Source organism: Hevea brasiliensis, chromosome 7 (genome assembly GCF_030052815.1).
Source record: "Hevea brasiliensis isolate MT/VB/25A 57/8 chromosome 7, ASM3005281v1, whole genome shotgun sequence".
NCBI classification, from domain to species: domain Eukaryota; kingdom Viridiplantae; phylum Streptophyta; class Magnoliopsida; order Malpighiales; family Euphorbiaceae; genus Hevea; species Hevea brasiliensis.
In genome coordinates, this window is record NC_079499.1 from 53,288,542 (window position 1) to 53,360,630 (window position 72,089).

At 35.1% G+C, this 72,089-nt stretch overlaps 2 protein-coding genes and 1 non-coding gene across 3 annotated transcripts; 2 read left to right on the plus strand and 1 right to left on the minus strand.

Moving 5' to 3' along the window:
- Positions 1-12,484: 12,484 nt before the first annotated feature.
- LOC131181831 (small nucleolar RNA R71) lies at positions 12,485-12,591 on the plus strand. Its single transcript, XR_009150307.1, has one exon. It is a non-coding gene; the product is annotated as a small nucleolar RNA R71 (small nucleolar RNA).
- Positions 12,592-28,017: 15,426 nt separating this feature from the next.
- Positions 28,018-30,671, plus strand: LOC110661569 (expansin-B3). Its single transcript, XM_021820230.2, has 4 exons — positions 28,018-28,376; positions 28,734-29,040; positions 29,282-29,411; positions 30,039-30,671. Exons 1-4 carry the CDS (start codon positions 28,211-28,213, stop codon positions 30,234-30,236), a joined length of 801 nt encoding a protein of 266 aa, XP_021675922.2. The 5' UTR covers positions 28,018-28,210; the 3' UTR covers positions 30,237-30,671.
- Positions 30,672-32,757: 2,086 nt separating this feature from the next.
- LOC110661568 (clathrin light chain 1-like) lies at positions 32,758-36,057 on the minus strand. Its single transcript, XM_058150099.1, has 3 exons — positions 35,136-36,057; positions 33,628-33,781; positions 32,758-33,355 (listed from the first exon to the last, which is right to left on the minus strand). Exons 1-3 carry the CDS (start codon positions 35,594-35,596, stop codon positions 32,942-32,944), a joined length of 1,029 nt encoding a protein of 342 aa, XP_058006082.1. The 5' UTR covers positions 35,597-36,057; the 3' UTR covers positions 32,758-32,941.
- Between the last annotated feature and the right edge of the window lie 36,032 nt (positions 36,058-72,089).

Genomic DNA, 72,089 nt, shown 5'->3' on the forward strand with positions numbered 1-72,089 from the left:
TAAATTTCGTCCTCGAAATTTACCTGATGCAAACAGTTGAGGGAACTGTTGCCTCATCGTCTCTTCACTTTCCCAAGTTGCCTCCTCGGTGTTGTGGTGCCTCCATAGCACTTTCACCAATGGAATTGGCTTGTTTCTCAACTCTTTCACTTCCCGAGCCAAGATCCGTAGAGGTTCTTCTTCGTATGTCAAATCCGGCTGTATTTCAATTTCTTCTCTGGAGATGACATGCGAAGGATCTGAGCGGTATCTTCTGAGCATGGACACGTGGAACACATTGTGGATCTTGTCCACTCGTGGTAAAGCTAGCCTATAGGCCACTGGACCCACACGTTCAATGACTTCATATGGGCCAATGAACCTAGGGCTTAACTTACCTTTCCTTCCAAACCTCAATACTTTCCTCCATGGTGACACCTTGAGGAACACTTTGTCGCCAACCACATATTCTATTTCTTTTCTCTTCAGGTCGGCATAAGATTTCTGTCTGTCTGAGGCAACCTTTAAGTTGGCTTTGATTGATTTCACCTTCTCCTCAGCCTGTTTCACCAGGTCTGGCCCTACCAGTTTGTCTTCGCCCAATTCAGTCCAAAGACACCGAGTTCTACATTTTCTCCCAAACAGTGCTTCATACGGGGCCAGTTGTATACTAGCTTGGTAGCTATTGTTGTATGCAAATTACGCGATGGGAGGTATCTATCCCAGCTTCCCTCAAACTCAATGACACAACTCCTCAGCATATCCTCAAGGACCTGACAAGTATTTCACGTTATTGTTATCATTTCAATTCAATATTTGTATCAATTTCATTGGTTTCAATTATTTACCTGGATTACTCTTTCAGATTGCCCATCCGTCTGAGGATGGAAAGCTGTGCTGAAATGGAGTTTTGTACCCAAGGATTCATGCAACTTCTTCCAAAATCTCGATGTAAACCTTGGGTCTCGATCATATATGATGGAAAGTGGAATTCCATGTAGTCTAACTATCTCACTGATATACAATTCTGCTAACCTCTCTAGTGAGTAGTCAGTCCTAACTGGCAGAAAGTGTGCTGACTTTGTCAATCTATCAACTATCACCCATGCTGCATCATGCTTCTTCCGGGTGAGAGGTAGGCCACTTACAAAATCCATGGTGACCCGATCCCATTTCCATTCAGGTATGCGTATAGGCTGTAGCAAACCTGATGGAACTTGATGTTCTGCCTTGACTTGCTGACATGTCAAGCATTTAGTCACATAATCAGCTATGTCCTTATTCATACCAGGCCACCAATACTGAAGCTTCAGATCATGATACATCTTTGTACTTCCTGGGTGCATAGCATACACATTGGTGTGTGCCTCTTTTAGAATACTGGTCTTCAATTCCCCATCATCCGTACACACGTCTTCCTTTGTAGTCTGAGACACCCATCCGCTTTCACCTCATAGTCGATTGCTTTTCCCTCCGAGATCTTGCTCATAATAGCCATTAACTTCTCATCGCCTTTTGCCCATCCAAAGATCTGTCAGAGCGTGTTTGGCCTCACTTGCAACTCACCAAAATAGCTCCATCTCGAACCAAGGATAGACGGGCATTCAATGATCTCAAAGTCTGTCATGGATTTTTACGCTCAAAGCATCAGCAACTACATTTGCCTTCCTAGGATGGTAGTCAATTACACAGTCATAATCCTTTAGGAACTCAATCCATCGCCTCTGTCTAAGGTTGAGCTCCTTCTGGGTTGGCAAATATTTCAGGCTTTTGTGGTCAGTGTAAATATAGCACTTTTCACCATACAAGTAGTGCCTCCATATCTTCAAGCATAAGATAATTGCCGCAAGCTCTAGATCATGGGTAGGGTAATTACGCTCATGTGGCCTTAGTCACTGGAAGCATAGGCGATCACTTTCCTTCTTGCATCAATACACACCCTAGCCCATTATGTGAAGCATCACCAGAGACCACAAAGTCCTTTCTGGACAATCGTGTGTTAACACTGGTGCCTCTGTTAACATAGCCTTCAACTTCTCAAAACTGGTCTGACACTTGTCATTCCAGTCAAATTTGACATTCTTGTGTAACAACTTGGTCATTGGAGCAGCTATTAGGGAAAATCCCTTCACAAATCTCTTGTAATACCCAGCTAGCCCCAAGAAGCTTCTGACCTCAGTTGTGTTTCTGGGAGGCTTCCATTCCATCACTGCTTCTATTTTCTTGGGATCCACCCTAATCCCATCAGCTGACACTATGTGTCCAAGGAATGCAATCTCATTTAGCCAAAGTCACACTTGGACAACTTAGCATACAGCTTCTTTTCTCTCAGGGTTTGCAAAACAATCCTCAAATGCTCATCATGTTCTTCCCTGGTCTTGGAATACACCAAAATATCATCAATAAAGACCACTACGAACCGATCTAGGTATGGATGGAAGATACGGTTCATAAGGTCCATGAACGCCGCTGGTGCATTTGTTAGGCCAAAGGGCATCACTAGGAACTCATAATGCCCATACCGGGTCCTGAATGCAGTCTTGGGCACATCTACATCCTTCACCCTCAGCTGATGATACCCTGATCTGAGATCAATCTTAGAAAATACTCGCTTCCCTTCAACCGATCAAACAGATCATCAATTCTAGGCAAAGGATATTTATTCTTCACGTCACTTTATTCAATCGCCAGGTAATCAATACATAGCCTCAAAGTCCCATCCTTCTTTTTCACAAACAAAGACCGAGCTCCCCATGGTGACACATCAGGCGTATGAACCCCTTATCTAGCAACTCTTGCAACGAAGTTTTCAACTCCTCAATTCAAGAGGTGCCATCCTATAAGGAGCAATGGAAATGGATGTCAGATCTACAGTTGTCTCAATAGCAAATTCGACTTCCTTTCTCGTGGCAAACCAGCAACTCTTCAGAAATACTGGGAAGTCTCTCACTGTGGGTATGTCACTCAAGTTTGGCTTAGTCTGCCTAGTATCCACCACATGTGCTAGGTAGGCTTCACAGCCTTTTCTCATCATTCTTCTTGCAACTGTGGCTGAGATGACATTGGACAAGAAATCTGTCCTTTCCCCCACAACTGTGATCTCATTACCCTCTGAAGTTTTTAGAGAAATTCTCTTCAATTTGCAATCAACTATTGCCTGATGACGTGACAACCAGTCCATTCCCAATATCACGTCAAACTCATGGAAGGGCAACTCAATTAGGTCTGCCAAGAATTCATACCCCTGAATCCTTAACGGGCAACCCTTGTATACTTTGTTCACCACTACACTGTGGCCTAATGGATTAGTGACCAGAATGTCTTGGTCACTCTCCCCTACTAGTATCCCCCTTTCTACGGCTAGGTTGATGCAAATGTAGGAATGAGTGGATCCTGGATCCACCAATGCATGCACAGGAGTATTGTAGAGGGAAAACGTACCCCTGATGACGTCCGGGGCATCTTGCTCCTCCTGAGCTCTCAAGGCATAATTTTTGGCAGGTGGTCTATTATCTGGCCTCTCTGCTGGCTCAGATGCAGGCCTCTGAGATGGTCCCACAGCTTCGGATTTACCAAATCTTCTACCCCTTGGTGGTAGTGCAGAGCGTGTCTGCGCTTGTGTTGGAGCAAAGTAGTAGTTCTGCGTGGGACGCTTCTTCAATCGATGCTCATCGACCCACACCTCAAGCGAGCACCGCCACTCTCCAACATTCCCTTGTGCCATTTCTCGGCGGTGTGGACACGCGAGAAGATGCCGGGCTGATCCTCGAACCCCATCCTCGGAGAGCTGCCACCGATGGTGTGGACCGACCTCTCCTAGGGGTGAATCGTGGCTGGGCCCCGAGATCGACTCCGCCCCGTGGTCGAGCTGAACTTTATGCAGGAGGACCCTTGAACTTCTTCCCTGATGCAGGAGCAGAACTAGACTGACCTGGTCCCCTCTTCTGCTGTCTATCCCTTCTGGTCTGCTCACTGATTCTTACTTTTTCCACCTTTATTGCAGCTTCCACTAACTTGGTAAATTCTGTGATTCCCAAGGCAGTGAGCTGGATCTTGATGTTATCATTTAGTCCCTCTTCAAATCTCTTGCATCTTTCAGCTTCATTAGGGACTATCTCCCTTCCATAAAGGCTCAATCGGACAAATTCCTTCTCATACTCGGCCACTAACAACTGCCTCTGCCTCAGATTAATGAACTCTCTTCTTCTCTCTTCCAGGTATATAGTACCCACATATTTCTTCTTGAATTCGGAGAGGAAGAAGTCCCAAGTTACAGCTTCTGGCTGCACTTCACTGGACACAGTGTCCCACCACTCATATGCATCGTCTTGCAGCAAAGATATGGCAGCTTCCAGGTTTTGCTCTGGAGTGCAGTGAAGTTGTTTTAGTACTCTGCCTGTTCTGTTCAACCAATTCTCGGCTGCAACAAAGTCATCTTCTCTCTTGCCATAGAAGTCCACAGCTCCAAACTTCCTTAGCCTTTCCAGGTGTGATTTCTGCTGTGGAGCTGGTGGTGGTGGTGGTGGTGCTGGCATTACCCCGGCCATTTGTCTAAAGAAGTCGGCCATTTGCTGAAACATGGCCTGTGGAGGCCGAAAGGTGCTCTGCTTGAGCTGGCGGAGCAGATTCTCTCATGCCCCCAGTCTCAGCTGCTGCAGGTGGAGCATGACTCTCCACTTCCTCCTCAACGGCTCTGTGAGATGAAGGGTCCATATCCTATTCAAAATAAGAAGGATAAAAAGATCTGCGTTAGTGTCACCTCGACTCTTACAAATGCAATGCATGGTATGGACTCAATCTAGGACCAGAAACGCCTAAACCGTGCTCTGATACCACTAAATGTGACACCCCTTACCCGTGTACAGTATACCCGAGTAAGTAATACCACACGGTGTACTGACACACTCTAATATACCTTACTTAATTTGTGTCATGCTTTTGAAGTTAATTTATGAAATATGATTTATTTTAACCATTTATCAAATGTATTATTCATTTGAGGTTCCGAAGATTTTAAGGAAAATCCGGCGGAGTACCGGCTAAAAATGGAGAAAACAGTTCTTCGGAACCTGTTAAAAACACTTCCAATATACAATTTCATTCATTCTCAACTCCAATATCATCAACAAAACTCAATATCAATATCTCAATAATTTGTCAATTTCAGGTCTCAACAACCTTTTCATTTCTCAAAACATCCCTTTCTCAGGGTTCTCATATATAAACAACCATTAAATACTCAAATTAATACCATACATGACCATAAATCTTTATTATTTACATGAACCTCAAAATACATTACATAAATCCCAAATACATATGAGAAAATAAAAAGTTAATTACAAAATGACAAAATGACATCTAGTGTCCTACCAATGCAATCGCAGTGACGAGGTGACACGGACAGATGGACTCACCCAGTCTGCGGTCTACTGGGCTCGTGATCGGGATCTCCAGTACCTACGCGTGGCAAAAGCAACGCGCTAAGCAATAATGCTTAGTGGTGCAATAATATAATAAAAGAAAATAGCAAGAAAATAAATGTGTATAGAATGTGTATGCTTTCTTTGTTTGGTATTGATATATTCATTGTTTCATTAATGTTGTTCACTTTTATTCATTTGGTTGCCCCAAGTAACCTACACTAGATGACTGGACTGGATAACGGGTAACCGCACCGGGTACCTAGTACCTCGGGCGTCACACCATCGGTCACATACGTATCTCCTGTGCAAATGTAACGGCTAACAAGTCAGAATAATATCAGGCACAAGGCCAAGTCTTAATACAAAGTCAGAATGGCTAAAAGCCATGAAATCACAGAATGGCATTTTTGCCATGTGCAGTACTACTAACTGAACCCTATTGGTATGCCAAACTATCCAAACCAATCTTGTTAGGTATACTAGGGCATTTGAAACTTTTAAATTCTTCAATTTGTGAATTTCAACTTTTTTTGGTGTCACTATTCATCATTGGTCAACAAAAATGTTGACTTTTAGAATAAAAATGTGTACATTGACTTTGGCACTCCCAACATACCACATTTGGTGTTTAAAACTTGTTGGCATTAAGTGTTAATACCATTTCAAAGTGTAAACCCACACAAGCAGAATTTTCAGTTTTGGTGAGTCAACTTCACTGTTCCATTGGACACTGTTACTGTTGGAATTCGAAGAAATGTAAAACATGAAAGTTGTTCCTTATTTTGTCTAGTTGAATTTCCTTTTTTGAATCACTCCATTTGGAGTTTTGTAGCTCCAGATATGGCCCAAAAACCCAAGCTGGCCGGGTTGCCAAATCTGCAGATTTACCATATCTACAGTGCATGAACAGTAACTATAGTCACTTGGTTGGATGGGTTCTGGCCATAATTTGGGGTAGGTTCCTTCATGAAAGTTGTTTGTCTATGTCTTAACTTGTTGCTGTAAAAATTTCAGGTCAATTGACCAAATCTAAAGTGAGTTATGGCCAACTGTTCATTTGGTCAATTCTGCAGAATTCAGTGCAGGGTATCCGTATTGGGGCCAAATTTTGGTCCTCTTCCTTTGGTCTTTTGGGCATGGTTTCTTCAGCAAAAATGTGCCATTATAAGCCTAGTTTCATGTCCAATTGGCCAAACACCAATTGGACTAACACAGCCCAAGTTATGGTAGTGCAAAGGGACTGAATTTTCAGTCCCTATGCTGCTGTCCTAGGGCAGTTTATACCTTGACTTTGCCATACCATTTTTCAGTTCTAATTATGGTCAACATACCTAAAATGGTCACTAATTGACCATTAAAATGTGCTCTAATAATTTCCTAAGCCAAATCAATTTTTCACTCCCCAAAACCCTAATTCAAATTCATAATTTATGCCATTTACCTTAGCTAGCTACTAAGGCATTACTCATATGTTTATAACTTCAAATATGGTTTCTAATTCACTTCAAGCTCATCAAAAACATTCCTACATATTCTTTTACTAGGGCAGCCGAAATTCAAGTGTTCATACTCATAGGTTTTTTTTTTCATTTAAACTACAAATCTTACTAAGTTCAAGTCCAAAATCATGGAAATAAAGAGTTTAATGGGTATAAGTGCACTAACCTTGAATGGGAAGAATTTTCCAAGCCCCTAAACCTCACTTTACTTCTTCTTCTTGGCTGCCAAGAGCTTCTCCAAGTGATATGGTCAAGGTTTAATGAAAGGGGTTAGGGTTTAGTGGTGTAAGAAAGGGAGAGATTGAGCTTGATTGAAGAAAAAATCCATGGAGGTGTCTAGGGCAGTTTCGGCTGGCCTTTGGGGAGGGAGGTAGCTGCTGCAATTTGTGTTATTTTGTTCTTCTTTAATCTCTTTTAATAGTTAGTCAAACAATGGCTTAAGTGTGATTGGTCAAAATTTTCTTAATGACATCACCATGATGTCATAAATGCCCCTTTTCCTCATTTTCTTTTCTTTCCTCCACTACTCAAGTTCAATTTAATTTCTAGTAATGTTTCTTCATATTTTATGTCATATTAATTATTTACTCAACTGGACAAGTCGGCCAAAAATCACCTCGGAAGGCGAAATGACCAAAATGCCCTCCGTTTGGCTTAACGGGTCAAAATCGTCTGTACCGATTGAAAAATTTTTCTAGGTATTTTCTTGGCATTCTAATGCCATGGGAACCTCAATTACCCTTCTCTGGAGTTCCAAAAATTATTTTATAATTTTTCCCCCGGGTCTAGGGCTCCTCGTTGCGAGAACCGCAACTTCCCTCCGGTTACCCATCGCTTGGGCACCGGCTCGTTTTGCTTGGTTGTATTTTATTTCTAAAATTTTTACTAAGTGTTTCTTATTAATATTTGAGTTAATTATGGTTCCTGACTTTAGTTTAAATATTTTTCCGGACGTTCTAGCTGTCCGGACCGACACCGGTCACCGGAACAGTAGGATGTACGGAGTGGTTACCGGGAGGGTGTTACAATTATTAACCTTATTCAGTTTAAGTTCAGTATTTACCTCAACTTCAGGAACTTCAGACTCTTTTGCTCCTTGCTTCTTCTTTTTCATTGGCTCATGTGGAGCCTGATTATCAACTTCTTTCCCACTCCGCAACACTATAGCTGTGACACCCCAAACCCGACTACAGTGTAGCCAAGCAAGGTGTGCTACATTCGGTGCCGGAATACCCTATTTTATCTTACTTTATTCTTAACATAATTTGTTCTCGTTATATTTTAATATCAATTATTTGTCTAAGGAGAAACCAGCAGAGTTTCCCCTGTTTCTAATATCGTTTGATGTGGTTCACTATTCACCTACTTGAAATTTCAGTAATATTTTACAATAAAAATCTCATCAATAATTCTCATAATCATCTCATCATTTCATGCATCATATATATATATATTTCAATTCTGTTTTCAAACCCATGCAATCTCATTCATGCTTAAATTACATAATTTATAAAATAATTATATAATTTCGTAATTTATATGATATATAAATTAACTATATATGAAAAAGCTAATTTATTACTTTACATCACATTCCTATTAATTACCTTTTCATTATTTGCATTACAATACAATAACTAAGCATTTTATACAAAATACAAAAGATGATCTATATGGGCCCTATCTACATGCATTGTTGAGGAGGTGACAACCTTATACATTTCAGACACTTCTGTAGATCTGGACTCCAAAAATCTTAGTCAATTGTCCACTGGGTTTTAGCTTTAATACCTGCGTGAGGAAACAATTCATCGCGCTAAGCATTTCTACTTAGTGGTGCAATAATATAATAAGAAAATAATATACAATAAAAAAAATGGATCAAAATTTGGATACTCTAGAATTTAATCTAATTTCATATAATACTTCTAGTATTAACTATCCTTTGTTCTAATTTATTCCTCTTCAGAAGCGCTTAATTCTTTCATAATAATTAAATTTTAATATCGTTTCAATTTATTTCAATTCTTTCTGCTAAATACTAATCTAATTTATTTTAAATATTCTTACTCATTTATTTAATTGCTAATATTCTCAGTTGCTAATATTCTTAACTTATTTCAATAAATTTCACTGCCCAAGTAACCTATGACAAGCTAAATAAACTGGATAACGGGTCATTGGCACTGGACACCACGATGTCTCGGGGCGTCATACCATGGGATGTGGAACGTCAACCACTTATGCAGTCAGAATGGCTAAAAAGCCATGATAACACATAATCGGGCATAAAAGCCATGAGTACGGGCGTAAAGCCATGAGTGCGGGCATAAAGCCATGAATACAGGCATAAAGCTTTTCGCAGAACTGCTAAAACAATACCCTATTGGCATGCCAATCTATCCAATCTGACACACATGTATAGGCAATACAAGGGCACATAATACCATTAAATGTTCATAAGTTTCATTATTTCATTATAGGTTCTAATTATAATTTCTAGCATTTTAATCTTTTTCTTAATAGAAACATAAATCTCTAAGTCTAATATTTACATAATTTATGCATTCATCGTAATTTATATATTCATTATGTTATCCATAATGATCACAATTCAAAATAATGGTTCTCATGCACCATTGTACTCAAAATACTTTTTCTTGTTCTTTCTCCAATAATGGGAACTAAAGTCTTATTTATACATTCATTTGACCATTTCCCTTCAAAGGTTGACTTTTTAATTCATAATAGATTTGTTAAGCCTAAGTTCACCAATATACCACATTTTACATTTTATTTTTGTTGGCGTTGATTTCTAATACCATTTCAAAGCTTATTTCTTGAATATTTGAACTTAACATGTAAGGTTACTATTTATTTGGTCACTTTTTTCAAAATATTGACTTTCTCATATATAATAGTTACATGAGTTTTAATTACATAGATTTACCACATTTTGGTTCCCAAAAGTGTTGGCATTAGTTGCCAATCATTGCTTCTAACCAATGGAGAATAAATCAGATTTTTAGTTTTTTTAGTGCTAGAGTTCACTATTCCATTAGGCTATTCTACAATGAGAATTTGGCCAAGTGTTCTCAATCAAAGTTATTCTTTCTTGTGTCTAGTTACATTTCACTATTTGAATCACCCCATTTGGAGTTTTCTAGCTCAAGTTATGGCTATTGCACCATAACTGGTCGGATTTCCTTTACCCAAAATTTCTGGGCAATTTTTGGTTCTGCCAGATTTTATAGTCTAAATTTGTCTAGCAATTTCATTTAGTTAAGTCTAGAATTTGAGTTTGTGTTCTACATGAAAGTTGTTCTAAATTGTCTCAGCTTTCTATTGATATAAATTTCAGGTCAATTGGACCTTTCTACACTAAGTTATGACCAAATGAATGAACATTGTTCATTTTGTTATTTTGCCTAAGCAGAATTGGTGCTACCCGAACTTGGTCAATTTTTAAGGTATCCTAAGTTTAGTTTCTAGACAGGATTCCTTCATCAAAGTTATGCCATTATGTGTCTAATTTTATGTCCAATTGGCCTTACACCAATTGAACCTACACAACCCAAGTTATAGCTGCCCAAACATGCTGGACTCACATCCAAACCTGCAGGGCACACAAGGCAGCACACCCAACCTCAAATCCCAAGCTACCATTCACTTCAATTCCTCATTATACTCAGCCAAATGGTCACTAATTGACCATTAGAACTTTCATTTACCATTAATATGGCCAAACCCTAATATAGCTCAAAACCATAATTTTCAAATATCCATTCATGCACATACATCAATTTAACATACTTAATGATGTTTAAGTCTCATACTCAAGTTCAAGACCACCCATATACAACTCAAATTCATTTTAAACTCATCAACACTTCCATCACTAAGGCTGCCAAAAATTTTAATTGGTCCATACATGGACATGTTCTTTTAATTTTATGAATTTCTAACTAAATCCATATACCTAACTTCAAATTTAAAGAGGAAAATGGAGAGATATAGCACTAACTTCACTTGTGTCCAACTTGCCCTTGCCTAAACTTCAATTTCCTTTCACTTCTTGGCTGCTACTATCTTCCTCAAGTTGTGGGATCAATTTTTATTGAAGTGATCTAGGGTTTTTAGGGTAAGAAAGGGTGGGAATTCAAGCTTGGAAGCTTGAAAAATGGAAGAAGAACTCTTCCAAGGTGGTGCAGCTGGTTGAGGAAGACAATCAGAATTGGTTTTCTCATTTTACTCATTTTTATCTCTTTTAATAAGATTTTTAAGTATGTGTCACAATGTGATTGGGTGGAGAGTTTTTAATGACATCATAGTAATGTCATAAGTCCATTATAACTCATTTTCTTTTCTTTTCTTTTCTACTCATTTTCAATTTAATTTGTAGCAATATTTATTCATATTTTATATTATAATAATTATTTACTTCACTGGATAAGTTGGCCAAAAATTATCTCTGAAGACGAAATGATCAAAATGCCCTCCGTTTGGCATAACAGACTAAAATTATCTGTACCAATCTAAAAAATTTTCTAAGTCCTTTCTTGGCATTCTAATGCCATAGAAACCTCAATGACTCTTCTCTGGAGTCCCAAAAATTATTTCATGAATTTTCTCTCGGGTTTAGGGCTCCTAGCTGCGAGAACCGCAACTTCCCACTAGGTTACCCATCGCTAGGGCGCTGGCTCATTTAACTTGGTTGTATTTTATTTCTAAAATTTTTTTTAAATTTTTCTTACCATTATTTGAGTTATTTATGACTCCTCACTCTAGTCTAAATATTTTTCCAGATGTTCTAGCTGTCCGGACCGACACCGGTCACCGAAACAGTAGAATGTACAGAATTGCTACAATGAGGGTGTTACAATAGCACTTACATTTTCTCTGGAATTCATGACTTCCAAAACCTTGAGCTTCAAGCTTACTCACAGAAGAAGCTAACTGACCAATCTGCCTCTCTATGTTTTGAATGATATTTCTAGTCTCCTGTTAAAACTGTTGTGCATTGCATTTCATTAAGTGACATACCTTGATTTGAGGGAGGTAGAGGTGGTTGATGCACTTATGGTCTTTGCTGCTGGTATTGGTTTTATACTAGTTGATTCCCATAACTCAAATTGGGGATGATCTCGCCATCCCAAATTATAAGTATTGGAAAAGGGATCATACCTGCGTTGTGGCTATCCATAATTTCCTACTACATTAGCATGTTGCATTGATTCATCCTCTTATAATGCAGGACACATGTCAGTAGCATGACCCGAACACAAATAAATTCTACATACCATAACAGTTTGTATGTTCCCTATAGCCAATTGCCTCACCAAAGAAGTTAAATCAGAAATCTGTTTCTCGAGGTTAGATGTACTTACCTCATTAACCTTCTTAGGTGTGTGATCCATTCTCATTCCAAACTGCTGAGAATTTGCTACCATGTTAGTAATCAGCCTCCTTGCATCTTCTGGTGTCTTGTCAACCAAAGCTCCTCCACTAGTAGCATCTATCATACTGTGGTCCATTGGTAGAAGTCCCTCATAGAAATACTGAATCAGAAGCTGCTCACTTATTTAATGATGGGGACAACTTGCACACAGCTTCTTAAATCGCTCCCAATACTCATACAAACTCTCTCAATTGTACTGCCGGATGCCACAAATGTCTTTTCTAATATTGGCAGCACGGGAAGCAAGAAAATACTTCTCCAAAAACATCCACTTCATTTCTTTCCATGAGTTGATAGATCCAGAAGGAAGGTAACACAACCAATCCTTAACTGTGCCTTCCAGTGAGAAAGGAAAAGCTCGAAGCTTGATCTAGTCCTCTGAAACTCCTTGAGGTTTCATGCTGGAACACACGACATAAAATTCATTTAAATACTTATGTGGATCCTCACCTGAAAGACCATGAAACTTAGGCAACAAATGGATTAGTCTAGATTTTAACTCAAAAGCAACATTTAAAGTAAGGTATTGAATACACAAAGGCTATTGGTTTAGATCAAGAGCAGCCAACTCTTTCAAAGTTCTAGTAGCCATGGTTTCATTTTCAGAATTTGAATCCGAATCCGAATCCGAACTTAATTCCCTTGGAGATTGGACTCCTTCAAATGTACTTAGAATCTGCTTAGCTTGCTTAGCCAAATTTCTCAACTGTTTAGCTATTTTTTCTACTTCTAAATCAAAGATCAACTCTCTAGATTTTGAAGTTCTTATCATAAACAAAAAGAAATCAAAGTAAAAACAGAAAAATGCCTCAAAACCCTAGAAAACGATGAAATTTGGCCTCAAGAGGGTGGGGCCAATAAATCTTATGGATTAATTGGTCTTGATCAGAATGTCATTTCCTTCAAAAAAAATATAGAGTGCCCTCCTAATTCAACCAAAAATCTGTCGATAAATAGTAACACCAAAATTTTCACCGAAAACCTGAAAACAGCAATACTTCACAAACAGAGTTAATAATAGAATATCCTAACACTAAAAATATGAAATCTAATAAACTTCCACTTCTCGGCAACGGTGCCAAAATTCTTGATAGTTGTCAATTCCACCAAAAATTAAATTAACTAAAATTACCATTAATGAAATATTTTCTGCAATAAGTGGCAATCCAGGTCGAACTCTAAAGACTGAATTACTAAATTTCATGCACTTGTGTACCAAAAAAAAACAAAGGTTTGGGGAGGGGTTGTAACACTAAATCAGAAGAAATTAAAGAACTAAATTTAGGTATAAAACTCTCAATTTAAACAAACTTTAGTCCAAGGTAATTCACATTCCAATGCATGACTCGATCATAGACAAAAGAAATATAATTATCTCTTATTGAATACTTAACGTAGATTCACCAAACAATGAGATAAAACCCCTAACTTCCCTGTACTCATCAATTCGAGCCCAGCACTCTTGTTGACTCTAATTATTAATTGAATTGGTATTAAGCAATCCTCATCAAATTAATAACTGCTTTAAGAATAGGAAGTAGTTAAGCTGAACAACGATTTATAAAGCATAAATCATTTAATTTGTCACACCTTACCCCTTTGTAAGGCATAATATAATCCCGTAGAATACCTAATGAACTATCGAGCTTCACCTACCAATAACTCATTAAATACCCTACAAGGGATTTTAAAACAATTTTCTTATTTTTTATAAGTGGTAAGCATTTTCTAATAGGTATCAAAACATTTAATTAGAGTTTGAAAACTAGTTAAGATTTTTATCCCATTTTATTTTTTCGCAAATTTTATAAAAATTTCGGCAGAGTGCCGTCTGTATTTTGAGAAAACAGTTCTTCAAATACCTGTAAAAAGCACTTCCAATGATTTATCTCATCAACTTCATCAATTCAATATCCATCCCAATCAATTTCAACATCATTTCTCAATTTCCAAAATTCAACATCATTAAAATACTACTAAGTAATTTTATTGAAATTAAAACAAAACACTTTCATTCATATTTCATTAAGGATAAAACAATTTATATACATCATTCCAAAAATTTACATTAGGAAATATCCAACTAAAATTTATTACAAGCTTTATACAACTGCTCATGACCAGTTTTACATGTCCATCCATTTACATACGTCAAAATAATTTTTACAATCAGGGTATAAAATATACCCGATAAACTTCAGAGTATGTAGCTCCTCAATCCTCAGCAACTCACTCTGCTGCTCTTCTAGTTTCTATATCTGTGATAGCAATAACAGCCATCGCTGAGTACTGAGATTTAGTGGTGGACAACATACTAAAATAATCTTTATACGAAATTTAAAACATATTTATTCAAAAATTAACTGAACATGAGATATAAATTCAAAACATGATTTATAAGATTTTAATCCAAACAATTTCATTTCGAAAGCCTCAAAACAAATTTCATAAAAACACACAGTTATATCATGCCATTCGAAACATATTAATCTCAATAGCCAGAGGCTTATGAGAAGTCACATCACAAGGCTAGTTAGCTCAAATATATGGAAACCCATTCTTTTTCTTCTTCTACTGGCAACACACCTCAACACTTCAGCCAGAGAAGGAATCAAAATTCGAAACTGATTTCCCCCACTAGTCATCCTAGCGAGGTATTGAAATATATGGTCATGACACTGTGGTTTCAAAACTATCTTAACAATTTACTAAACATTTAATGCCATTTCAAATATATACAATTAAACTTTCAACAATTTAAATTAAAAGCATAATAAACATTTCAAGACAATGATATCACCATTCAATATTTCAATTCATTCAAAATGATGTGCAGAAGAAAATTTACAGAAATTCTATGTTGTTCACAAACCTTATACGAGTCACCTCTTGGCCTTGACTCGATCCCTCAAGTTCTTTCCCGGTATTCTTTTCCCTTTGAAACACAGTTTCCACGGTGTTTGATATCATAACTTATCATAAATCCAAAAATAAATTCAAATTTACTTTTACCTAGCTTTAATATGCTAAAATTGACGTTCTTTAAAATTTGTGTTTTAGAGTTACTATTCACTATACTATTCAAGTCAATTTATTGACTTTCTTATGCTTAAAAGGTATGGGAACTCCAACTATACTCACATACCACATTTTGGTCATCAATTTTGTTGGTTTTGATTGTTTTCTCAAAACTTAAGTCTTTTAGGCAAAATTACAAATTTTCAGTTTTGGTGTCCTGTTTTATACTATTCCATTGGTCATGTTGCTGTCAAAATTTGGCTAAGTTTTCTTCATAGAAATTGTTCCTTATTGTCTTAACTTTATTTCCCTTTTTGAATCACTCCAATTGAAGTTTTGTAACTCAAGTTATAGCTATTTGAACATGGCTGGCTGGATTGGTCTAACCCAGATTTTCTGGGCACTAATTTGGTTCTAGCAGTTTTAGGTCACTAATTTTGGGTGGCTAAATGACTTGGTTAAGGGCATAATTTGGGTATGTATTCTTCATGAAAGTTGTAGGGCTATGTCTCAAATTTCTACTGGTAAAATTTCAGGTCATTTGGATCTTCCTAGCACAAGTTATGGCACTGTTCATTTGGTCATTTTTGTATAGGGCAGCATACCTAATTCCAAATTTAGTCAATTTGTTCACTAGGTTTTAGTCACTTTCTGGGCATGATTCCTGAATAAAAAATGTGCCATTTTGTGTCCAGTTTCATTCCCAATTGGCCTCAGACCAATTGAGTTGGTAAATTTTCAGTTTTAGTCCCTAAAAGGGACCTTAGTCCTGTTGCCTGCAGAATGTCCCTAAGCAATATGAATTTAAACCTAATTCTAATACTTCCAACATACTACAATTGGTCATATATGACCATTTTTCAGCTCAAACAAGGTCAAATACACCATTTTACCAATTCTCTAATTTTTGTCTTCCAAAACCCTAGGTTCAAACCCTAATTCACTTGATTTGTTATATTTAATTTATTCCAAGCACACCAACACCATTTCTCAACTCATTCAAGCTTACATACACTTTTAATTCATTCAAAACACATCATATTCTCATACATCCATGGCTGGATGAAATTCACATATAGTCCTCCAAAGTTGTTTTCATTTCATTTTAAGTATATTTCTAGGTTTATTCAACTATAAACACAATTAATTCAACTAGAACTTCAAGTTTAGATTACTAACCTTTATGCAGAATTTTTTTTCCTCTTTAAACTGCTTCCTTTCTTCTTTCTTTCTCCTTGAACCTTCTTTTCTAGTTGCCCAAACAAAGTTTAGTTATGGTAATTGAATTTTCTAAGATGGGATTTGGTTGTCTTCAAGCTCAAAAGTGAGCTTCCATGGAGGTTTTGGTGAGGGAGGGTTGAGAGAGATGGGTCACGGCAATTTAAAGAAGATGAAGGACTTTTTGTTTTTTTTTTTTATGCATTTTTAACCTTTTAGGAAGACCAAAAATTATCCTAAATTTAAAATTTTAATTATAATATTTATTGCATCATGCATGATGTCATGCATGATGTAATCACCTTTTCACTTTTTCTATTTTGCTCTTTTTTTTTCTTTTTTTTCCATTAGTTCTTTAATTTAATTCCTGATTTCAAAATTTTTTTTTCTCAGATTTTATTTGATAGTCAAGTCAGGAGTCAATTTTAGGGGTTAATTGACCAAATTGCCCCTCGCTAGTTCAATTCGGTTTGCAAATAATTCAATATTTCTTCTGGATCCCTGACCTAATTATTTGACCGGCTTAACAATTCTTTTTCGTGATTTTCTCTTTTCCACTGTGTTTGCAATAGTCCTAAGGACCGTAGCGTCACATTTTACGGTTCGAAATTTGAGTTTAGATCGACCTCGCAGTTCTTCCTGAGAAGGTCACCCATCGCTGTGACTCCCAGCTCATTTAACTTCTTGTGTTCTTTTTTTCTTATTTATACTTAACTATTTATCAATTACTAATTATTTGTGTTCAAGACTTATCTAGGTGTCTTAGATGTGGTTTTAATTCTCTTAATTGTCCGGACCGACACCAGTCACCGGAACAGTGAAATATACCAGGCTATACAAATAGAGGTGTTATATAATTCACCCTATTATTTCCTTTGTTTATTATCGAAAACTTGGATCATAATTAATAAAACCAAATTGCTACTCACATTTAATCTTACACAACAATTACGGATTATGAAGATAAACTAGCAATTAATCACATCAAATAATTAACTAATAGGCCTTTTTAGCAAATCATTTAATAGATCAAAAACAATGAAATCGGGAAACAATAGATATTCAAAAAGACATAATTTAAATTAAGAACCTAGTCTCACAAATCATGCATAACAACTAGAATCCCTTGAACTGAATTTAAAAACTTAGCCCCTCACATTCATGGCATACAAAAGAAAAATAAAATGGAGAGATTTAAAACTATGGACGTGAATGGAGAATGAAGGTGTTGAAGGCTTGTTGAAGGTCTAAATGGATGTGTCTCCGCTGCTGCCAAAGATGGTCTTTATAATAAAAAACCTAATCCCAAAGATAAGAATCAAACTTGGAAAATTTTTGAAATTCAAAAAGATAGATTCTCTGCTCTGCAATCACGGCCAATTTTCAACCAGTTCCCTTGCGATTCTGCCTCTGACTTCTTCAAGAAATTTGTAGCCCTACTTCTTAGCTTTCCAATGGGTACTCATTTGCCAAAATCAGAGGTCTACAGCCCAAGTTATGGGCCAAAAACCAAAACTAGTTCTGACAAAATATCTAGCCCATAATGACGAATTCATTGTTATTTTTGACAATTAAAATGGCCTTATCTCACTTCCAGCCCTTCACAACAATTGTAGAGGTGGTTCTTAAGGTTCAATTGGGCTTGTGTTTGCTTCATTTGGACCTCCAAAGCTCTAGATATAAAATAAATCCCAAGACTTTTCGTGACTCATCAAGAGTGGGCTTTTATAATAGATCCATAGCCAATTTTGATAATCTTGGAGACTGATTTGGACTTTGGTCCCTCTTTGTCATTTGTAGTGCTCTGACTTAGCTTTTTAATGAATTAAATAGCATTGGATTTGGAGACCCACAACCTTAGAAACACCTGCAAAATACAACAAAAGGACAAATTAATGCAAATGCTGAAAATTTCTCCATTTAACACTAAAAATATGCCTAATTGATAATTATATTTTAATCAACTGAATTAGGCATAAAAATACACTAGAAACACTAAATGTGATGGGAGTAAAATTAATAAATTATGCACTTATCAATAGCACAATTCTAGGACATGTAGTAAATTGATTTTGAATCTGTCTCAATAGGTGGTTGATTTGGATGCATCATGGCAAAGTCCAAAGAGGTAGAAGGAAGGGGAGGAGTTCTTGAGTTCTAAGTGCTATGGGTTATTGATGATTTTAAGCAAAGGATGAGTATTTATGTGAGCTTGGCTAGTTTCAAGGAGATTTTTGATGTCATGAGTCATGAGGTTAAGGCCTTGTATCATCTCTTAATCACTGGCATTGTTGATACCCAATTTTATAATTTCTTGCGGTTAGATTTTGGAAGGAACAAATTATAATTTTTGTTTGATTTTCTATAGTTGTTAGTATCCGATTATTTTTTGGTCAAATGAAGTATAGTTATTTACTAAGGAAATAAATATGCGAGTGTAGGTTAGAGCTACTATATTCACTGCTTTCCTCCAATAGGCAATTGAAATTTATTGAATTGGGCAAAGAAATACTAGCTCATGTGATAAGAAATGAGTTTGATTATCAAGTATCGGTTACTAATTCTCTCATTGACATGTACTATGGATGTGATTGTTTGAATATTCAGAAAAGATTTCTTTGAATTTTTGAGTTTGTTTACTTAGAAAATAGATACAAAAATTAATGAAATGACTTAAGTGTTGAGTTAATTAAAACTCAGGGATAAAACTATTAACTTTTAAAAATCAATATGTTTTAATTTTAACATAACTCAAGTACAAAAAAGTAATTTTATTCTGCTATTAAAGTATTAATAGTCAATTATCAACTTTTATTTTTTAGCCTAATCACACTAAAAATGCAAATCTTTTGCGACCTTTTGAGTTTTAATCCAATGGTTTCAATTTGTCCCAATTGACCAAACCTTTAATGATTGAAGAAATTGTATCCAAAATTGAAATTGAATTGGGGAAAGTGTGCTTCTTATGTGTGGCATGCCATATAGCATTTTTTATTGTTAAATGGTGGGACCCACGTGCCATATCACTTAATTTAAAAAAAAAAAAAAAAACTCTGTCACACCCTACTCCCCTGTAAGATGTAACATGATCCCGTAGTACACCTAATGAATTACCGTACTTCGCCTACCAATAACCCATTAGATATACTACAAGGGATTTTAAAACAATTTTCGTGAAATTTAAAACATCGATTAAAATCTGATGTTATAAAAATTTTTTCAAAATTTCGGCAAAGTGCTGGCTGTATTTTGAGAAAACAATTCTTCAATCCTGCAAAAGAAAATGCTCCCAATATGTTTTCTCAAATACAACTTCAATAACTTCATTTCAATTCACAATTCAATTCTCAATAAACAATCAATTCATTTTCAAACTAATCTCATCATAAAGAAACATTTCATTGATTACAAGACTCAAAATTTATAATACAAAACTATTCAAGTAAATGAAATCTCAAATTTATATTTACAATCATTTATATTTAATTACATACCAAAATGTTTTACAAGAGTTTTTATACAACTGCTCAAATAATTTACATACATATTATTACATGCATACATCAAAACCTATGTACATGGGTATACCTATAATATACCTGGAGCTGATCTGAAAGTGTCTTCAAAGAAACTTACTCACTGCTCTATGCTCTTTTTACCTGCGACAGCATACAAAACTATTGCTGAGTGGTGAACTCAGTGGTGCACAACTATAATTTAAAACATAGTACAATATACATTGACAAAATTTATAGTAAATAATTTGGAAATCTGAATACTCATCAAATTCCAAAACTCAAAATATTCATTTCCAATAATGTAAATCATTTGTATAAAATGACTTTGATCACGACATTCAATTTATCAAATCATGACTAACCATTTAAGGTAGTTCCAATAAAATCAATTATACATAAATCATAACTGAAATCATAATTCTTTACTGTTCAAAAACATTCTGTATCTCAAAAATCATGTTATATCTCAAAAACCATGTTGTATCTCAAAAACCATGCTGTATCTCAAAAATCATTCTTTATCTCAAAAGCCATTCTTTATCTCACTAACTATGCAAGACTAATCCGAAAGGGCCATCTTCGGGGTGATTCTAACTACCTATGGTCGGGGAGGTCGAATCAGATTCTAACTCCCTATGGTCGGGGAGGTCGAATCATCGTGCACAGTACCATCACAATAATGAATCTTCCGCAAGGGCCATAACGATAAAATAAACTTAGATCTAACCTCAAATCAGAGGAAAATCTAAGCCTGTGCACGTACCATGGTAATCAAAACACAACTAACTCCATTGTCTTCTCAACAAATGAGAGAGACGGGTAATAATCTAGTCAAGCATCTATAGTGAGATATAAAACAATATCACAATCCTTTTAGTGAGCATAAATCACAGTATAATTCGATTCAAATTCAATTCCAATATCCAATAATTTTTATGCTCATCACAATTCAAATCATAAATTTGCATTTTTCCATGAAAATTACTATCACAATTCAAAACATATTCTATCACAATTTTCCAAAACATAATTTATTCAATCCATAACAATGCTTAATACTTGTCGAAATACCATTTCACAAAGCTAAATTCGTACATACTATAACAATTTTCAATAATCATTGAATTAAATCCAATGCTTGTTAAACACAATACATAAGAAAAATATGTCATTTAATCATATGAAATATTCAAAACAAAATCAGTTAAAAACTAGTTGTGCACAAACCTCTGATAACTGTCTCCTGGTCTAAACTCAGTATTTCCTTCCCTTTTTCTGAGTCTTTGCTAACTGAGAAACACAATTTGAAGTGTTTCAGTACTAAATTAAACTGTCTCTATCGATAATATTTGACAAATAATTCACTGAAAGCTATTATTTGCTTAATCACCTAATATACCGACCCTCGATGTGTTCTAGGTAATTTAGGTTTTAGTGTAACTAATATGTCACATTTGATAGTGTTTTAGGGTTGGTACACGTTACCAATTTCATTTTCTTGTTTAGTGCATTTTCTTGCAATTTGCTGGATTCCGGGATACTAGTTTTACCTAGTCGGACGACCTAGTTCCCTAGGTTTTTGGCTTTTGGTCAAAACTACAAACTTGTAGATCTATGTCTTTTGGAACGCGGGGCAAAAGTTTAGGTCATTCTGAGTTATGTAGACCAAGTTATGGTCATTTTACTATTGCTGGTCAAATGGCATCAAATTAGGTCATTTTAGGTCAATTTTGGTCAACTTTGGTTCGGCCAGTTTTTGGACCCAAACTTGTGCAAGCTGTTTGACTTGCTTATGGTCATTTCTGGGCTTTGGTGTCTTCATAAGACTTGTAGGTATGGATCTTAACTATTCATGGTTAAAATTTCAGGTCAATTAGACCTGTTTTGAGTGAGTTATGGCCTAAACACTAACTGCTGCCCAAATGGTCAGTTTTCAGGTTTCACTTGCACTTAATCCAAATTGGTCATTTTTCATGTCACCTTGCAAGCAGAATTTTGGTATGCTTTCTTAATGAAAGTTGGCACATTTTGTGCCTAGTTTCACCTCCAATTTGTCTCATACCAATTGAAGTTACACATTTAAAGTTATAGGCTAAAATGCATACTGCCCTTAATTACCTTGCTTAAACATACATCAATGACACATTTACCTTACTATATGTCCACTTCCCCTACCAATTCTGTTTTGGTACATTACCAAAACCATATACCACCTTACCTTAAAGTTATTTTGGGCAGATTACAAACATCCTCAATACACCAAATAAAACTCCAATTCATAAAGTCCAAATAAAACAATACATACACATGGACATTTCTAATTCTTACACATACTTTACACAACCAATTTACATACACACTCATCAATCCTCAATGTCACAATTCTGCCCATATCTTTATGAACACATACATTTATCAAAGAAGCCTCAAGGCTGCCGAAAAGCTTCACCATGCCAAAGTGTCCATAATTCATCAATTTCCATTCCAAGTGCATAATCACCATTTATATGTGGAATTAACTACTAGGATATCAACTCACCCTATTCAACATGAATTCCTATCAAACATATGTAAAATAAATCATTAAATATACAACTCCATGGCTGCCCAAAATTGATATATCAAGAACTCCTCAAACTTGAAAATTTTCTTCACAATTCAAACACCCATGACAAGTATACAAACTTTAACAAAGCAAAGTTCAAAAATACAAACTTACCTATGGTTGGGGCTTGTTAAACCTTCACCAAACTTCTTGATTTTGGTATCAAGCTCTTCCTTGTGATGTGGGGACAATTTTTAGTGAAGCTACCTAGGTGATTGGAGGTAAATTGAAGGAGTGCATGAAGCTTAAAGAAAAATGGCCATGGAGGTTTTGGGAGCTTTTCATTTACGACATGGATGATTCTCAAGCTTGAAGATGAAGTGTTTAGTGGAGAAATCTGCCCACTAACACATTTTATAATCCTTAGTTTATTCCTTAGTGGTCCACTCACTTTGGTTTAATCATTTTATATGTTAAATGTGTTATTTACACAATTTTCACTCCACTTTTGGCTATTTACATTAGGTACCACCAAATTAATTCTTCATTTTATTTTCTAAGTATAATATTATTTATTTTTAATGGAAATTTAGGTCAAAAGACAATTCGGGATGTCAAATGACCATAATGCCCCTGTTCGGGTTGCATTCCCGATTTTTCGGTAACACCGGGTTTTGTCTGTTTTTCGATTTCTCACTTTTCTTTGTACTAATTATTTAATTTTTTTTTTGATATTTCTAATGATATTTATACTTCCATAAGGGTCTATTTAAGTCTTAAAAATATTTTCCAGGGTTCCCCGCAATCTAGGGCTAGTCAATGGTCCACGCCGTGACTTCCCGGTGCAGTCACCCATCGCTAGGGTTCTCGGCTCGCTTAACTTGGTTACATTTCTTTGCTATTATTTTTCCTTTGTTTTTCTTGTATTTTCTTTTCTTGTATTTCATTATTTTATGTCTCCTCACTCATAACGAAGAGTAGTTCTAGGCATCCTAGCTGTCCGAACAACACTGGTCACCGGAACAGTAGTACGCACTACCGAACTTAGGGGTGTTACAAACTCTCTCTCTCTCTCTCTCTTTGCATTCTTTCTTCTGAACCGTGAGATCAAATTCCAAGCTAAAGCTCCTGTCATCACACTCTCCCATTTCACCCAAAACCCTCCAAACCATTTTCCTCATTCTCAAATCCTTTGTCCACTAATAAAACCACTATAAATTCCCATCCAAATTCTTGTTGAGATTTTTTTCTCTCTATAGTTTTTTTATCATCAATGGCAACGAGAAACCGAACCATTCAATACAAAAAGCATAGAGCTGCAGTGAAGAGCGTGCATGCTCTTTTGTCATTCCAGCATCAATTTTGAGTGGTCTGGTTATTGAAATGGTTAAAACTTTGTTTCTTCATTCCAAATTATGTAAATTAGCAAGCATGGTTTGGCAAACAAAGTAATTGCCCAGATCCAAGTGTTGTGCAAAATCTCACAAGTTCACGATTCATTAACAAGTAATACAGTAGTGATTAGAGTATTATTCTCATGAGGAACTTGGTGAGTCTTAAACTAAACAACAATTACAACTATTTAGACTACCAATTATGATGATGAGAATTTAAACTAAATTAACTAGAACTAATGAAATAAAGGAAAATAAAACAATTTAATTGAGATAATCAATGAATGAAAGCAATTCCAGAATTAGGGGCTCACACTTTAACCTATTACAGATTTAATTTCATTTATTCAATAAATTAGAAAGTTATTACTTTGAAGGAAATTAACCCTAAGTTATCTTAAGTCCTCTCTCAAGGCATTCAAGGTGTATCTTAATTAATTTAAACGTTACTTTTGTGGCGATTAATATTAATTAAGAACCTTTAAGCTTTTTGATTAATTATAAACTCTATATAAGATTTTAGCCTATCTCTAGGTCAAAAACTCTAAATTCAATATTTTGATTTTTCAATATTAATCTTCACCTTTAAGTCCTTCAATTAATATCTAAAATCATAATTAAGTGGAGCTTTATACAAAGCATGCATCAAGATTACAAGAAATTGAGTTAAAGAACAAAACTCTAAATTTATTAAATAAAATCAATATAAATCCATAACAGAGTTAAGAATGCTACATACCTAATTCTAGAATTAAGAAAACTATTCACTCATGGTGAGTTTAACAATCAAACTAAAAATAAAATAATAATATGAAAACATATGAAAAAACAGAACAAAGGAACCTTGATAAAAGACTCTGCAGCTTTAAACTTTTGAAACTTTGGGTGTAAATATCTCCTAGGAACTTCGATGCAAATCTCTCTAAATTACTAAAAACCTAAGTTTGAATGTAAAAGGTGTGATCCCTCGCTATTCCTGACTTGTTTTATTTATATCATGCATAAAAACCTTCAATTCAGAGTCCTGGAGGCCTTAGAAGTCTCGTGAAAAATAGAGTTTGAGTCGAATTGGTATCTGAGCTGGGGCAAAGTACACGGCCCATGTACCATTACATAGGGCAGGCCGTGTAACTCTCTGGAGCCTTGAACTCTTCATCAAGTAGTGGGACATGTTACATGGGCCAGGGACCATTACACGGGTCTCTTACACGGATCGTGTGGTTGTCTTCTCATGGCACTTTCTTAGCAGCTGGTTATATGGGTCTGGTCCTCCTAATGCACAGCTTGTGTAATCTTCCTAGTACTTGACTTGTGCTTTTTGACTTTCTAACTTGTCCAATTGTGCCCTAGGCCTTAAGATTGTATTAAATTACCTGATAAAACACAGAAATCAAGAAATTAAGCCATATCAACTCAAAATCCTAAAATCAATGAAACTAACTAAAAATTATGCAATTAACTAATAAAATGCCAATGAAATGTAATAAAAAGTATTTTAAAATACTTATATAATATAAGTGTATCACCAATCACCTTTATTTCTTCTAATAACCTTAGTTTCCAAAGTTTCTAGGGCTTATTTTCAATAGTTGAAGTAGCTTCTATTTCAACTCTCATTATATTCACAGCCATGTTTGTCTATGACCAGAGGTAGGCCTTGATATTCTCCGATTCAGAAGCTTCAACATGGAGTAAATTTGTTTATTTGTATAAAATCTTCAAACAAAAGGACTTGAAATCATGTACACTTTCAGAAAAGAATGAACTTAATGAGATTTAGCTTAAACTTCCGCCAAGTATGGGTGCTCCATGTCCATCCATCTATTCAGTCCACAAAGATTTTCCTATAGAATAGAGGACTTATTCGGTGGAATATGGTAATCAAAGTTCAAATGGTCAAGTAGCTCAAGAGGTGGTGCTAAATATTGAAGTTACCAACACAAATCAAGAAACAACAATAGTTATTGAAACCACACGTGAAAACTGATGGCTTATGTATAAACCTATCATTCATAGTTGTATTATACTAAATGTAAACTGGAGTAGATGTTATTACTTGTTACAACGGTGATAAAATTTTTATTCTTTCAAAAAAATAATAATAATAAAGTTGTAGATGGTAATTTTTTTTTTGGCAAAACTGCTCTGTTTTGTTTATGAAGGGAGAGAGAGAAATTTTTTTAAAAGAAAATTTAAATGATGTGGCACCTGAGTCCCATCATTTGGAGCATATTTTCTCCAAATTTAATTTCAATTTTAGATACAATTTCCTCCATCATTACAAGTTTAATTAATTGGGTCAAAATTGAAACCATTAAATTAAAACGTAAAAAGTCGAAAAAGTTTAGATTTTTAGTGTGATAAGCCTTATTGTTTTAGTTATTGGCTACTAGTGTACTATCCACTCCTTCTCATTTCAAATGGGGTTTAAAAAAAAAATTATCCCATTTTATTTCTCATTTTAAAAAATTAAAGAAATATTAATTTTTTTTCTTCTAATATTACCATTATCTATTATTATTCATAATATATTTATCTATTCTTTATCACCTTTTTTTCATTTCAATGATACTATAAAGATAATTTAGTCAATTATTAATTTTTTTAATAAAAATGAGATTATTTAACCATCTCCTTAATTTTTTACAAAAATCTCTTTTTTAAAAATGGGATGAAAGAGTAATATTAATGACAGGTAATTTGATTATTAATCATCAATTTCTAACAAAGGATTGAATTGCTAACATCAACTGCCTACAATAATTGCCAACAATGGATTGATATCGTTGAATCAGATGAAAATGTTTATTTTATTATCTTTTTTTTTTGTTAAAGATTATTTTATTATTTTAAATACAAAGAATGAGAATCTCAAATTCAAGTACCCATCTAATTTTATTAACCATGAATAATTGATAATTATCTAGTTTGTTTTTTGAACATTAAATTATATAGTTTATAAAAAAAAAAAAAAAAAAAAGCCAGAAATGGTCAAAGGCTCATTGAACAATACTCCATGAAACTAACACTATGTTTGGGAAGAAAGCAAAATGAGGATGGAAGGAAAATATAAGAAGAAAATAACTTTATTTTTCATCATTTTTATTTGGATTGAGTAGAAAATAAAAAAAAAATTTATATAAAAAATAAAAATATTTTATCCTTTTTTACTTTGTCTCCCAAAGAAAGTAAGAGGAAAGTATTTAAAATTATATATATAACCTTATATATTATAATTTTTCCTTTTAAATTTAGAAGTAAAGTTGTTATTTTAATATTTTTAAAATAATTTTCTCTTTAATATTTTTCTCTCTCGATTCAAATAAAAAAAATAAATTTTATTTTTTTTTAATTTTTTATTTTTTTTTTCTTTTATTTTTTTTTATCCTCTAAAAAATTTCCAAAACATAGCGTAAAAGAAAGACATAAGAGGAGCATTAAAAGGCCTTACGCTAAATCTAGAGGATACCAGTGGTCGGTGGTTGGTTGTGAATGCTTTTGCTTCTTTCGGAACTAAGCACAATAAGAGTTCCTTTCCAACGAAATCAGCTAAGCCTTCATTTTTAGCATACAAAACGGCATTGTTTAACCTGCGAATCTCGGGTTCACCGTCGCCACAAATCCCTGCCGCTGCCGATCAATGACTCTTTCCATTCTATCTCTGTCGTTCCCGCGTGCAGGCAATAAAAAAACAATAATAACGGTATAAAGGAGAAACTATACTCCCCCAAGTAGTCATCTTTATCTAAATGACTAAAACACCCCTGAGATTACTTTAATGCTCACCAGACAAGTGTGCCCAGCGGAATTAACGCCTTAACCGTCGGTGGGACCCAAAAGTAATCAAAGTGGCAATCCTAGTAAATACGCCCAAGGCCTATGGGCCACACGGTCACGAGAAAAATATAAAATAAAATAATAAGGAAATAAACGCTGAAACAGCCTTCGTTTCCCTTGTCTTCTATATATGTACTGCACCTGACACCAGAGCTCTGCACTCACTTCAGCCTACAGAAACAACAAAAGGAAGTTGTCGGCAAACTTCTTTTTAACTGTTGTTTCGCTGTTCTCCGCCGCTCGCCGTGAAAGTGACATTCTAGTGATCTTCGAGGAGGCTGTGGCGACGACTGCTTTTTTTCTTTCTCACCTCTCACAATGCAGCGCCGCGGCGGCTCCAGCCAGCTCTTGTGTTTCTTCCTCCTGCAGGTGTTCTTTAAGTGTTTAACTGTCTCCGGCCAAGTTTCCCACCGCGTAACCGACCTGCATTGGCATCCGGCTACTGCCACTTGGTACGGTAGCCCCGACGGCGATGGTAGTGACGGTAGGTCCCACCAACGTTTACTTTTCTTTCTGCTTTAGCTGAACAAGTCTTGGCATTGTGGTTTGGATCTTAATCTGGTGGGGCTCTGCAAGTCTTTTACTTTTATTCAAACTCAGTGAGTTGCATGAGTAAACTCTGCTATAGTAATTAATTAACATGGAATTTGTAAAGAAAATCCCAATTTAGAAACGAACAAGTAAAATTATCCCAACTCTTCCAAATATGTTGTAGCAGTCAAACCCATACGGCAATCGAGGTATTACTTTTCTTTTTTTCACTAAAACTCAAATTTCCATTCATATTCTTTCTCCTGTGCTATAAAAAAGCCATCTCTGATTATGTCCATGTTTTGTGCAGGAGGGGCATGTGGGTACGGTTCCCTAGTGGACGTGAAGCCACTGAGGGCCAGAGTTGGTGCAGTAAGCCCAATACTGTTCAAGAACGGAGAAGGGTGCGGCGCATGTTACAAAGTGAAATGCCTAGACAAGAGCATATGCTCGAGAAGGGCAGTGACCATAATTGTAACGGATGAGTGCCCAGGTGGCTACTGCTCCAATGGACGCATCCACTTTGACCTCAGCGGTGCAGCCTTTGGTCGCATGGCTATTGCAGGTGAGAGTGGCCTGCTCAGGAACCAAGGCGAGATCCCTGTCATTTTTCGCCGGTATGTGTGTGTACTATGTAGTTATTGGTCTTTTTCTTTCTGGTTTAACGGTCTCTCTTTGTTTTGTTTTGTCAATTTTATTTTGTCCCTCTTGTATATTTCTTAGTTATTAATTATAAATTTGTTCTCCAAACGCTAATATTTCCATCAAAACGACCCAAATGCCCCTTGATTTTCTTCTTGTTGGGTTGATTTTGGTTAGGATTAATTTTTAATCTGCTTTATATCCATATGATTGTAGGACCCCATGTAAATATCGAGGGAAGAACATTGCCTTCCATGTTAATGAAGGTTCAACAGATTATTGGCTAGCCCTTCTAGTGGAGTTTGAGGATGGTGACGGTGACGTTGGATCTATGCATATAAGAGAAGTAAGTTTATATGCATGTATATAATTCTCCAATTTTTACCATAGTTTTTCCTCATTTTATAATTAGGCCTCTGCACTGAGAAAGATATACTAGTTGGGTCAATAAAGTGTAAAGATCGTTGAAGGCAACTTTAGGTTCTTTTAGGTGCATGTTCTAAAGCCTGCACTTGCTCATTTACCTCAAAGAAGTTGATGCCTAAATGTACTAAAAGAAGGGATGGTCATTCCATAAAAGCAATGATAAGTATGTTGCTAAGAGTAGACTATTCCTATTATTGCTGATCCGTTAGTAATTAATCATGTGTGGCTTCGCCACTTTATCAAGAAATTAATTAAACATTGCCTTAATGTTCCTTTGCTAATTAACCCCATCTTGTATCATTTTATTGTCATGTTTGTCTAGTGCTGCCAGTATGCTCAAAAGCAAGCACTTTTGTCAGCCTCTCTGATTCTTTCATCTTCAACAAAATCATATTGACTAATTGCATGTGAATTGGGGACCACAATCTTTAATCTTCACTTTCTAAGCTATTTTCTCCATAATATGGTCAAGGAAAGCTGCAAAATTTAGCTGTACAAATAGAAATGCAGAGTTTTGATTCAATTTTTTTAATGTTTATATTGACAGGCAGGTGGCAGTGAGTGGCTAGAGATGAATCATCTATGGGGTGCAAATTGGTGTATTACTAGGGGACCCTTAAAAGGGCCATTCTCAGTGAAGCTAACAACGCTTTCAACAGGAAGAGAACTTTCTGCTACAGATGTTATTCCAAGAAATTGGTCTCCAAAGGCCACTTACACCTCTCGCCTCAATTTCTTATCGTAATTCATATGACAAGGCTCTGTTTCCTCTTTCTCTGAAACTGGCTTTAAGAGAAACAAGAAACAAGGAACAAGGAACCAAACGCTCCCCTTGTTCCCTTGACGCAAAAGTGTCTAACGTTTAGTGTTTCTTTTCTTTTCTTTTCTTTTCTTTTTCTTCTCTTATTTTTCCATCCTTTTTTTAGAAGAAAGGTGGCCATTGGATTGCATAATGTTCGGCATCCAATGCTTTTCCTTTTTTTCTTTTCTTTTCTTTATTTTTCCTCCTGTTTTTTCAACTTTAATTGCTATGTCTTTGCAAGTGTTTGTAGAGAGGTAGCCCTCTCCAAAGGAGAGAGAGCGTATAGTGTATTTGTATTTGTATTTGTATTTGTATTTGTAATGTTTTGGGTATGTGGGCCCTGTTGGTTTTCAATTAATTTGCACTTTTGAGTGGCAACATTGTAGTCAATTTGAAGACCTCGTAAGGCATTAATCACAATAATATGGGAAGCTATGCACCATTTATGGCTAAGGTGATTGACTACTATCTTTAATTATACTATTAACTTGTTATAAAAAGACAAAGAAAAAGGAGAAGGAAAAAAAGACACTTATGAGTTTTGATTTAATAGTATTACAATTATTTTTATAACTATAAGAGGAAAAAAAAAAAAAGGTTATACAAGCTCTTAAAACTATGCTAAATAATCATATAAGTTTTTAAAGTATTTTAATGTTTAATTAAATCTTTCAATAGTCCAATTAAATCCTTTAACATTTTAAAAAAAATTAAATAAATTTTTTAAATTTTAAAAATAAATCAAACAGACCATTTTTTTATTATTTTGTAGACAAATAAACCTTTTAACTTTTAAAAATAGGTAAAAAAAATTGAATTATAATTTATCTCAAATATAAATTCAATCAAGGTTGTGCACAAAAATCTTCTAGTGCACGATGTCCTCATCAGTAATCGTATATATCTAATAAGGTTTCTTGAACGCATAACAAAATTTCTTGAATCATTCGGCGAAAAACAACTTAATAATCTGCTCCAGGATATAGCAGATATTTACTATTATGTTACAAATAAAATATACATTATTGCTATTGAGGATCCTATGGACTAAAAGATTTTCATACACTACCTTTGCAGAATTTATATTAGAGATAAATTATAGTTTAATTTTTTTTATCTATTTTTAAAATTAAGAGACTTATTTGTCTACTAAATAGAAAAAAATAAGGTTTATTTGATTTATTTTTAAAATGTTAAGAATTTATTTGATACTTTTTAAAATTTAAAGTGTTTGTGTGGATCCAAAACACTTTAAAAACTTATATAACTATTAGTTAATATTTTAAAGATGAAAATAAGCTTTTTGCTAAAAAAAAAAAAATACTAGTAAGCAAAATTTAATATTGGTTCCTGAAAAGTGGACCCAACACCAGGCTATGCTTAATTACGATTCTGTACTCTGGATAACTCAAAGACATGATTCGGTCCTGTTCAGTAAATGGATGTGTCTGGTCACTGGAATTTGATGCCGAATGAGTTTTGAGGTTAGAATATTAGAGATCCGATTCTTGAATTTGATGGGTGCTAATGAGTGGAAAAGAAAAAGGGTTACCACTGCCAAGACTCCATGCGGAGGCGGTCCCGCCATCAAATCCAAGCTGATAGGCATTGGACTTCTCTTATCTTGTGAAGGGATATTAATAAGATTCCAATTCAATGTCACTACCCACAAATGCTCAATCGCTACAAATGCTCAACGATATCAAAATTATTCTTCATTAGATGTAATAGCAACTAGAAATGAAATTGATGTGGGGGACATGCATGGATGAGAGCATGTATCATTATTCGAAAGTATTCTTGATTATCATCTCTCTACAATTTAAGATAATAAGAAATGAAGCGTATGTTAATGATGAAGATAATTTTTTAACATGATTTTTTTTTGTCTTTTAATAATGAGTAAAGTTGGAAATATAAGAATTTGAACTCTTTATTATCATAAAAATATGGATCAATGATTCAATGAATTACCTTTCTTGTGGTCGGGATGGTGATGATAATGACTCTATTGCACCAGGGAACGAAATGATCATGCAATTAGTTGCAACAAGAATGGTCAGATGTCGACAAGAGTTGGATTTAACATTCTCTTTTTTATTAAATTCATAAATAATAATAATGCCAACAATTAATGTCAGGCGATGCAGAGAACTTATACCGAATGTAGACCATCTGCTCCTTATGTACAAAATTGATGACAACAATCATATCAGGTGACTAGCATAGATTTTGAGTTCAGTGGTTCCACAACTAGTTTCTCAGTTGTTGCTTGTTGGTTACCTGCCTTGGGCTTTGTTTTTGTTGTTTGCTTTCGTCTTGGTTCTGATTTTGGGCCCTGGTGGCTCATTCTTGGTCCTCTTTCCTGTTTATCCTCCATTTCACCAACTATATTCAATTGCTAATGGCTCTGCCTAGGAACACAGATATAGAACTTGAAGGTATGATAGTGAGAGGGAAAAAATAAAAGAACAGAATTCAATAGAGCCTAGAAAATCCTATAGTAGTTGGGAAGAAGCTCGCAAGTCCAACAGCCCGGGTCTGACTTAAGAACGTCCAGCTGAGCTGCACTTATTCTTCGCAAAAATGGTTTAAACAAATTATGCAAAGAATGACAAGAAATTAATAATAAAAAGAGCGGTGTGTCATCAATCAGTGGCTGCTGGATCAGTTGCAGCAGATTGCTCGACCTCAGCAGCAACAAGAGTCTCTGTTTTAGCTGAGTCAGGTGCACCATTGGCAGCAGCATCTTTAAGTGGCAAAGAAGGTTGGTTATCGGGAGCAGCTGCTGCTGCTGTAGTAGGCGTAGGTGTAGTTGCAGATGTAGGTGCAGTAGAACTTTTCTCATCTTTAACATTGTTCCCTTCTTTCGCATCCTTGCCATCTCCCCCTCCCTTTGCATCCTTGCCCACCTTGGTGTCCTTCCCTTGCTTCCCATCCTTTGCATCCTTGCCATCTTTGGCTGGTGGGGGAGGCATCATATGACATGGAGGGTTCTGTTTGAGCCTCACGAAAATTTGCCTCATCCTCGAAAGATCAGCGGGTTTTCCAGGCTTTGGACCCTGAATTACAACAATGGAAGGTTTTTTATCAGGATCTTTCCTACCTCTCTTTTCAATATTTGGCACCTCTCGAGGAATGAGCTCAGCAATGGCTTTCCAATAATGTTTGTCTGCTTCTTTATGGAATTTCTCTTAGTTAGCCAAGTACAGCTGCATAGGAAGAGTCATTTTATCTCAATAATAAAGCCAAAATAAGTACAGAAAATGTGTGCGAGTTCATATGCTCAATAGAAGAAGCAAAGAACATGAAAAGCGACTTTCAGATATCATACCTTCTCCCTTTCTCTGTTCTGAGCCTTGTCAGTTTCACAATTGAGTTGCCTTTTCTCATAAAATTCTCTTATATATTCTTCAGCTTCATTAATAATTTGATTTCGCATCTCCTTCTCTCTGTTCTCCTTTTCCTCAAGATGGAGTGCATTTTGCCTGTGCAAAATGCATGTAAGAGGTTATTCAATCCACAAAGTCAACGCCTCAGTTACACGCAACATAAACTAACAACATAAAAATGATTTCTAGTAAACCTTTTCACTAATTTATACACATTAGATCATGCAAAGGAAACATCAGTCAACACTCTGTTGAGAATATAATGCATTGATCAGTATAAGCCTGCACTCTGTCTTTCTACCCAATTATTATTTGTTCATTGTTGGCTGAACCCTTGTTAGAATATATAATAGAAAGGTATCTGAAAATAAAATGCTTAATTAGTTAAGAACACCACCATTTGAATTCAGGATAGCTGATCAGGAAAAACAAAGACATCAGTTTAGAAAATTTCTGGATTGTGATAAAAAGCAAAACAGTAGGCTAAGCAGTTGCATTACCATGTGTTATCAAGTGTGCATCTAAGAATTGCGTGTCTTTTCAGGACATTAACATGTCAAATAAACCAGATGCGCACAGAAATATGAAGAGTAATGTACAAAAACAATATAATATCAAATAAGTTTCATTGTTTAATTTATAGTGTTGTATCAATTGATCTTATTGTTTTATCATAAAACTAGTCCAAATAGTGATGCCTTCCAATGGTTTCTGAAGTCCAACAAATCTCATCCTTAATATATCATCAGCAACAACTTTCAACTTAAGCAAAGCCACAGAATTCTACAATAAACATGCCCCAATTTCAGAAGAACCATACTCTAGCATTCAAAAGTCTTTGAATAACAGATTCCTATCGCAAGCATTTGTTTACACCATGAAGTTGACCTAAAGAAGTCTAATGTTGAGTTAAAACTAGTGCACTTAACAAACTATTGATGATTATTTAGGCTGTGAATTCAAACCCTTATTCAATTCCAAATAAATTATATTTTCCAATGAGTTGACCATGCCCCTATTGTATCATTTTATGTTGGGCTCCATCCAGCAGCCTCCAAAAACCACACTGCAACCAATCTAGACATTGGCCTTTCTTATAAATAAATCAATAGCAAACCTGCAATTCATGATAGAACTAGTAGCCACCATTACAGCTTCTGATATAACAGGACACGAATTGTGTTTATCATATTATGTCAAATTTAAGCCTCAATTCTGATGATGACAGAAATTCAGTAAAGTGGGCACAAATTCTGGATCCTGGATTTTTTTCATAAATAAATAATTTCGATCATTCAATAGACCTGCAGTTTTAATTAAAAAAAATTGTTCTTTTGAGTTGTTAAAGCCAATTATATAATCTCTAAATGAAGATCAAATCTGATTCATAAAACAAGAAAAAAAAAAGCACCCGCGGCGCAATCTCTAAACAGAAACTAAAGAAACTCACCGGCGCCACTCGCGTCGTTGGGAGCATTCCTCCTGCATCTGACTAGGATCGGGCAGAAGCGGTCCATCGGAGGCAAAAATGCCAACTTCATCCTCTCCATGCCCTTTCTTAGTTCCATCAGTTTCAGGCGTCCCCATGGTCTCGAAAGGTAAGGCGAACTCCTGGTTTGGCGCAGACATCCCGAACCCATTCATCTCCTTAGAATGCGGGTGGTCGTCGTTGGATAAGTCGGTAGCGGAGATATCATTGACAGGAGGATCAACATTGAGGTTTTCGGAGATGGGTGGTGGCTGGTGGCCAGAGAAAACATCATCCTGGGAGGTGGGTGCGGGGAATGAGGAGCCGTATCCCATATAGCCATCGTTGTTGAAAGGGCGGGAATTGGTTGTCATTTGGTCATTTTGGTTGTCGTTGGTGGAGTCTTCTCTGCCGGGACTGAACGAGTCGAAAGCGGATGCCATTGTCGATGGTAATGGACCCTTTTCTCTCAAGCTCTGTAGGTGGTGGTGGTGGTGGCTGGTGAGCAATGGCGGGTGTTAGTTGAGGAATTTTCTCTTTTCTAGATCGTTGGGTTCGGATCTCTCTCCGTCTCACAATTAAAAAAAAAAAAAAAAAAGGAATAATCCAAAGCGGGTTGCTTTGCCATAAGATCTACTTAAATGTGAATACGTCGTCAACTCGGGTTATTTCAAGAAATTCCCGTCACGTTGAGGTGTTGCCTTTCTTCTACGTGTAAGGACTAAGACTGAGCTCAGGTTCCTGTGGAAACGGCGCAGACTGCAAAACAAATCTGTTAAAAGCTCTTCTGGATTCTTCTCCATCTTTTATATATTTTCATTGACGGAGAATAAAGGTTCTGCTAGGAAGAAGATTGCTGATCGATTCTTTCCCAATTTAATGCCATGCTAGACTTTGTAAAGGAATAAGCAGCAGCAACTCCAACCTAACAACCAGTGACAGAAGCATGGTTTTAAATCACGGTCGCAGTCACAATCACGGTCACGGTCGCAACTAACGAAAACGAGCCTGTAATAGCCTTAAGGTAACGATAATGGCCTGGCGCTACGTAAATTTTTTTGAAAAATTTACAAAGTTCATAAAATGAGTAGATATTAATAGAAATAAATAAAATTAAGATATACAACTATATACTAAGCATTTATATATCAAATAAAGATGTTTTCATATATAGGAGGCTGTCACTGCTGTCTTTTGTTTCCAAGTAAGAGAAAATGAGTTATGAAGGTGGAGACTAAAGAATGGAGCAAAAAGTGAGTTTGGACTGAATTATTACTTTGAATTATTCTCTGATATTTTGGACTGAAATTAGGTAGTTTTTGGACTGTTTTGGACTGATAAAACAATATTATTTATGCCCCCCACCAGCTTACAAATTCTATCACATTAGTAATGGCCTTATCGTTATTTAACGACCGTTACCGTTATTTAACAATGGTAACGGCCATTATTCTGCAAATCAAAATAGGCCCATAAATAATAGCCTAACGGGTAACGGGCTCCTCTAAAATTTGTAAATAACGGTTGTTACGTTACGTAACGGCCGTTATTTGATTCCATGGATAGAAGAGACTACTGGTGGAGATTCCCTTATGAAGCTTTTCTCCATGACTTCTTCTCTCTCCCAACGATTTCAAAACTCTCTCTCTCTGGTCATTATATATGTACATATATATATATATATATATATATTTGTTTTGTTAATTTGGGGTTGACTCACCAGGTGTTTGTGGGTTTTGTTTTAGATAGTGGTGGAGACATTGGGGCTGAGTGGCAGAGCTAGCGTGCAATATTTTACTCTATAGTGGCACTTTTGGTGCTGCTTTTGTGCTCTTTAAAAGTTATCAAGTTACCAACAATAAAAATGCTCTCTTTCTGTGCTTACAGATCGTTAAGGCCTGTTACTCCGCTTCTCTTGCTTCTAGGTGCTCCATTTTGTTTGTGTTTTGCCTATGTGATATACACTTGAGAGCTGCTAAAAAAGTAAAATTAAGTGATATATTTAGTAATATAGGGATGCCATTTGTGGAAAAGCCGGCATTTGTGCTCTTGAGGTTTTTGCAGGCTTGCAGCAAAGCATGCTAATGATGAAGTATCGCAAAATTAGTGTCTCAACCAATTTGGCGAGGTTCTTTAAAACTTTTGTTACATCGGCTCCAACCAACTTATGGAGACTGATATAACTTGAAAAATTGATAAAGTTTCTCTTAAAATAACAATTAAAAGAACATATGAAATCTATTAAAAATACATCTGGTGTATAAAATGTGGCTCCATGCTAGTCAAGTATATTAATTACACACATATAAAATTATCCTATTAGTAAGGATCAAAAGAAAATATTTACCGTTCAAAACTCTTAGTTGGCTATACATATGTTCATTGATCTAAAACAAAATAAATATCCGAAAGAAATATATCGGCTCGACCTCCAATAGACTTTATAGCTGGTGAAGTGAAAAAGACGACAACACACAAAGAGTTTTGAAATATTAAAAATTAAGGGGTGAGTATAACTATTCAATAAGTGGATAAATAAATAAAAAAGGGGAAATAAATAAGGTTTTGGCATTTAATAATACCATATTGCGATTCTAGTGTGAGTCAGTTGAATAAATATCAAACCTTTCGAAATCACATAATTAAATTAAAATTCATTCTGTAAAAGCATTGCTGAAACAAAGTTGTTAGAATATCATAAAATCTATAATGTCTTCATACACTTACACTATACTTCTTGTAGATAAATAACCTAAGAACAATAAAAATACTGGTTATGCACATGTGTAAAGCTACCTTCAAAGAGCGATCACCTGATATACGCCCCAAAGGCTATGTGTATATCAAGCATTGTACTAAAGGTAGTATAAATATAAGTTGGGATGAAAATATATCATCCGTCATTAGCCAAAAACATATTTTGCCCCCTATACTTTCATCAAAAAGTCAATTTGCCCCCCTCAATTTAACATTAGACCAATTTGCTTGTGACTCCCCTCACCCGTCTACAGTATAGCAGAGCAAGGCGTGCCACATTCGGTGCTAAAGTACTCAATCTTGTCTTATCTTATACATTATTAATTTAATTTCCCTTTATTCATATTATCCCATGTGTTGAAATTTTTTTTATATCACATTTTTTTTATTTTTTATTTATCACATTTTACTTTTATGGAGACCCAGACAGTGTCTCATCTGTTTTATTAGCATTTGGTGGGTTCCACAATTCACCTGTTAAAAACAGTTTCATATCCATCTCATTTTTCCATGTATTATATCATATCATCATTTGCTCATACACATTTCTTATATTCATTTCAAGTAAATACATTTCATTTTATTCAAATCAAATCATGTACAATTTTTACAAACTGTTATACAATCTCAAAATGAATTACTTCTTTTACTTATATACAATGAACAAAAAGTACAAAAGCTAAATACACATGGGCCCTACCTAAAATCGACTGCTAAGATGACACGTCCCGCTACTGCAAACCTGCTCCACTCACTGTCTGGACTGGTCCTGCTCACCAGTATCTACTTGTGGAAAAAACTAATGCGCTTAGCGAATTGCTTAGTGGTGCATAAATTAAAGTAGAAATAACTAAATAATAAAGGATAATTATTTCATGTATAATTTCATAAAAAAATATAGATTTCATAAATTTTGAGTCGTTTACATATATATTGTAACACCCCTATTTGCATAGCCTAGTATATTTTACTGTTCCGGTGACCCGTATCGGTTCGGACAATTAAGGGGATTAGAATCATATCGAAGACAACTAGATAAGCCCTAAATGCAAATAATTAGTAATTGCTAAATAGTTAAGTATAAAGAAGAAAAATAAAGCATAAAGAAGAAAAATAAAGCATAAAAAGTTAAATGAGCCGGGAGTCACAGCGATGAGCGACCTTTCTGAGAAATGACTGCGAGGTCAGTCTTAACTCAAAATTTGAATCGAAAAATTTGACGCCGCGATCCTTAGGACTATTACGAACACAATGGAAAAGAGAAAATTACGAAAAAGAGCTGTTAAGCAGGTTAAATAATTAAGTTAGAGAACCGGAAGAAATATCAAATAACTTGTAAACCGGATTGAACCAGCGAGGGGCAATTTGGTCAATTTACCCCTAGAGCTGACTCCTGAACTAACTGTCTAATAAAATCAGAGAAAATAAAATTTTGAAATCGGGAATTAAATTAAAGAACTAATGAAAAAATAAATGCAAAAGAAAAAGAAGAAAAGAAAAAGTTTATTTACATCATGCTTACCTCATTAGATGACATCATCATGATGTCAAGACTCATTTTAATTTTCCTACAATTTTTGATCAAGTCAAATAAGACTAAAACACATAAAATAAACATAAAATTGAAAAAAATTAAATCATTCATCTTCTTCATTAGTTCAGCCGCCCCTCCTCTCTCACCCAGCCACCATGGTTACACCATTGAAGCTTGAGTTCAAGCTTTAAAACAACCACTTAAATCTACTTTGACCCCAAATTAATCTATTAGAACTTGATAGACTCACTTGAGAAGGTGATTGAGCAAGAAAGAAAGAAGAAATAAGGAGGGAAATTATAGAGTTGAACATCAAAGAAAGGTTAGTGGTTTGAATTAAAAATTTATGTTTAATACTTATGTTTTTAGTGTAAGTAGCTTAGATCTTAACTTAAAAATCAAAAGAAAACACTTATTGGGGGATCAAAGAAGAATTTTGACCAGCTTATGTTAGGGTTTGAAATGAATGATTTTGATGTATTTGATTGGCTGTTTAGGTTGAATGAAGTATGTAGACATTGAATGTGCATTTTGAATGTATTAGATTTGAACTTTATATAATTAGGGTTTTGAGCATGTGAAAAATTAGAAAAAAAATTTGAGAATTGGTCAATTGATGTAATTGACCTTACTTGAGTAAAGAAATGGTCAATTGTGATCATTTGTGATGTGTGTGAATTGTTAGAACCAAGTTTTAATTCGGATTGGTTAGGATCAGTATGCTGACAGCTTGACCTAGGTCCCTTTCAGAGACCAAAACTAAAAATTTACCAAACCAATTGGTGTAAGAGTAATTGGGAATGAAACTAGACACAAAATGGATCATTTTTCATTTGGGAATCATGCCCAGAAAAATGACCATAACTTAGTGAACAATTAGGCTAAATCCTGATTTGGGCACATTGCCCTGTACAAAAATGACCAAATGAACAGTAGTTACTTAAATGATCCTAACTTGGTCTAGGAAGGTCCAAATGACCTGAATCTTATACCAATGGAAATCTGAGACATAGCCCTACAACTTTCATGAAGAAAACAAACCCAAATTTTGACCATAACCTATCCAAAAAGTCACCTAAAGTCAACATAGCAAAACTGCCAATATCTATGAAATGCCTAGAATTCTGGGTAACACCAAATCCGGCTAGCCTTAGAAAAATAGGCATAACTTGGGCTACAAAACTCCAAATGGAGTGATTCAAAAAGGGAATTAAAGCTAAGACAATAAGGAACAACTTTAATGATGGACATTTAGCCAAATTCTCATAGTAACTAGACCAATGGAATAGTAGAAAACAGGAGACCAAAATTAAAAAAATTGTAATTTCTCTTAGGAGACTTAGAAATTGAATTGGCAAGCAATACCAACAAAATTGAAACCTAAAATGTGGTATATGGGTACAATTAGAACTAATAAACCTATTAAGTATGGAAAAGTCAACATTTTGACTTGAATAGTGCCATAAATAGTGCCACCATACACAAAAATATGGAAGACTCGAAATTTATAAACCGTAATAGGTAGGATAAGTCTGTAAAGAAATTGTTGGAATTTAAGTATTAGAAATGGATACTGAAGTACTTTAAATTTATGTGTTTCAGTTGGAAAGGGATCTTCGAAGGAGAAACGAAAGTTTAAGTAAATTGAGTCGATAAAAAAGGTTTGTGCACAACTAGTTTTAAATTGCTAATGTTTTGCATATCTAATTAGAGTAAATGATTTTATGTTCTTTATTTATTATGTTTACCAATTATTAAATTTATTTCAATGATTATTGAAATGTGTTATAGTATAAATGAGTTTAGTTGTGGGAAAATGAATAAGATATGATTTTATTTTAGATATGAATTGAATGAGTTCAGTTTTGGAAATTTGTTAATGAAATGGGATTTGCATGGAAAAATACAAATTTATATTTTGAATTGTTACGGGCAATTTGTATGAGTAAAATACAAAATTTTGTTTTGGATTGTCATGAGCATAAAAAAATTATGGAATATTGGAATTGATCTTGAATCAATATTGTGTTGTGATTTATGCTCACAAAAAGGACAAAAAAATGCATAATATGGTTTTATATCTCACTATAGATGCTTAACTAGGTTATTACCCGTCTCTATATCATTTGTTGAGGAGGCAATAGAGTTAGCATTGTTTTGTTTCAAATACCATGGTATGTGCACAGGCTTAGATTCTCCTCTTATTAGAGGTTAGATCTAAGTTTTTCATTGGCCCTTTCGGAAGTTGCATTATTGTGGTGTGTACTGTGCATGATGATTTGACATCCCCGACCATAGGGAGTTAGAACCTCGATTTGACCTCCCCGACCATAGGGAGTTAGAATTGCCCCTGAAGATGGCCCTTTCGGATTAGTCTTGCATAGTTAGTGAGATAAAGAATGGATTTTGATTGATAAGAAATTGTGATTTTAAATGAGATTGTGCACAAATGATTTTATTAAAATGATTGTTTATTTCCATAATTGCAGGAATTATTTTTATTGTTCAGTTGTGATTTGACAAATTAAAATTTTGATCAAGGTTATTTTGACTATTATTATTGACAATGAAAATTTTAACATTTGGAAATTGGTTAAATTTCGAGATTTCAAAATTTTTGGTATAATTATTATCAATGTATATTGTATTGCATTTTAAATTATAGTTGTGCACCACTGAGTTCACCACTCAGCGATAGCTTTGTATGCTATCGCAGGTGAGAGTAGAGATAGAGCAGTTGAGTGAGATTCCTGCAGCTGCACCTTGAAGACTACTTGTGATTAGCCTTGGGTATATTATAGGTATACCCTTGTATATTAGATGTGACACCCCTTACCCGTCTACAGTGTAGCCGAGCAAGATATGCCACACAGTGTGCCGGAGCACCAAATCATATTTTCATTACAATTTACCCTTTTTAATTCATTTATTTATAATTTTGATTAATCTGAATTTTTAGCAAATTTTATAGAAAATTTGGCAGAGTGCCGGCTGTAAATTGAAAAAACAGTTCTTCTAAATCTGTTAGAAACACTTCCAATAAAATCATAATTTCAATCTCAGTCAAACACCAACATATTTTCAACAATTTCTCAAATGACTTCAATATCTCACAATTCAATTCGTTTCATATCATACTCATTTCAATAAGAAATGCTCAAATTTATTTCTGAACATGGTTCATAGATAATTACATCAAAAGCATAATTACATGAGTTTATAATATACATTACCAAAGTTTACAAAATACAAAATACCAAAAGTAACCGAATGTCCTACCAATGCACTGCAAATGTGAGGTGACTCTGGACTCTGTGTGCAGATTTGATAATTCACCTGGTATGAGGTCTGCTGGACTCCCCAGCTATGTCTACAGTACTTACACATGGCAAAAGCGACGCGCTAAGTAATTCTGCTTAGTGGTGACAATATAAAATAAAATAACTAAAATAAAATAAATATGCAGAATGTATGTTTATATTTTATGTAGACTTAATTTCTGACATTTATTGCAGTATTATTCGATTAAAATTTGGTAAGATTTATTTTAATTGTCCGAGTAACCTATACTAGTCGACTGGACTGGGTAAACGGGTAAACTAGCACTGGGTACCAAGTACCTTGGACCATCACACCATCGGTCACATTGTATCTCCCGGTGTACAATAGAACAACTAATAAGCTGTAATAATTATTAGAGATAAATCCCAAGTATAACAACTCAATCAACATAGCCAAAGGCTATTTTTTTTTATCACAGAATGGCACGGGAGGCCATAAAACACAGAATGGCATGAAGCCATATGCAGTACTGCTAACAGAACCCTATTGGCATGCCAACCTATCCAAACCAATTTTGCTAGGTGTACTAGGGCATGTTACACTCTTAAATTGTACAATTTTTGAAATTTAAGTTTAGGTGTTACTATTCATTTCATTAGTCAACTAAAATATTGACTTTTGCATAGGCAATAGCTACATTGGTTCTAATAATCCCAACATTGTAACACCCCTATTTGTATAGCCTAGTATATTTCACTATTCCGGTGACCGGTGTCAGTGCGGACAATTAAGGGGATTAGAACCATATTTAAGACAACTAGAGAAGCCATAAACACAAATAATTAGTAATGTTTAATTAGTTAACTATAAATAAGAAAAACAGAACATAAGAGGTTAAACGAGCCGAGAGTCACAGCGATGAGTGACCTCCTCGGGAACGACTGCGAAGTCATTTTAAACTCAAATTTCGAACCGTAAAATGTGACGCTGCGGTCCTTAGGACCCTTATGAACACAGTGGAAAAGAGAAAATCACGAAAAAGAACTGTTAAGCCAATCAAATAATTAGGTCAGGGAGCCAGAAGAAATATGGAATTATTTACAAACCGGGTTGAACCGGCGAGGGGCAATTTGGTCAATTGACCCCGAGAGCTGACTCCTGACCTAACTTTTAAATAAAATCGGAGAAAATAAAATTTCCGAATCGAGAATTAAATTAAAGAACTAATAGAAAAATAGAAAAAAAAAAGAAAAAGAAGAAGATGGAAAAGTCAAAGGTGATGACATCATGAATGATGTCAATAAGAAATTAATTAAGTTATTTATTAATTTGGAATTTTTGGTCTTCTAAAAGGGATAAGATTAAAGAAAAGAAAATAAAAAAAATAGAAAAACCTCATTTTCTTCTTCCTTGGTGCCGCCCACTTTCTTCCCACACTTCCTCCATGAAAATCCTTCCCTTAAGCTTATACTAAGCTTAATTTCTCCTTACCCAACCTTAATAACCCACATAAAAACTTCATTAGAGCTTGATATTGTAACTTGGGAAGAAGACTAAAAGAAGAAAGAAGGGCTAAGAGAGAGATTTGAAGCTTTAAATTGAGGTTAGTATGTTAAACTCCTTATTCTTCCATTTAAATGCATGTGTGATGATTGAAATGAGCTTAGAAATTATGAAATGAAATAAAATCATGGGAGAAGGACTAAACTGAAATTTTGGCCTAGTTGATGGGAGTATGATTGGTATGGTTTGATGTGTTTAAAGGGAATTAAAGATGTTAATAAACTTACATTAGTATGGTGTTAAGGTGGAAATGCACCAATTATGATTGAATGAGTGAGTTAGGGTTTGAATGTTAGGGTTTGTGAACCAAATTTTGGAGAAATGCATAATTGATATCTTTGACCAATTGTGAACTGAAAAGTGGTCAATAATGACCAAAGGAAATGTATGGGAAGTGTTAGAATGGAAGACAAATTCGTAGGTCAATTGGTCATGCTGCTGGCAGCATGACCAAACTTACTTTGAAGGACCAAAACGGGAATTTTACAAGCCCAATTGATATGCCACAAATTAGGGATGAAAATAGACATAAAAGAACACAATTTTCATTAAGGAACCATGGCCAAAAACTGACTAAAACTTGGTGAACCAATTGACCAAAGTAAAATGAGAGCAGGCTGCCAGTGCACCAAACTGACCAAATGAACTGGTCATAATTCGAGCTAGACAGGTCAAATTGACCTGAAATTTTACCAGAAATTATATAAGACATAGATCTAAAACTGTCATGAAGAACACCACCCCAAATTATGCCATTAACCTAGTCAAATTATTGAGCAAAGTTGAGTTATTGAACCTGCAACTCTGCAGAATTGCCATTGAGCAGTAAAGTTCCAATGGCTATAACTCTCTCTAGAAAACTCCGATTTAGGCGATTCTTGAACTGATGGAAACCTAAGACATAGTAGAACATTTCGTATGAAGGAAATTAGACCAAATTATGGACTTAACTTGATCAAATTACTGAACAAAGTTGGACCAAAAATCTGCCAGAACCATAGTTGCAGTATGAACAGTGCACGTGAACAGTAACTGTATTTTGGCTATAACTTGAGCTACAAAACTCCGATTGGGGTGATCCAAAAATGAGAATACACTTAAGACAATAAGGAACATTTTCTATGAAGGAAGTTTTGCCAAATTCCAACAGTAGATTGACCAATGGAACAGTGCAACTTCGGAGCACCAAAATCGAAAATTGGCAATTTTGCCAAAATGACTTAAGCTTTGAGAAAATGACCAAAATGTGGTATGTGGGTGAAGTTGGAGTTCCCATACCTATTAAGCCTTAAAAAGTCAACAATTTGACTTGAATAGTGTAGTAAATAGTAACCCGAAACACAAAAACTTCGAGAACGTCAAATTTATCGCAATAGAGTCAGTTAAAATAAAGTGAAATTTATTTTTGGATTTATGCTAAGTTATGGTACTGAGACACTGTGAAATTATGTGTTTCAGCTGAAAAAGACTTGGAAACCCTGAAAGACTGAGTCAAGGCCTAGAGGCGACTCCAGTCAGGTTTGTGCACAATAAATCCTATTCAAGCATTTTACCCTTGAAAAAAAAATTGATTTAGTATGCATTATAAATTTATGAACTTTTGTGTTGCCACCTTGTGATCAAATTGCAACTTTGGAAATTGATTTGACTTTTGTATGCAATATTTGAATGAAATGTTTGAAATGGATTTTTGATTCACACTTAGCATGACAGTTACTTATTATTCTTCCTCCATTTATGGGGTTGAGATCGTTTATTTTCCTCCCTCTCTGGCTTACCAGTTGAGGTCGAGATCGGATGAGTACTCATTAGCTAGCTAGCCACCTCCCTCATTGATTTCGATTAATGGGGTTGAGATTGCTTTGTTGTGGTGTACAATACGGCATTGATCGGAAATTTTGTGTCATGGCTTAAGTTGTGTGTGACTTTGGAAACACTGTGTTTATGAAATTGTTTGACTAAACTGTGTTTAATAGATTATTTGACAAAATGATGTTATTATGAACTTTAACATTTGAGAAATGTGATTGAGAAATATTTAAATTGTGTTTAGCAATGAATGATTTATTTATTGTATTTTAAATTTTTATTGTGCACTACTGAGTATTTTTATACTTAGCGATAGCTTATTTTGCTGTCGCAGATAAGAGCAAGGAGAAAACAGCAGAGTGAGCTGCTGTTAAATCGAGGACTACTCTGATCATTTTGTATGGGTATTATTTTATACCCTTGTAGATAATTTTGATGTAAATATAGAAATGCTGTATGTATCAATGAAAGTTGAGCAGTTGTAAATAAATTGTAATAATATTTTTGGATTTCCTTCTGTAAATTAATATTTGTACTTATGAATTTCTTACTTTATGCTTTGTGATTGGAGATATTAAATATTTTGAGATGATAAGTCTTGAATTGCATTGTGAAATTATTTTGAAGTGTGTTGAACTGAGTTGATTGAGTTATTGAAGGTTGGGAGTTGTCAAATATTTTTGAAAGTGCTTTTTACAGGTCTTTGAAGAACTGGTTTCTCAAAATACAGAGGGAACTCTGTCAAAATTTTTATAAAAATTACGGCAAAATTTAAAATGGACAAAATTTTTACTAGTATTTAAGCTTGAATAAATGACTTTTTAATTCTCACTAAAATGCTCACCACTTCCAAAATGTAAGAAAATCGTTTTAAAATCCCTTGTAGGGTAGTTAATGAGTTATCGGTAGGTGAAGTTCGGTAGTTCATTAAGTATTCTACGGGATCATGTTATGCCTTACGGAGGGGTAAAGTGTGACATGTTTTTGTGGTATTAGAGCATGGTTTTTCAATAAATTTTGATTATGTGTATGAACATTTTATTGATAAGTACAACTACTCAAGTGTCTTTAATTGATACATATGACATATTTACATCATGAATATGCACCAATGGAGGTCAACCTCCTTGTGTTTGATCTCAGGAAGTAGAAAATTTGGAAAAACGGAATGGAAGGAGGAGATCATTCCGAAGAACAATCTGTTGAGGCTAAGGTTCAAGGGGAAGCCCCAGCACTCCAGAACGTGAGTGGGTCAGCCACTCCAGCTCCTGCTCCAGCACCACAGTTCCCTGCTCAATTTGTACAGCAGATGGCTGCGTTTTTCCAGCAAATGGCGGGTAATGTGCCACCCCAAGCTCAAATGCCAGTACCTGTAGCACAACCACAGCCCTCAGCTCGGCAATATGAAAAATTGATGAAATTTGGGGCCACCGAGTTTAAAGGCACTGTGGATCCACTGGAGGCAGAACAGTGGTTGGAAAGAATGGAACGAGTTTTCAGAAAGCTGCAGTGCGCGGAAGAGATGAAGTTCGAATATTCTGTTTCCTTATTACAAGGGGATGCCTATGAATGATGGAAGACCATCCCCCACAGCCTAGTGGAGCCACCTGTGTTAACCTGGTCAGACTTCTTGAGGGAGTTCCGACAGAAATGGGTCCTCGATGCATATGTGGATATGAAATTACAAGAATTCCTAAGTCTGAAACAAGGGAACAGAACCATAGCAGACTATGAAAGAGATTTTTCAAGACTAAGCCACTAAGCTGGAAGCTTAGTCTCCACCCCTAGAGACAGATGTAAGAGGTTTGAGTCCGGATTAAGGCCAAATTTGAGAATGCAAGTCGTGGGTTTTCGACATCAGAATTTTGCTGAATTGATCTCACAGGCCCTGGAACTGGAAAGAATAGAATCAGAAGGGGCAGTGAAGAAGGGTCATCAAGAGAAAACTGAAAAGACTACGGGGCAAGCATCTGAAAGTGGTTCTGGCAAGAGGAAACAGTTTGGGGGATCTAGCTCCCATAAATCTGGTAGAGGCAGATTTTCTGGCCAAAGACCACCCCGGTCTGGTCAGCAGACCCAACCAGCATCCAGAGGAGCTCTATCAGTACGGCAGTGCGAAACTTGTGGTAAAACTCATGGAGGGGTTTGTTTCAAGGCCACTGGTGCATGTTTTAACTATGGAGGGAGCGGACATTTCGCGAAGGATTGCACTAGTCTGCACCGGTCTAGATCTTTTGCTACATCGGAAGGATCAGTCCAAGTCTCTGCACCTAGAGGGTCACCATCAGCTGCCAGAGATAGAGGCAGAGGTAGGGGTCCTGGTAGCACTCCTGGTAGTCAGAGCACTGTTAACTAGCCAGTATACAGTGGCGCACCAGTCAGATTGTATACCATGCGTCAGAGGGAGGAGGCTGAAACATCAGACGTAGTAGCTGGTATTTTCTCCATCCTTGACCAAGATGTGTATGTGTTATTTGATCCTGGCTCCACACATTCGTATGTTAGTGCTAGTGTGATGTGTTCAACTGCTATTCAGTGTGTACCAATGGACTATGATGTGCTAGTAACTAGTCCATTAGGCCAGGAGGTCAAGGTAAATAGGCTATATAGGGACTGCCCTTTGGTTGTCCAAGGACACACCTTTTTGTCTTATTTAATTGAAATGCCCTTCAGAGATTATGACATTATCTTGGGCATGGATTGGTTAGCCAGGCATCATGCCATGATTGACTGTAGACTAAAGACAGTCACTTTTGGTCTTCCTCAGTATGGTGATGTAGTAATACATGGGGAGAGACAATTATTACCTTCAAACATCATTTCAGCTGCACTGGCTAGGAAAATGATTAGAAAAGGGTGTGAGGTGTACTTGGCACATGTGATAGACACCCAAGTGGGGAGTCCAAAGATCGAGGACATTCCTATCAGATGTGACTTTCCGGATGTGTTTCCTGATGAATTGCCAGGATTACCTCCAGAAAGAGAAGTGCAGTTTGAAATTGATGTTATGCCTGGTGTGGACCCAATCTCCATAACACCATACAGAATGGCACCAGCAGAACTAAAAGAATTGAAAGTGCAGTTGCAAGAGCTGCTTGACAAGGGCTTTATCCGCCCTAGTGTGTCACCTTGGGGAGCGCTGGTGTTATTTATTAAGAAGAAGGATGGCACTCTCTAGTTATGCATTGACTATCGGCAGTTGAATAAGGTGACAATAAAGAACAGATACCCATTGCCCCGCATTGATGACTTGTTTGATCAGTTGAGGGGTGTAGCTGTATTCTCCAAAATTGACCTGAGATCAGGTTATTATCAGCTGAAAGTACAAGAGCAGAGTATACCTAAAACTGCCTTTAGAACCTGCTATGGCCATTATGAGTTCTTGGTCATGCCATTCGGGTTAACTAATGCTCCGGCTGCTTTTATGGATCTGATGAACACTATCTTCAGACCATACCTCAACCAGTTTGTTGTGGTATTCATAGATGATATATTGGTCTATTCGAGGAATGCAGAAGAGCATGATAGACATCTGCGGATTGTACTGCAAACTTTGAGGGAGAAACAACTATACGCAAAATTGTCGAAATGTGAATTTTGGCTGAAGGAGATATCCTTTTTGGGGCACATAGTATCAGCAGAGGGTATTAAGGTAGATCATAGCAAGATTGAAGCTGTCCTTAATTGGAAGCCACCCAAAAATGTCACAGAGATTCGCAGTTTTCTGGGGTTAGCTGGATACTACTATCGATTTGTGAAGTGATTCTCTATGTTGGCATCTCCATTGACCAAGCTACTTAGAAAGGATGTGAAATTTCAGTGGACGGACAAATCCCAGCAAAGTTTTGATGAATTGAAGAGATGTTTGACTGAGGCTCCAGTCCTGACTTTACCTACACCGGGTAAAGAATATACAGTTTACAGCGATGCTTCTCACAATGGGTTAGGTTGTGTGTTGATACAAGATCGGAATGTCATTGCCTATGCATCACGCCAGCTAAAACCGCATGAGAGGAATTATCCGACACATGATTTAGAGCTTGCAGCTATTGTGTTTGCTTTTAAGATCTGGAGACATTATTTGTATGGGGAGAAGTGTTACATCTATATAGATCATAAGAGTTTGAAGTATTTGGGCACCCAGAAAGAGCTTAATTTGAGACAGAGGAGATGGTTAGAGTTGATAAAAGACTATGATTGTCTGATAGACTATCAGCCAGGGAAAACTAATGTTGTGGCTGACGCCCTAAGTCGCAAGACTATGGCGAGTCTACAGGTTACTCTTTTGTCTTTGGTACATGAGTTGAGATCATTACATGCCAGTTTAGAGATTAATGATGATGGGCAGACAGCAGTTGCATTGCATGTATAGCCAGTGTTAATTGATCAGATCAGAATGGCTACTCAGAATAATGAAAGGTATCAGAAGCTGTTGGAAGAAGTTTGGCAGGGCAAGAAACTAGAGTTCTCAATCAGAGAGGATGGTTTACTGCTACACCAGGGCAGAATATGTGTTCCTAATGATGTTAATTTGAGGCAGATCATTTTGAAGGAAGCACATGACTCTCCTTTTGCTATGCACCCTGGTGGTACAAAAATGTATAGAGGGCTAAAGGAGCATTACTGGTGGATGGGTTTAAAAAGAGATGTGGCAGAGTTTGTATCCAAATGCCTGACTTGTCAGCAAGTAAAGGCAGAGCATCAAGTACCAACTGGGTTGTTACATCCACTACCAGTGCCAGAATGGAAATGGGAGAGAATAACAATGAATTTTGTAATGGGACTTCCGAGGACACAGAAGAGTCATGATGCAGTGTGGGTCATTGTCGACAGACTGACTAAGTCTGCTCATTTTCTGCTAGTCCAAATGGACTACAGTTTAGACAGATTGGCTAGGTTGTACATTGATGAGATTGTGAGACTTCATGGAGTGCCGATCCATTGTATCGCATGAGATCCTAGGTTCACTTCTAGATTCTGGGGTAGTCTTCAGAGAGCCCTAGGAACTAGATTGAGCTTCAGTACTGCATTCCACCCACAGACAGATGGCCAGTCTGAGAGGGTAATTCAGATCTTGGAGGACATGCTACGGGCTTGTGTGATTGAGTTTGAGGGTAGTTGGGATACACACTTGCCTTTGATTGAGTTTGCTTACAACAACAGCTACCAATCAAGCATTGGGATGCCTCCATATGAAGCTTTGTATGGCAGAAAATGTAGAACCCCGTTGTGTTGGGATGACGTGGGTGAAAGAAAAATGATTGGACCCGAAATTGTTCAACAGACTGAAGAGAAAATTAGGGTGATCAGAGATCGACTTAAAACTGCATCAGACTGTCAGAAGTCCTATATTGATTTAAAAAGAAGGGATATTGAGTATGCAGTGGGTGAGAAAGTTTTCCTCAAAGTTTCTCCTTGGAAGAGGATTATGAGATTCGGCAGGAAGGGGAAAATAAGTCCTCGTTTTATCGGGCCATATGAGGCATTGGAAAGAGTGGGTCCTTTGGCTTATCGTTTGGCACTACCTCTAGAGTTGGAGAAGATACATAACGTCTTCCATGTGTCTATGTTAAGGAGGTATCGATCAGACCCATCTCATGTACTACTAGTAGAAGAAATTGAAGTGAATCCAAACCTCACATATGAAGAAGAACCCATAAAGATTCTAGCTTATGAGGTGAAGCAGCTACGGAACAAGCAGATACCATTGGTAAAAGTGCTGTGGAACCATCATTCGGGCCAGGAGGCTACTTTGGAATGAGAGGAGGACATGAGGAGACAACACCCACAGCTGTTCAGAGATTGATACCAAGTAAAATTTCGAGATGAAATTTATTTAAGGGGGGGAGAATTGTAACACCCCTATTTGTATAGCCTGGTATATTTCACTGTTCCGGTGACCGGTGTCGGTCCGGACAATTAAGGGGATTAGAACCATACTTAAGACAACTAGAGAAGCCATAAACACAAATAATTAGTAATGTTTAATTAGTTAACTATAAATAAGAAAAATAGAACATAAGAGGTTAAACGAGCCGAGAGTCACAACGATGAGTGACCTCCTCGGGAACGACTGCGAAGTCATTTTAAACTCAAATTTCGAACCGTAAAATGTGACACTGCGGTCCTTAGGACCCTTATAAACACAGTGGAAAAGATAAAATCACAAAAAAGAACTGTTAAGCCAGTCAAATAATTAGGTCAGGGAGCTAGAAGAAATATGGAATTATTTACAAACTGGGCTGAACCGGCGAGGGGCAATTTGGTCAATTGACCCCAAGAGCTGACTCCTGACCTAACTTTTAAATAAAATCGGAGAAAAGAAAATTTTCGAATCGAGAATTAAATTAAAGAACTAATAGAAAAATAGAAAAAAAAGAAAAAGAAGAAGATGGAAAAGTCAAAGGTGATGACATCATGAATGATGTCAATAAGAAATTAATTAAGTTGTTTATTAATTTGGAATTTTTGGCCTTCTAAAAGGGATAAGATTAAAGAAAAGAAAACAAAAAAAAAAAAATAGAAAAACCTTATTTTCTTCTTCCTTGGTGCCGCCCACTTTCTTCCCACACTTCCTCCATGAAAATCCTTCCCTTAAGCTTACACTAAGCTTAATTTCTCCTTACCCAACCTTAATAACCCTCATAAAAACTTCATTAGAGCTTGATATTGTAACTTGGAAAGAAGACTACAAGAAGAAAGTAGGGCTAAGAGAGAGATTTGAAGCTTTAAATTGAGGTCAGTATGTTAAACTCCTTATTCTTCCATTTAAATGCATGTGTGATGATTGAAATGAGCTTAGAAATTATGAAATGAAATAAAATCATGGGAGAAGGACTAAACTGAAATTTTGGCCTAGTTGATGGGAGTATGATTGGTATGGTTTGATGTGTTTAAAGGGAATTAAAGATGTTAATAAACTTACATTAGTATGGTGTTAAGATGGAAATGCACCAATTGTGATTGAATGAGTGAGTTAGGGTTTGAATGTTAGGGTTTGTGAACCAAATTTTGGAGAAATGCATAATTGATATCTTTGACCAATTGTGAACTGAAAAATGGTCAATAATGACCAAAGGAAATGTATGGGAAGTGTTTGAATGGAAGACAAATTCGTAGGTCAATTGCAGCATGACCAAACTTACTTTGAAGGACCAAAACGGGAATTTTACAAGCCCAATTGATATGCCACCAATTAGGGATGAAAATAGACATAAAAGGACACAATTTTTATCAAGGAACCATGGCAAAAAACTGGCTAAAACTTAGTGAACCAATTGACCAAAGTGAAATGAGAGCAGGCTGCCAGTGCACCAAACTGACCAAATGAACAGTAACTGTTCATTTGCTCATAATTCGAGCTAGACAGGTCAAATTGACCTGAAATTTTACCAGCAATTAGTTAAGACATAGATCTAAAACTGTCATGAAGAACACTACCCCAAATTATGCCATTAACCTAGTCAAATTATTGAGCAAAGTTGAGTTGTTGAACCTGCAACTCTGCAGAATTGCCATTGAGCAGTAAAGTTCCAATGGCTATAACTCTCTCTAGAAAACTCTGATTTAGGCGATTCTTGAACCGATGGAAACCTAAGACATAGTAGAACATTTCGTATGAAGGAAATTAGACCAAATTATGGACTTAACTCAATCAAATTACTGAACAAAGTTGGACCAAAAATCTGCTAGAACCATAGTTGCAGTATGAGCGATTATGCGTAAGCGATGGCGTATTTTGGCTATAACTTGAGCTACAAAACTCCGATTGGGGTGATCCAAAAATGAGAATACACTTAAGATAATAAGGAACATTTTCTATGAAGGACGTTTTGGCAAATTCTAACAGTAGATTGACCAATGGAACAGTGCAACTTCGGAGCACCAAAACCGAAAATTGGCAATTTTGCCAAAATGACCTAAGCTTTGAGAAAATGACCAAAATGTGGTATGTGGGTGAAGTTGGAGTTCCCATACCTATTAAGCCTTAAAAAGTCAATAATTTGACTTGAATAGTATAGTGAATAGTAACCCAAAACACAAAAAGTTCGAGAACGTCAAATTTATCGCAATAGAGTCAGTTAAAATAAAGTGAAATTTATTTTTGGATTTATGCTAAGTTATGGTACTGAGACACTGTGAAATTATGTGTTTCAGCTGAAAAAGACTTGGAAGCCCTGAAAGACTGAGTCAAGGCCTAGAGGCGACTCCAGTCAGGTTTGTGCACAATAAATCCTATTCAAGCATTTTACCCTTGAAAAAAAATTTGATTTAGTATGCTTTATAAATTTATGAACTTTTGTGTTGCCACCTTGTGATCAAATTGCAACTTTGGAAATTGATTTGATTTTTGTATGCAATATTTGAATGAAATGTTTGAAATGGATTTTTGATTCACACTTAGCATGACAGTTACTTATTATTCTTCCTCCATTTATGGGGTTGAGATTGTTTATTTTCCTTCCTCTCTGGCTTACCAGTTGAGGTCGAGATCGGATGAGTACTCATTAGCTAGCTAGCCACCTCCCTCATTGATTTTGATTAATGGGGTTGAGATTGCTTTGTCGTGGTGTACAACACGGCATTGATCGGAAATTTTGTGTCATGGCTTAAGTTGTGTGTGACTTTGGAAACACTGTGTTTATGAAATTGTTTGACTAAACTGTGTTTAATAGATTATTTGACAAAATGATGTTATTATGAACTTTAACATTTGTGAAATGTGATTGAGAAACATTTAAATTGTGTTTGGCAATGAATGATTTATTTATTGTATTTTAAATTTTTATTGTGCACCACTGAATATTTTTATACTCAGCGATAGCTTATTTTGCTGTCGCAGATAAGAGCAAGGAAAAAACAGCAGAGTGAGCTCCTGTTAAATCGAGGACTACTCTGATTATTTTGTACGGGTATTATTTTATACCCTTATAGATAATTTTGATGTAAATATAGAAATGTTGTATGTATCAATGAAAGTTGAGCAGTTGTAAATAAATTGTAATAATATTTTTGGATTTCCTTCTGTAAATTAATATTTGTACTTATGAATTTCTTACTTTATGCTTTGTGATTGGAGATATTAAATATTTTGAAATGATAAGTCTTGAATTGCATTGTGAAATTATTTTAAAGTTTGTTGAACTGAGTTGATTGAGTTATTGAAGGTTGGGAGTTGTGAAATATTTTTGGAAGTGCTTTTTACAGGTCTTTGAAGAACTGGTTTTTCAAAATATAGAGGGAACTCTATCAAAATTTTTATAAAAATTGCGGCAAAATTTAAAATGGACAAAATTTTTACTAGTATTTAAGCTTGAATAAATGACTTTTTAATTCTCACTAAAATGCTCACCACTTTCAAAATGTAAGAAAATCGTTTTAAAATCCCTTGTAGGGTAGTTAATGAGTTATCGGTAGGTGAAGTTCGGTAGTTCATTAAGTATTCTACGGGATCATGTTATGCCTTACGGAGGGGTAAGGTGTGACAAACATACCTTATTTTACATTCTAAAATTGTTGGTATTGGTTGCCAATACCATTTCTAAGCTTAGTGTTAGTTGTTCAAAATTTTCAGATTTCAAGCCTTGTGTTTACTGTTCCATTGGTTATTTTTACAGTAGGAATTTGGCAAAGTTGTCAACATGAAAGTTGTTCCTTATTATGTCTAGTTATATTTCCTTTTTTGAATCACTCCATTTAGAGTTTTGTAACTCAAGTTATGGCTAAATACCATAACTGGCTGGATTGTAAATTTTCTAGATTTTCTGGACTGACCAAATCTATAGTGTTTTGTGCAGTGACTACAGGTCACTTTTTGAATATGTTATGGTCAAAATTTGAGTTAGGTTTCTTCATGAAAGTTTTAGGTCTATGTCTCAGCTATTTTTTGGTAAATTTCAGGTCAATTGGACTTTCTACACTGAGTTATGACCAAATGAATAAATACTGTTCATTTGGTCATTTTGCCCAGGCAGAATGCAAGTCACCCGGATTAGGGCAATCTTTAGGTCAACTTGGTTTGATTTTCTAAGCATGGTTTCTTCATCAAAGTTGTGCCATTATGTGTCTAGTATCATGTCCAATTGGCCTTGCACTAATTGAACCTCTACAACTCCAGTTATAGCTGCCCAAACCTACTGGACTCACACCCAGTCCTGCTGGTCACCAAGGGCAGCAACACTAACTTCAATTCCCACTAAACAAACCACTTCATTTTCTCATTATACTTAGCCAAATGGTCACTAATTGACCATTAGAACTTACATTCACCAACACATGAGCAAAATCTAAATTTGTTGAAAACCCTAACTTCCCAACTTTTTAAGTTTTACATTTCTACCAACAAATCAAGTTCTAACCATGGAATTCATATCATGGGCAGCCTAAATACCAAATTTATCCAAGGAAAACAATCAAAACCCTACCCTTCACATAGCTGCCGAAAATGGGGGGTTTACATAATCATCAATTTCATTTAAGTTTCTCTCATTTTCTAGCTCAATTTTTGTCCCTAAACATGAAGAAAGCAAGGATTGGTCACTAACTTCTTTGGAACTAAGTTTGGGTCTTGCAAAACTTCGGTTTTTCTTCCAAAATTTGCTGCCCAAAGCTACCTCAAGGTGTGTGGTGAATTTTTTGTGAAGACAACTAAGGCTTTTATGGTGAGAAATGGGTGGAAATTCAAGCTTGTTCAAGCTTTCATGGAGGTTTCTCTCTCCTCTCTCTCTCAAGAAATTCGGCTGGTTGAATAAGAAATGGCTATTGGACTTTTTCTTTTTTGTTTTTATCTTATTTTGTGTCCATTTTATCCCTTAAGTAATTTTGTTAAGTTGTGATTGGTGGAGAGCTCATTAATGACATCATGTGATGTCATAATTCCACTTTTCTTTCATTTTCTTTTCCTTTCTTTTCTACTCATTTTCAATTAAATTTTTAACAATATTTATTCACATTTTATGTTATATAAATTATTTATTTAACTGGACCAGTTGGCCAAAAATCATCTCTGAAGACGAAATGACCAAAATGCCCTCCGTTTAGTTTAATGAGCTAAAATTGTGTGTACCGATTGATTAAATTTTTCGTGTATTTTCTTAATATTTTATTATCATTAGAACCCCAAAAATCCTTCCCTGAGGTCCCAAAAATTATTTCATGAAATTTTTCCCGAGTCTAGGGTTGTTAACTGCCTTCACCGTCACTTCCCCTTCGAGTTACTCATCACTAGGGTTTCGGCTCATTTAACCTTAGTGCATTTCATTCCTAAAAATTTTTCTTTATTTTTATGAGTATTATTTGGTTTTTTATAACTCCTCACTCTAGTCTAATTATAATTTCAAATATTCTAGCTGCCTGGACCGACATTGGTCATCAGAACAGTAGACTGTACGGACCAGCTAAAGTGAGGATGTTATATTAGATTTTGATTATGCATGTAAATATATGTGTGTAAATCGTTTGAGTAGTTGTACAAAAACTCTTGTAATATTATTTTGGTATGTAATGAAATGTAAATTATTGTAATATTCAAACTTATTTTTGAATTTTGTAATGAATGTAAATTAATTTTTCTTCAGTGGAATATGAATGAAGTTATTTAACATTATTTTTGAAGACAATTGAATTGAGAATTATTTTGAATTATGGAGTTATGAGAAATGATGTTGATTTGTGTTGTGGTAGTGGTTGATTTTGATGAAATGAATTATTGGAAGTGTTTTTATAGGTGTTTGAAGAACTGTTTTTCCCAAATATAGACGGCACTCTGCCGAAAATTTTTCAAAATTTGCATAAAAAAAATGGACAAAAATTTTAACTAGTCTTTAAACTTTAAGTAAATGTTTTTAATACCTGCTATAAAAGCTCACCACTTTCAAAAAGTAGAAAATTATTTTAAAATCCCTTGTAGTGTATTTAATGGGTTATTGGTAGACGGAGTCGGTAATTCATTAGGTATACTACGGGATCATGTTATGCCTTACAAAGGGGTAAGGTGTGACATGTTTTAGTGGTATCAGAGTAATGATTTTAAAGTAAATTTTGAACTGTGAATTTAAAATATTTTGTCGGTACATACAACTGCTCAAATATTTGATACATATAGTACAATTGCATCATAAATATGAATTAATGGAGAGAAATCTCCTTGTGTAGGTTATCCCAAGAAAAGAAAATTTTCTGAATAGAAATGGAAGAGGGGAATAAACTAGTAGAACAATTAGATACAGTTGAGGCACAAGGGGAGGCCTCAGCTCCTTGGAGTGTCGAAGGCTTGACTGTACCAATTCCATCGGTACAAATCACCACACAAGTGGCCCAGCAAATGGCCACCTTCTCCCAACAAATGGCTGATAGTTTGTCAGCCCAAGCTCAAGCCTAAGCACAAACCCAACCCCTGCAAGAGCTACATGAAAAAGGAAAAAGTGGGGAATGGACTGGCCAAAGTTCTAATAGTATTTTGGGAAAAAGGAAGAACACTGGAGAGCCTAGTGGTTATGGATCTGACAGTGGCGGATCTTCAGGGCAAAAGTAGTTGAGAACCTATCGGCAAAGAATCAGAAGTTCCTACCCTATCCGTGTCTGTGAGGTATGTGGCAAGTTACACAGGGGTATGTGTCGTAAGACCACTGGAGCCTACTACAATTGTGGTGAACATGGACACTTTGTTAGAGATTGTACTAGAGCACCTCGATCTACTCTTCGGAGTTCACAGACAGTCGGTCAAGGCCAAGCTTAAAATAGAGTTGGTACTCCTCGTAATCCAAGCACAGCGAATCCACCCAATCATAGTAGTGCATCAGTCAGAGCGTCCACTATGCGCCAGAGAGAAATAGCAGAAACTCCAGATGTAGTTGCTGGTAAGTTTTTAATTTTTGGAAGAAATAATTAGTTATTATTTGACCCCAGCACTAATTATTTGTATGGTAGTGTTAGAATTATATGTTCTGTTATTATTCCTTTGCATGGGAATAAATTTTGATGCATTAGTAACTAGTCCTTTAGGATATAAACTATGATTATAAGTGTGATTGACATTAGTTTTGGAAGAGTTTGTCAGCGAAAAGTAATTATTAGTATACAATAAATTATAAGTTAATTAGTGAGCCTATTTAATATAAGGCAAGAGGACCTAAGTGAGCCTATTTAATATAAGGCAAGAGGACCAAAAAGTAAGTTACAGTAATATAATTGCTCTAGATGAGGGCAAAGATGTTACTGCTAGTAATTGTCAATGGATACGGTAATTAGAATAATTTTTGGATATTAGCGAATTCGGAAAGAATAAAATGTAGGAAAGTTTGATCTATTGGAATGTATCGTAGTAACTATGCAATGTTCTTAATGTTTGTACTGTAAGCTGCAGATTACAGTACTGACTTGAGATTATTGTGTAGAGCTACGTACTACCAGATAGTGCACTAAGATGAGTATTATTGCAAATGGTATCTGTTTTGGTAAAATTCTGCCGGGACAGAATTTTATTATTGGAAGGGAGTTTGAAAATCCTAACCCGGGATTTAAAACTCTAAAGTTAGAATATCGAAAGGTTATAGTTCAGTACAAAAGGAAGTAATTACTACACATCAGTACAAAATAAGCTATAGAATATCGATAAATAAAAGAGTCGTGGAAGTAAAAATTAGAATAGTTGGTGCAAATGTAATAAAGAAACGTTATGAATATTAGTTAAAGTGTTAACTAGAATGGTCAGAGGACTAAATCAAAGTAATATTGAAATATAGCGAATTTATTAGGGATGATAAGAGGTGCTAAATCATGACTCGACAGTCAAGTTAAGGAAGAAAATAAGGTTGAGGAATAAAATAATTAAAGTTAAGTTGTGGAATGAAAAAAAAAAAAGAAACAAATAGAACAGTAAGAAAAGAGAAAAACATTAGATGAGGAATTATCACCTGGGCAAACAACCTACTTAAGAAGCGTAACGATATCTCGAACTATTTTATCAAGAAAGAAATAAGTTAAACAAAAGCAAACAAGATAGTGCAAAATGGCACATAGGCCTTGGTTATAAATGGAGATGGTAAGATAATGGTTATGGACCTATGGCCAATAAAGAGATAAGCAGTTCATATATGACCAACAAGGTCATTTAAAAGAAAAAAAAAAGACTATAAAGGAAAATAATTGCTAAAACAACAGCAAGAAAAGACTAAAATATTCCAAACTAAACTGAAGGTTACATCAAATGATCAAGAGATTTGATAAGAAAAGAGTAAAACTAAGTTCTCACCCATAGGATCATATGAAGTCCTAGAAAAAGTGGATCCACTAGTACACAGATTTGCTTACCTTTAAAATTGAAATGAAATTGAATCTAACTTATGACAGAAGCTCATAAGAAACTTGGCACATGAGGTGAGCAATCGATGAGTAAATAGTATTGGTTAAAGTGCTGTGGAACCATCATTCAGGCCAGGAAGCTACTTGGGAGCGTGAAGAGGACATGAAGAGATAGCACCCACAGCTGTTCAGAGACTGATACCAGGTAAAATTTCAAGATGAAATTTATTTTAAGGGGGGGAGAATTGTAACACCCCTATTTGCATAGCTTGGTATATTTTACTGTTTCAGTGACCGATATCGATCCGGATAATTAAGGGGATTAGAATCACATCTAAGACAACTAGATAAGCCCTGAATGCAAATAATTAGTAATTGCCAAATAGTTAAGTATAAAGAAGAAAAACAAAGCATAAAAATTTAAATATCAAATAACTTGCAAACTGGATTGAACCAGCAAGGGGCAATTTGGTCAATTTACCCCTAGAGCTGACTCCTGACCTAAATATCCAATAAAATCGAAGAAAAGAAAATTTCGGAATCGGGAATAAAGTTAAAGAACTAATAGAAAAATAAATGCAAAAGAAAAAGAAGAAAAAAAAGTTTATTTACATCATGCTTACCTCATTGGATGACATCATCATGATGTCAAAACTCATTTTAATTTTCCTACAATTTTTAACCAAGTCAAATAAGACTAAAACACATAAAATAAACATAAAATTAGAAAAAATTAAATCATTCATCTTCTTCATTAGTTCAGCCGCCCCTCCTCTCTCACCGAGCCACCATGGTTACACCATTGAAGCTTGAGTTCAAGCTTTAAAACAACCACTTAAACCTACTTTGACCCCAAATTAATCCATTAGAACTTGATAGACTCACTTAAGAAGGTGATTGAGCAAGAAAGAAAGAAGAAATAAGGAGGGAAATTGTAGAGTTGAACATCAAAGAAAGGTTAGTGGTTTGAATTGAAAATTTATATTTAATACTTATGTTTTTAGTGTAAGTTGCTTAGATCTTAACTTAAAAATAAAAAAAAAAAGACACTTGTTGGGGGATCAAAGAAGAATTTTAGCCAGCTTATGTTAGGGTTTGAAATGAATGATTTTGATGTGTTTGATTAGTTGTTTAGGTTGAATGAAGTATGTAGACATTGAATGTGCATTTTGAATGCAATAGATTTGAACTTTATGTAATTAGGGTTTTGAGCATGTGAAAAATTGGAAAAAAAAATTGAGAATTGGTCAATTGATGTAGTTGACCTTACTTGAGTTGAGAAATGGTCAATTGTGACCATTTGTGGTGTGTGTGAATTGTTAGAACTAAGTTTCAATTCGGATTGGTTAAGGTCAGTATGCTAACAGCTTGACCTAGGCCCCTTTTAGGGACCAAAACTGAAAATTTACCAACCTAATTTATGTGAGGCCAACTGAGAATGAAACTAGATACAAAATGGACCATTTTGCATATAGGAATCATGCCCAGAAAATGATTATAACTTAGTGAACAATTAGGCCAAATGACCTAAATCTTATACCTATGGAAAGCTGAGACATAGCTCTACAAATTTTATAAAGAAAATAAACTCAAATTTCGACCATAACCTATCCAAAAAGTCACCTGCATTCAGCACACCAAAACTGCCAATATATAGGAAATGCCCAGAATTCTGGGTAACACCAAATCCGGCCAGCCTTAGAAAAATAGGCATAACTTGGGCTAAAAAACTCCAAATGGAGTGATTCAAGAAGGGAATTAAAGTTAAGACAATAAAGAACAACTTTAATGAGGGACACTTAGCCAAATTCTCACAGTAACCAGACCAATGGAATAGTAGAAAATATGAGACCAAAACTAAAAAATTGTAATTTCTCTTAGGAGACTTAGAAATTGAATTGGCAATCAATGCCAACAAAATTGACACCAAAAATGTGGTATATGGGTGCAATTAGAACTAATAAACCTATTAAGTACAGAAAAGTCAACATTTTGACCTGAATAGTGCCATGAATAGTGCCACCATACACAAAAATGTGAAAGACCCGAAATTTATAAATCGTAATAGGTAGGATAAGTCTGCAAAGAAATTGTTAGAATTTAAGTATTAGAAATGGATAATAAAGCACTTTAAATTTATGTGTTTAAGTTGGAAAGGGATCTTCGAAGGAGAAATGAAAGTTTGAGTAAATTGAGTCTACAAAAGAGGTTTGTGCACAACTAGTTTTAAATTGCTAATGTTTTGCATATCTAATTAGTGTAAATGATTTTATGTTCTTTATTTATTATGTTTACCAATTTTTAAATTTATTTCAATGATTATTGAAATGTGTTATAGTATAAATGAGTTTAGTTGTAGGAAAATGATTAAGTTATGATTTTATTTTAGATATGAATTGAATGAGTTCAGTTTTAGAAATTTGTTAATGAAATGGGATTTGCATGGAAAAATACAAATTTATATTTTGAATTGTGACAGGTAATTTGCATGAGTAAAATATAAAATTTTGTTTTGGATTGTGATGAGCATAAAAAAATTATGGAATATTGGAATTGATCTTGAATTAATATTGTGTTGTGATTTATGCTCACAAAAAGGACAAAGAAATGTATAATATGGTTTTATATCTCACTATAGATGCTTGACTAGGTTATTACCCGTCTCTATATCATTTGTTAAGGAGACAATGGAGTTAGCTTTGTTTTGTTTCAAATACCATTGTATGTGCATAGGCTTAGATTCTCCTCTTATTAGAGGTTAGATCTAAGTTTTTCATTGGCCCTTTCGGAAGTTGCATTATTGTGGTGTGTACTGTGCATGATGATTCGACCTCCCCGACCATAGGGAGTTAGAATCCTGATTCAACCTCCCCAACCATAGGGAGTTAGAATCGCCCCTTAAGATGGCCCTTTCGGATTAGTCTTGCATAGTTAGTGAGATAGAGAATGGATTTTGATTGATAAGAAATTGTGATTTTAAATGAGATTGTGCACAAATGATTTTGTTAAAATAATTGTTTATTTCCATAATTGCATGAATTATTTTTATTGTTCAGTTGTGATTTGACAAATTGAAATTTTGATCAAGGTTATTTTAACAAGTGACTATTATTATTGGCAATAAAAATTTTGACATTTGGAAATTGGTTAAATTTTGAGATTCTAAAATTTTTTGTATAATTATTGTCAATGTATATTGTATTACATTTTAAATTATAGTTGAGCACCACTGAGTTCACCACTCAGCGATAGTTTTGTATGCTGTTGCAGGTGAGAGTAGAGATAGAGCAGTTGAGTGAGATTCCTGCAGCTGCACCTTGAAGATTGCTTGTGACTAGCCTCGGGTATATTATAGGTATACCCTTGTATATTAGATTTTGATTATGCATGTAAATGTATGTGTGTAAATTGTTTGAGTAGTTGTACAAAAACTTTGTAATATTATTTTGGTATGTAATGAAATGCAAATTATTGTAATGTTCAAACTTATTTTTGAGTTTTGTAATGAATGTAAATTAATTTTTCTTCAGTAGAATATGAATGAAGTTATTTAATATTATTTTTTAAGACAATTGAATTGAGAATTGTTTTGAATTATGGAGTTATGAGAAATGATGTTGATTTGTGTTGTGGTAGTGGTTGATTTTGATAAAATGAATTATTGAAAGTGTTTTTACAGGTGTTTAAAGAACTATTTTTCTTAAATATAGACGGCACTCTATCGAAAATTTTTCAAAATTTGCGTAAAAATAAAAATAGACAAAAATTTTAGCTAGTCTTTAAACTTTAAGTAAATATTTTTAATACCTGCTATAAAAGCTCACCACTTTCAAAAAGTAAGAAAATTGTTTTAAAATCCTTTGTAATGTATTTAATGGGTTATCGGTAGACAAAGTCGGTAATTTATTAGGTATACTACGGGATCATGTTATACCGTACAGAGGGGTAAGGTGTGACATTTATTGAGCTTTTGGAGCAAATAAGTTTATCAGGATCTTTTCTGTTCATTTATTCTATGTTCAGTCTTATTAAATTCATATCAGTGCCCAAGTAACCTATAACAGACTATAAAAGCTGGATACATGGGAGTATACTAGTTAGACATCTGTATGTCTATCATATATACTTTGGTCATGTTAGGCACAAGGTCAGCGGGTAGGCATAAAGCCAGAAATCAGATCAGGCGTAATGGCCAACGGGCAAGCATAAAGCCAAAGGAATAACCATATCAGACATATATTGTCTATCAATGATCATTCATGTGGGCAGTACTGTAATCTATAGTCCCCAATTTATATACTAATAGATCCAAGCTATATACATAAGTCTAGGTATACTTTGGGCAAATTAGTGTTATTAAGTACTTATGGACTTATTATTTCATGTTATGCACTATTAGTGCTATATAGCAATTTCATGTCATTTGTAATGGAAAAATAGGTTCCAATCTCACTTTCATGTAACTTACGTATTTGGCAAACCATTTAGGTAATTTACGTATCGTGCATCAAATAAATTCCTTGAACCTTTCTTCTGGTCTAGATTCTATCTCTTATATTTGCCTAGCAATTTGGCTAAGATGTAGGGTCTATTTGACTACACTTCCTTAAAGGAAGTTGTTCCTCTATATCATATCTATGTTTTCCTTTTTGAATCATGTCATTTGGAATTTTAAAACTCAAGTTATGGTTAATTTTCCAAGACTTGTCCATTGACCCTTTATGGTTCCAGAACCAGGCAAACTCTGGAGTCAAACTTCGTCTAGCCATTTAGGTATGTTCCAGTCATTTTTAGGCCTAATGTCCTTCATATGAATTATTATCCTATGTCTTAGGGTCACTTAAGTTTAAGACTCACAATGTTTTAGGTTATATAGAGTGAGTTATAGCTAATTAACTGACTTGGACTCATGAACTCTATGCCTTCAGGATTTTAGGTTCAGGTCATTGTCTTTTATTTCCGTTTTAAGGTTCCTACACTCAAAATTTGAGGAAAGTTCCTAAATCAAAGTTGGAGCCCTATTTCTTAAGTTTCAAGAACAATTTAGTGCATCCCAATTAGAGTTTCCTATTGGGAGATATGGTATAAATACTATTCTGGGGTCAAGTGATTATTTAGTTCAATTTCAGGATTTAGGATACTTAACTTTTCTAATAATATGGCCAAGTTCCATTAGGTTTTGGATTTTTGTCAAAAAAACAAAATTGTAGTTCTAAGTCTAATAGAGATTTCTGCTTTAGTTTCATTGCATTTGCAGTTTTGTGGACCAAGTTATGGCATTTTTACCAAAATTGGTCAGGTAGGTCTAAGTCTAGAATTTCAGGTCAGTTTTGATTCTAGTCAGAATTGTTGACCTAAATTATTTTAGCAATTTGGTTAGGTTAGAGTCAAAATTGGGCCTTGTGTTCTTCATGAAAAATGTGATCCTATGTCTTATCTTTCCAATGATTCAAGAATTAGGTTATTCTGACCTTCCTAGAGTGACTTATGCCTATTTGAACATTTACTGTTCATATGGTTATTTTTCTAGGTCCAGCATATGGTTACCCAGATTCAATCCAATTTTAGGTCATGTTAAGTTCAATTTCTGGGCAGGGTCTCTGCATGAAAAATGTGACATTATGTCCATGTTAAGTTCAGTTTCTGGGTAGGGTCTCTGCATGAAAAATGTGACATTATGTCTTAGGCTCAATGTCCAATTGGCCTCACACCAATTGGAGCAATGTGGCTCTACTTATGGCTTCAAAACCACACTGGACTCAAGGTCCAGAATTCCCTGCATAGAAATTTAACACTCCCAATCTTAATTCCACTCGACTTCCAAACTTTAATCACATTAATTGCACTTTAAATAGTCAACAATCAACCTCAACAATATCAATTTCAAGCCACAACACAAAATTCCTAATTTAGGTTAAAACCCTAACTTCAAATTTCAAAATGTCACTCTACACATGTAATTCATGATCCAACTCATTTATACTCATCACGTGCCATTACTAACAAGTTTAAAACAATTAAAACTATAACGCCCTCATTTTAGGTAGTCCATACATTCTACTATTCCGATGGCTAACGTTTGTTCGGATAGCTAGAATGTCTGGAACTACACTTAAACTAGAGTGGGAAGGCATAAATTGATTGAATAAAGACCAAGTAAAACTAAGGAAAAATAAAAGAAGCGAAGTGTAGCTTGGTTAAATGAGTTGGAGGTCACGACGATGGGTAACCCTAAAGTGAAATGACTGTGAAAATAGTTGCCAACCCCAGACTCGTGGGAAAACCTTATAAAATAGTTATTTGGGACTTAACTGGGGAATTTATGAGGTCTAAATAACAATAAAAATGCCAAGAAAAATATAGGAAAATTTAGTCAATTGGTACAGACAATTATAACTCGATGAACCCAACTAAGGGTATTTTAGTCATTTCACCATCAGTGTTGAATTTTAACCTAAATGTTAATCAAAATGAGAGAGAATAAAACATTAAAAATAAATTAAAATCATGAATTATGTAATGGAAAAAGGGAAAAGAAAAGAAAAAGAAGAAAAGAAAATTCAAATGCATTTATTATGTAAGCATGACACAAGAATGATGTAATTAAATTCTTTAGACAATGAATTTTAGACAAGCATATATAAAGAAGACAAGAGGAATTAAATGACATTAAAATTGATCATCTTCTTCCTTTGGTCTTCATTGAGTCGAACCCATGAAAGCACTCTCCCCCATTTTTCTTTTCTTCAAAGCTTGATTCCCTCCATTCTCACCCCAAAACCCTTAGGTCCCTTCACTAAAAATTGGTCCTACACCTTGAGGAAGTGTTTGGCAGCCAAGAAAGTGTAGTAAAATTGAAGTTTTATAAGATCAAACTTGGATCACAAGAGGTTAGTTCACTATACAAGCATCCTTTCTTCTTTAATTATTGTAAGCATGCTAAACTAGGTTAAAATTTCATGAAATTAAAAGAAAATTATGAATAAATGGGAATCTCAATTTTGGAAGCCATGGGGATAGTGACAAATTGATGGTTTAAATTTTGTTAAACTTTTTAGTGATGGTATTTAATGAGTTTGCATGTGGTGGAAATCAATTTGCATGGAGTTTGCTTGAGTTGTGAAAATTGAACTTAGGGTTTTGACCTAAATTGGGGATTTTGTGTTGTGGCTTGAAATTAATGTTGTTAAGGTTGATTTTTGACTATTTGAAGTGCCATGAATGTGATTGAAGTTTGGGAGTTGGGTGGAATTGAGAAATTTGGAGAGTTGTTTTCATGTAGGAATTCTGGACCTTGAGTCCAATGTACTTTCACAGCCATAAGTAGAGTTATGTTGCTCCAATTGGTGCGAGCCCAATTGGAGATGAAACCTAGGACAATTTGCCACACTTTTCATGTAGAGACCTTGCCCAGAAACTGAATCTAACTTGGCTTAAAATTGGCTTGAATCCGAGTAACCATATGTTGGACCTGGAAAAATGACCATATGAATAGTAATGTTCAAATGGCCATAACTTACTCTAGAAAGGTCAGAATGACTTGATTTTTGAACCATTGGAAAGGTTAGTCATGGAAGCACATTTTTCATGCAGAACATAGAGCCTAATTCTGCCTCTAACCCAACCAATTTGGTAGAACAAGTTAGGTAAACAATTTTGACCATAACTAAAATTGACCTGAATTTTTGGACTTAGGCCGACCCGACCAGTTTTGGCAAAAATGCCATAACTTGGTCCACAAAGCTGAAAATGTAGTAAAACCAAAGCCAAAAATTTTATAAGACCTAGAGCTACAATTTTGGTGTTTTGACCAAAATCCAGAACCTAATGGAACTTGGACAAATTGTTATGAACATTCAGTATGCCAAATCCTAAAATTGAACTAAATAACCACTTGACCCCAAAATAGTATTTAAACCATATCTTCCACTAGGAAACTCTATTTTAGATAAGCCAAATTGTTCTAGAAATATAAGAAATATGACTCCAACTTTGATTCAGGAACTTCCCCTAAATATTAAGTGTAAGGGCCCTAAAATGGGAACCAAAGGCACTGACCTGAACCTGAAATCCAAAAGGCACTAGGTTTAGAAGTCCAGGTCAGTTAATTGGCTATAACTCACCCTACATAACATGAAAAATTGTGATTCTTGAACCTAAGTGACCCTAAGACGTAGGGTAACAACTCATATGAAGGACATTAGGCCTAAAAATGACTGTAGTATAACCAAATAAGTAGACAAAAATTGACTTCAGAATCTGCTTAGTTCTGGAACAATAAAGGGTTAATGTACCAGTCTTGGAAAATTGACCATAACTTGAATTCTAAAACTCTAAATGACATGATTCAAAAAGGGAAATAAAGATAAGACATATAAGAACAACTTCCATGAAGGAAGTGTGGCCAAACAGTGGCTTCATCTTAATCAATTTGCTAGGTGAATTTAAGACACCAAATCTGGACCTTGAGAAAGGTTCATAAAATGACTTGGCATATGATATGGAAGTAATCAAAATGATTTTCTAAACATAAAAGTGACATGAATATGTATGTGGGACTTATGTTTCCCATCACAAGTGACATGGAAATGCTATGAAACATAAATAGTATGTGACATGAAATATTGAAACAATAAGTACTTAATAATACTACTTTGCCCAAAGTATACCTAGACTTATGTATATAGCATGGATCTATTGGTATACCAATTAGGGACTACAGATTGTAGTACTGCCACCAGGAATAATCATTGATAGACAATATATGTCTGATATGGTTGTTTTATAGGTTTTATGCCTGCCCATTGGCTATTGTGCCTATTATGATTTCTGACTTTATGCCTGCCCGTTGGCCTTGTGCCTAACATGACCAATGTATACATGATAGACATACGAATGTCTAACTAGTATACTCCTATGTATCTAGTCTTATAGTTTGTCATGGGTTACTTGGGCACAGATATGAGTAATAAGCTTTAAAATCAAATAATTACATGAAGAGATCACTAATATGAATTTAATAATACTGAATATGGAATAAGTAAACAAAAAAGATCCTGATTAACTTGACTGCTCCCAAAGTTCAATAAACATGTAAATGAATTCAAATTCATAAATTCTATATTTCTTTATAAAGTTATATGTAGACTAATTACCTTCAGTTATTTAGTTATATTTCACTTTACTTTATACACCACTAAGCAATTCTCTTAGTGCGTTGGTTTTACCACGCGTAGGTATAGGAGAGCACCAGCAATAGCAGCAGCAGTAGTGCCTACATAGGATTTTGGATCATATCTGCTATTGTGTGGTTGTCACCTCAACAGTCTAATTTTGGTAGGGCCCATGTGTATTTAGTTTTGTATTTTATTTATTGTACATAAGTAAATGATGTAAATCATTTTGAAATTGTAAATAATTTGTAAATTATTGTGTATGAATTTTATATGAATAAATGAAACATATTTTTTTGAAAATGTTATGAGCAATGATATGATGCATGGAAAAATGATATGATGTGTGAAACTGTGTTTAATAGGTAAACAATGGAACCTGACAAACGCTAATAAAATAGAGGAGACTCTATATGGGTCTCTATAAAAATAAAATGTGATAAAAAAAAAGTTTTCTCACATGAGATATTATGATTAAATGGAAATTAAATTAATAATGTACACGATAAGACAAGATAGGGTGCTCCGGCACCGAATGTGGTACACCTTGCTCAGCTACACTGTAGACGGGTAAGAGGTATTACAAAAACCATCAAACTATCACTATCCTTGTAACACCCTTCCTGTAGCAACTCCGTACATTCTAATGTTTCGATGACCAGTGTCGGTCCGGACAGCTAAAACGTCCAGAAAAATATTTAAGCTAAAGTGAGGAACCATAATTAACTCAAATATTAATAAGAAAAATTTAGGAGAAATTTTAGAAATAAAATACAACCAAGTTAAATGAGCTGGTGCCCTAGCGATGGGTAACCTAGTGAGAAGTTGTAGTTCTTGCAACTATGAGCCCTTGACCTGGGGAAAAATTCATAAACTAATTTTTGAGACTCCAGAGAAGGGTCATTGAGGTTTCTATAGCATTAGAATGCCAAGAAAATGCTTAGAAAAATTTTTCAATTGGTACAGACAATTTTAGTCTGTTAAGCCAAACGGAGGGCATTTTGGTCATTTCGTCTTCACAGATGATTTTTGGCCGACTTGTCCAGTTAAGTAAATAATTTGTATGACATAAAATATGAATAAATATTGCTAAAAATTGAATTGAAAATGGGTAGAAAAGAAAAGAAATGGAAATAAAATAAAACTCACATTTATGATATCAACATGATGTCATAAATGAATGAAATTAAACCCTAACCAATGGGAATTAACCAAGCCAATTAAAAGGGATAAATATCACAAAATTAGACAAAAAAAAATGAAAGAACATTCTGCTCATCTCCTTCAATTTTTGGCAGCCTCTCTTTCTCTCACTATCTCCATTAAAGCTTTCTCATTTTCTTGCTAAAACCTCACCCTTTACACCATAAAACCTCATCCTCACTTCACTAAAATTTATCCTCACACCCTAAATCACCTTTAGGCAGCCATTCGAGGGAGAAATCTTGAAGATTAACAAGATCAAGTGAGAGCTTTAATAAGGTTAGTATCCAATATCTTTCTCTCTCTTTAAATTCATGACTAGAAAGTTGATTTAATTTGAAATTTATAAGAAATTCAAATGAAAACCTTTGATGTACTCACTTTATATTTTTGACAGCCATGGATTTATTAGAGTTTTGATGATTTCTTTGGATTAAATGAGTATATAAGCTGCCCTTGATATAAACTTAATATTTAGCACATTGAATTGTAAGTTAATGGAAGAGTAGAGAAATTGAGAATTTAGGATTTTGAGCAAATTGGAGTTTTGCTCCTATAATGGTGTAGGAGCATTTTAATGGTAAATTAGTAACCATTTGGTAAATTTTAAACTTAATATGAAGTGAATTGAGTCATTGAATGTTAGAAAGGATAGGCTGCCTTGAGTGCCCTTCAGGTCTAGATGTGAGTCCAGCAGGTTTGGGTAGCTATAACTTGGATTGTGTAGGTTCAATTGGTGTAAGGCTAATTGGACATGAAACTAAATACATAATGGCACCACTTTGGTGAAGAAACCTTCCCAGAAAACTAAACCAAGTTGACCTAAAAATTGCCCTAATCTGGGTGACTTGCATTCTGCTTGGGCAAAATGACTAAATATACAGTGTTTATTCATTTGGTCATAACTCAGTGTAGAAAATTCCAATTGATCTGAAATTTTACCAAAAGAAATCTGAGACATAGACCTACAACTTTTATGAAGAACACAAATCCAAATTCTGATCATAACCTAGTCAAATTGCCAACCAAACTTAGGTTACCAAATCTGGGAGAACCAGTTTTGCCCAGAATTTTGGATTTTGTCCAATCCTGCCAGTTATGGTGTTTAGGCCATAACTTGAGCTAAAAAACTCCAAATGGAGTGATTCAAAAAAGGAAATGTAACTAGACAAAATAAGGAACAACTTTCATGAAGACAATTTTACCAAATTCCTACTGTATAAATGACCAATGGAATAGTAAATATGAGGATTGAAATTTGAAAATTTTGAATAACTAACACTAAGCTTAGAAATGGTATTGGCAATCAATACC

Bases quoted from the DNA above. Each gene is read 5' to 3' on its own strand.
- LOC110661569 (XM_021820230.2), top strand. From the start codon at position 28,211: ATGCAGCGCCGCGGCGGCTCCAGCCAGCTCTTGTGTTTCTTCCTCCTG. The intron at 29,041-29,281 runs GTATGTGTGTGT...ATATGATTGTAG, and splicing joins ATCCCTGTCATTTTTCGCCG to GACCCCATGTAAATATCGAG. The intron at 29,412-30,038 runs GTAAGTTTATAT...TTATATTGACAG, and splicing joins GATCTATGCATATAAGAGAA to GCAGGTGGCAGTGAGTGGCT.
- LOC110661568 (XM_058150099.1), bottom strand. From the start codon at position 35,596: ATGGCATCCGCTTTCGACTCGTTCAGTCCCGGCAGAGAAGACTCCACC. The intron at 33,782-35,135 runs GTGAGTTTCTTT...CATTTTGCACAG, and splicing joins CAACGACGCGAGTGGCGCCG to GCAAAATGCACTCCATCTTG. The intron at 33,356-33,627 runs GTATGATATCTG...GTTGTAATTCAG, and splicing joins AGAACAGAGAAAGGGAGAAG to GGTCCAAAGCCTGGAAAACC.